Here is a 72089-nt window from a genome sequence, read left to right on the forward strand (position 1 = left end):
CCATATGCCACCCTGTAGTCCACGTGTAAGTAAAACAAATCGCTCCTCCAGAACTGCACCTCAGTATCTCTCTCTCGGGTTTATTTTCCTGCCTGCGTTTTGCACATTCTTTATAAAACCTCCAGGAGCACGATTCCTTCATTTACAAATTTACAAAGGGAGGTCTCCCCAACCTGAGGGAGAAGGGATGGTAGAACTAAGGTGCCGGGACGCGGTGGCCGTCTCCCTCGCCGCGCGGCGCACCGGCGCGCCCGGGCGCCCACGCCCAGCCGCCTGTCCCTCACTCGCGGGCAAGTTTTAAAAGTTCCCGTTCTCCAAAACGCTTTCCTCTCCGCCCCGAGCTCCTTCTAGCGCTCCATTCATCCCCCGCCTTCCCCCAACCCGCCCCCCAGCCTGTCCCCAACTCCCTGGAGCCTGCCGCTCACCTTTCCCTGTCAGCCGCGAGAGGGGGCGACGTTCACGAGCGCCCCTCACACACACCCTCCCACCTGGAACTCTCCTCAGAAACTTGGGCCAAGTTTAGGGGGGATCTCGGGGGCACAGCAAGGACCAGGTTGGACTGGGGCTTTCCTCCCCAGCCCGCCCCCCTCACCACCCCCCCTCCACCTCACGCCGCTGGACTTGAGAAAAACACGGCCCCCGGGCGGCCCCGGGGCTCATTTCTTAAGAAGTCTGGAATAGAAAGGAAAGGAGGGTGGAAACTTCTTACCATCTCGGCATGCTGGTTGTCAAGTGCAGCCCCCGCCTCTTGGTCTCCTCTTAGCGGCCGCGCCTGGACCAGCCCCTCGGCTGCCTCTCGCTCCTTCTGTCTCGGCCTTTCTTTCCCTCCCCCTCCCGATTTCCTCCGGGCCGCTGCTCTCGCCGCCTCCGCCTCTCCCCGCCCGCCCGCGCGCGCCCTCGCCGCGGCCCCACTGCGCTCAGGTGACTGATTTACACACGCGCCCCGGGTCGCGCTCGCTCCCCAAGTCGGAGCCTGCAGCGTTCCCCCGGCTCTACAGGACAAAAAAAAAAAAAAAAAAAGGAACGGATTGTCGCGGGAGGGGGCTGCTGCGGGGGGGGGAGGGGGGGGAATCGAGGTGACCTAGGGGCGGATTTGCAAGCCTCACAAGATTCTCCTCTCTCTGCAAAACTGTGGTGACTACAATGTTGCTTCCCTTTTGCAAAATAAAAGTCGGGCTAGTTTTGCTGTTTGTCCTCCGATTTCTAGGGGTTTAGAGAAGGAGCCTGTATATTTCTCCCTCCTCACCTCCCGCCCTGTTACTCTCCCCACCCCCCCAACCCCTGCTCTTTCTCGGGATGGAAAACAACTTTGGCGCCCCCCGGGGGGTGCGGGTGTGGACGTGGAGGTGGCCGCGAGCGCCCAGCTGTCAAGAAAAAAGATGAGAGGCGGGGAGGGGAGGCTGCAAACGCCGAGGAAAGGGCGCGAACTTTATTCCGACTGCAGCAAACCGCGGCGTCGCTTTCCTTTTCGGGCACTCGCCGGTCTCCGTCCCCTTTACCCAGTTCCTCCTCTGGAACCTTCGCGGGCGCCCCCTCCACTTTTCCCCTTCCCCTTTTCCTCCCTCGTGCCCGCTGTGGCGGCCCGCGCGTCCCTGTCAGTCCCCGCGCTGGGGAGAAGTCGAGGGAAGCTGAGGAAACCCCGGGGGACAGAAACTCGGATCGAGAACGTGCTCGGCGAAAAGGCAAAAAGTTGCGCACCGCTGGATGAAAAAGTTTTTGGTGGCGGCGTGTTTTGTGCCGACCTAGACGCTGGCTTGCGGCAAGGGCTTCCTTCCTCTTCCCCTGTCCCGGCCGCGGGCCGGGCGCTGGAGACGGAAGGGAACTGCCTCTGCGGGCGCCCGCGGGGGAAGACCAGTCACATCTGTGGATGACACTCAGCCGACCCAAGTCGCCCTGCCCCTGGAGACGCAAAAACGCAGGCTGCATGCTTCGCGCGCACACGCCTGCAGCTGAAGGACATTTCTTAAACGCAGGCAAAACACACTCCCCGGCCGCAAGAACAGGAGGAGGGCGAGTTTGATCATCTTTCTAACGCACGCTTTGGGCCAAAAACATCTCTCTGCCTTGTGCAGATTTATCATAGCTAGAGCAAACTTTCTGCTTATCTGACATGGGAGGAAGGCACAGGTTTCGAGCACATTCCCTTAGAAATCAGAATCTGCCAAGGCGAAGACCTGCTTGGCAGAACAACAGGTCTGCTTACCGCTTATTACTGAAAAGAGAAAATCATCCCTTTTTCCTTTCTTTTCCCCGAAGGAGAGGGAGGGAGAAACTGTTTAATTGCCTTCAGAGGTCAGAATTCAATTCCTTTGAAAATATGCAGCCCCAGAATTACCTAGTTCTATTTTCTTTGATGTACAAATTGATCTTAAGTTTGACACAAATTTTCACAATAATTTTTATAAAAAATTTTCAGGGCCCAAGTAGTCACAGCTGTTCTGAAAATGCGATTAGGCTTCTTATTGACATGGATCGAGTTTTTTAACGGTGGGGCCATCGCACCTGCAGTTCGGTGTACTCACTGGGTCCAAACTCCTGGATGTTTTTTAGGCCCTTTTAAAGCAGATTTCAAGTCATTTCGTTTGTGAATTCTCAGCATCATCGTGTTGTGGAAAGGTTTGTCTGGTAAACATTTCTAAGATATTATTTATAGTGAATACCTTAGAGTTCTCGGCACATGGTTCATCGGGAGGTTTCTAGTGGGAAACAGAAGATTCCTTCTCTCACTATATTATAAAAGTAAAAATAAATATCTATTGACTATATATACATGTATGGGTGGGTGGGTGTGTGCATGTTATCTAAGAAGGCTCATCTTTAAATTATTTGTTTAAGGTGTGGAGCATGTTCCCTTATTCTGTAAACATCACTGTAACATCATACTATAGTTTGTAGAAACTGATTACACAAGGGATAATGATGACCAAATGTGTATTCTGAGCAACTGAGGATCATCACAAGAATTCTCCAGAAATGAGCCAAGTTCCAATCTGTTTTCCTGTATTATGGAGAGATGAGAAAAGCTCATTTCAGAGTCATTACCCATACAAATCCATTCACACATTTACTGCTTTGGACAAGTGACAGACCAGCAATTGCCAAACAATGTATTCTCACTGCATTTTTGGCTATACACCTACACTGGCCAAGAGGCAGAAGTTATTCCATGGCAAGCAACCTTTAAATTCCCCTGATTGGTTTCAGATTTATCTGTTTTTTTTATGTCAGCATACAAACAAGTTGTGTGAGGTAAGATATGTCTATTTGGGGTCCCGTACTTTTCAGGAGAGCCATCATTATAAAGATTGGGAATGTGTTAGCCTGAGGAGCAGCCCTTAGAGAAGGTGGAGAATTTATAGAGGCAAAGCCTAGCACATAATAGAATTCCACAGTCTCTTATTTCCTCCAGTGAATTTGTATGGCAATTTGAATAAACCTAAGTCCTAACTGTGTCCTGCAAGAAATGATCTATACCTATCTGTCCCTTTTAGCTGGTTGTGTTTTTTTTATTTTTTTATTATTCTTCTCGTATACTTAAGTCACACTGGCTTGCTTTCTGTTCCTCTACCTTCCAAGCTCCTTCCTCATTTTTGCCCCTGCTGTCCTCTCTACCTTGAGTATTCTCCCACATTTCCCAATGGTTCCTTTCTTTCAAACACATTTCAGCTCTAACTTCACTTCTTCTTCAACCTGATTAAAGTAGCTCTTACACCTGCAACACCCCTCACACTTTCTTCCATTACTTTTCTTTATGTACCTTAGCAATATCTGAAATTTTTTATTAATGTGCTTGTTTTTCTTCAAGTAAAATGTAAGCTTCATGGGGGCAAGAGCTGTATCCATCTTACTTGGTTATATAACCTCAGACCATAAAGATGTGCTGGGCTCAAAATAAACTCTTAGAAATACTGTTTAAGGAAGAAATGTGAAAACCATTACACTTTATTGGTGATGATCTTAAGAAATGGTTCCATATCTGTTCTTAGGAGGTGGGTCAAAAACTGTTGACTTCTTGCACCAGAGATCCTCAAAATGTGGTCTAGGCACCCTTATAAATCCCCAAGACCCTCTTAAGATGGCCATGAGGTCAAAACTAATTTTAGGATTCGCCTTTCTAATAACATTTTTCCCATAAATTTACAACAGAGTTTTCCAGAGATAATATGACATGTGATATCATGACAGACAATGCAGAAGCAGATACAGAAATTCACCTATCTTTTCTAATATCTGACCTTGAAGAGATTTGCCAAAAAATGTAAGTCAGTGCCACTTCTCTAATTTTTTTTTTTTGGGGGGGGGGAACAGTTATTTTTTAATTTTAAAATGTGTATGTATTCATTTTCTCTTACTGCTGTAACAAGTTACCACAAATTTAGTGGCTTAAAACAACACAGAATTATTATCTTACAATTTTGGAGTTCAAAAGTCTGAACTCGGTTTCACTATGTTAAAGTCAAAGTGTCGGTAGGTCTAATTTTCTTCCTGAAGACCCTAAGGGAGAATCCATTTCCTCAGCCTTCCAACTTCTAGAGGCCACCTACATCTCTTGGCTGGTGGTACCCTTCTATCTTTAAAGCCTGTAATAGCCAGGCGCATCTTTTGCAAACTACATCACTCTGACATTGCCTCCTTCGTTCAATTTTAACTACCCCTGTGATTACATTGGGCCCATCTAGTTAATCCAGGATAACCTACCAATCTCAAAATTCTTAATTACGTCAGTAACATACCTACAGTTTTCAAGAATTAGGATGTGGACTATTAGGAGCTGTCATTCTGCCTACCACAATATAGTAACAGATGATGAGTTTATTGTTGTTATTTTAAACTAATAACTATTTTTAAATTTCAGAGTTTAAATGTCTGATACAATAATTATCAATAAACTATTGCCCGCCTAAACAAAAGCTCCTTGTAATCTTCAATAATATTTAAGAAGTCATCAGACTAAAACAGTTTGAGAATCACTGGCCTACACAATAGCTATTTCCCCTTCTTCCACGCCTCAAATTAGATTACTAGATTGTACTGAACTGATTATGATGGCCCTTTTCCCTTTGCTGTGATTGTTTTTTTAAGAATGGGAATGTTACTTGGTTCTGGACAAGGAAGGATGAGGGGAGGTTATTGGGTAAGGGATTTTGCTTAAGATTATTTTACTCATTAAAACAACAACAACAAAGACTGACAAATTGTCCCTCTTCTGCTCTGGATGTTAGTACCAGAGAATATGGTACCTAAAACAGCTGAATCTGTCTTATGACCACCAGGGAAACTATACAATACCCATGGGATGACCAAGTGGGAAGATGGAAAGCACCTGAGCTCTTGATGCTGTTATTGACTTAATTAACTAACCCCAGATGGCTTGGGACTGCTTGTTATGGGATATAATTAATCCCCTTATCATTTAGGCCATTTTGAAGTTGCCTTTTCTATTACTTGTAGCATAAAACTTCCTAAATGTTACAAAAATGGCATATCTGTGTCATGTTTCCATGTGGGAATTCCTTCCTATCATTCTTCATCACATTTACATATTTTTTTTCCAAATCTTAAGAAAAATTTGTCAAAAAATTGGTAAAATGGGATTAAAAAGTATTATAGTTAAAAATATAGAGACAATACTAGTTTGAATGAATGCAAGAGCAGGAAATACTGCCACACAGAGTTGAAGGTTATGGGGGACATTTCAAGAAGTGTTTACCATATAATCAGTTTCCTTTACTGTTGTGCACATGTTCTAAGCACAACATGCTGCTAATGATGAGTCACTCTTGCAAATGAACTAAGTGTAATACTATTTGTATAGTACATTCTATATAGATCCTATTAATTTTGTTCCAAGAAATAACATTATTTGGAAATCAAATAAGTTCCTAAATTGACAACTGATTTTTGTGTAGTTCTCTTAACCATGATATGATACCCTGAATGTTATGTTATGCAAATATTGCCCAGTATATTCACAATGTACTACTGTTCTTTGTAAATTCTTTAACTGTAGAAATGTAAAGAGAAGGAGATATAAATATTACTGTAAAAAAACAACCACTGAACTTAAAAAAGTAAATGAATTTCAATTTCTTTTTTTTTATTTATTTATTCATTTTAGAGGAGAGAGAGAGAGAGAGAGAGAGAGAGAGAAGGGGGGAGGAGCAGGAAGCCTCAACTCCCATATGTGCCTTGATCAGGCAAGCCCAGGGTTTTGAACCGGCAACCTCAGCATTCCAGGTCGACGCTTTATCCACTGTACCACTACAGGTTAGGCAATTTCAATTTCAAAACAAAATCAGGGCAGACAAAATATGTTCATCATTTAAAAAGAGCATTTATGTGGAACAACATATACCCTAATGCTCAACGTGAGGATGTTTTCAGACTCACAATTAAAATTTGACAATTGTTAACACAAAATGAACATTTTTTTCTATAAGTGGAAGCTTAATCATGAAGCAAAGATCATGACTATCACATAAGGCAATTAATGTTTTCTAAGTTTTAAAATTCATTTTAGCCTGACTTGTGATGGCGGGTTCAAAGCCCGAAGCATCCAGGTCAAGGCACAAATGAGAAGGTACAGAGCTGGTGCTTCTTGCTCCTACACCCATTCCCACCCCCCCTTTCTCTCTCCTTTCTCTAAAATCAATAAATAAAATATTTAAAAAAATAATAAAAGGATAAAATTTCATTTTAACAATGGCAACTTTTAAATATTAAATATTTGCGGTTCTTCAATTTTAAGTGTATTTTATTTGGCACTTATGTTAATGTTTCCTATGTTTTAGTGCTTTCTATTATTAAATATCCTTATCAGAAACAATTTTTACATGTTATTTAAATATAAATCTTCTCACAGATATAGTGGCTCATAATACTAATAATCTATAATCTGATTATTGCTTTTTTACAGAAATCCTCTAATCCTATCACAGAAAATTCATTCATAATTATGGTCACTCATTATTATTTAATAATACATAAATGAAGTGTTATGTAAAACATAGAGTAACTTTTGATTTGGGGAATACTCAGGAATTCCAATTCTCATTCCTGAATCCAAAGACTAATATCTGTCAGGAATTTGAAAACATTAGATCTGTGTTTTTCATATAAAAGTATTTTTAAATTGTTCTACCTTAATTTTTTTAATTCTGCTTAATTTTATAATTATTTATTCATCATTTTGTGCATAAATGCAGCAATGTACCCCAATCCTACTCTCTTTGACTCTCAGATGCATTTGATATTGTTAATCACCTTCTTTCTAAAGCTCGCTCTCTCCCCTGCAGTGGTTTCCTGCACACTCCCCTATACTGACTCTTGCCTTTCCTTCATCATATCCTCTTTCCACACCTTCACACTCACTTTTCCCCCATATACAATGTGGGAGTTGCCCAACATATCAAACCTACCAGGTTTTCTCCTCTCTACTTTTTATGGTCTTCTTGGAACAATTACAACCGCAACTTGATCTCTGTATTCATTTGTTTCTCCACATTGTCTAAATGGATCTTGCTCATTGCATGTCCAACAAATAGTTCATCTTTATTTCACATTTAACCCGATGCTGAAACCTTCTGCAACCCTTCCAAATTACTCTTCCCAACTTTCCTTTTTCCCCCTCTTTACTGTTCTTTCATTTACTCAAAGGCAGACTTTGTATTCGTCTTTGAATATTTTTTTTCTTGCCATCATTCCCCAAATCAAGTCATTTACTAATTTACGTAGAAGTTTTTCCATTTAATCTTTATGTCCATCCATTCCCATTTTATTCATGTGACCACCATTCCTTTAGGTTAACTTGCCACATTTTTTCAGTTAAACTCTTCATTCATGTCCACCTTTCACTGTCATTCTAATCCATTTGCATATTTTAGCTTTTCCAACTCTATTTTTCCTATATGTAAGGCCAGTGGCCAGTGCCATGGCCAATGCAGGTTTTCACTGGATGCGGGCAGACGGTAAAAGAACTGTGGAGCCAGAAAATGGTGGGGTATTCCATTTATTTTATTTTTTTTAATTTTTTGTGTTTTTCCAAAGTTAGAAGCCGAAAGGCAATCAGACAGACTCCTGAATGTGCCCGACCGGGATCCACCCGGCACGCCCACCATGGGGCGATGCTCTGCCCATCTGGGGCGTCGCTCCATTGCAGCCAGAGCTATTCTAGCTCCTGAGCGGAGGCCATGGAGCCATCTTCAGCGCCCGGGCCAACTTTGCTCCAATGGAGCCTTGGCTACAGGAGGGGAAGAGAGAGATAGACAGGAAGGAGAGGGGGAAGGGTAGAGAAGCACATGGGCGCTTCTCCTGTATGCCCTGGCCTGGAATCAAACCCCGGCCTTCCACACACCGGGCCGACGCTCTACCGCTGAGCCAACCAGCCAGGGCGGGCATTCCATTTATTAAAGTCTCCTAACAGTGGACGAGCAGATAGGTAAAACTGCTTCCCTTTCTCTCTCCAGACTCTCCCAGACTCACAGCCACACCAGCCTCAGCAGTCCCCAGCCAAACAAGCCCGGCCAAAATCTTAGAGCTCCCAAGCTCCTCAGCGCTCTCCCTCTCTCTCTTTCTCTCTTCCTCTCTCTATCTCTCTCCAGCAAAACATGTTGGGGGGGAACCCCTTTTCCAGCAAACAGTGGCCCCTCCCAAGCAGGAAGGCAATCCACAATTTGCAGTCTGCTGCCCTGAGGGCAAGTACCTGCAGCCTTCCCCAGACTACTTACATTGTGCTGCCCTGCACCAATACAAAATACAAGCAAGCAAACCTGGACACATCTGATTACCCAACCCTTTGTTGCTCCCATGCAAAATAGCAGCTAAATAAATAAATCTTCCATCTCATCGTTTTCCACCATATTAAGCCAAATTGTAATATTTTAGTATGTGTGCTGCTGAAGCAAGCACTAACATTTGCTTTTCAAGGTTCACCTTTATTCAACTCTCACACCTAGTACGTTGCCTGGTACCTACTGGTTGTTCAATAAATTTCTGTTGAATGAATGAGTGACTCACCATATCTATACAATGTTTTCCCTACACAAGCCTGCTGCTCTAGTCAGATAAGCTTCCTCACAGACATGCATGGTAATTTCCATGTTTTTCTCTTGACTTCCAAACTAGATGTACTTCTTCCTCTTTATTCATATCTATGCTAACTATACTAATATCCAATGGTTATTTGAAACTGTTCAGAAAAAGAGGCACAACTACCTTAAGATCATTTATGATTATAGTTAAATTTATGGAGTACAAACTATGGTTTAAGTTCTTTTACATATTCTTTATAGATATTATTGAACCATCCAAACTGACTATACAGTTATACATTATCATACCTGTTATATAGAATAGGAAGATGCCCTAAAACTTTAATATCTTGTCTAAGGGCACACAGCATGCAAATGTCTAAGCAAAGATTGCATCTCAGGTTTATCTTCCAGTCCTTAAGTTCCACCCATCTTTCAAGGATTTCATCAGATACTACATCCTTCTTGGAACCTTCCCTTATTCCTGTGGCTCCCTTTCTGTCTCCACTGAGCTCCTATCACATTTATAGTCTGGATCATTTGTTCATCAGTAAATCACATGCTATTTTGTATTTATTGTTGTTTTATGTCTGTCCGTCTTCTTAATGAGAAAGTAAGTTCTTTGAGAGCAGAGACCCCATTGATTGCACATTCTCAACTCTTCACAAACTCTGGTAGAGTGACAGGCACATAAAGCAAAGAAGGTGTTTAATGAAATAATTTATGAAAACTAATTTCTAACTCTTAGACATGAAATAATTTTAGATGAAAGACATATTTCTGTAGGAATTGATGCCTTCTCATCACAGAGTAACGTTACATGAGCTTATGACAAGTTTTGACTCGATTTGTGTTTGGTCACCTAGACGTTAGGACCAGGCAACTTTCTGTTTGCTTTATTTTAATTGCATGAAGTTTTGATGTGTTCACTTGTTGCTTCACTCATGCTTAATGTCAGCTCTAAAGTAAGAAGGGTCTTTGTTGAAACCTCATTTCTTCTGAGTTATATGGCTGATTACTATGTAATTATGTCAAACAGAGAACGCTCCCCACAAATCTTTTTTCATCTCTTGTGTTCTCTCAGCTTACATAGCTAAGTCATCTCTTTCCTACCAAGAAAATACATATTTCACTTATACACCATATACGTCTTGCTCTGTCCATATAGAAATGTTTAGTGCTTGTTGATAATGCTTTAATGTGCTTGATTATTTAAATTTTAAGGCCCTCATTCTTACCCTACACTTATAAGCCTTTACAATCTAATTTGCCTCATATAAGTGAAGGCATTAATTATTTTGCTGACTAATGCTATTTGTTTCTATAGAACTATGACTCAATTTGTCTAGCCTAAAATAAAGGCAAGGGTCTTGTTCAATGTAGTGAATCTATCCCCCAAATTACCAAAGAGTTTGGTTTGAAACAGAATAAAACTCACAGGAAATAATCTACAGATGACTCCATCAAGTCAACAAGTATTAGACTAATGGCAATTGTGATAAAGCTGATGAGATTAGAATGCTGTAGGGCTTTAGGTCAGGTGTAAAAGTGTGGGTGGTTGAGCTTAAATGTTGTTTACTTAGAGATAGTCCTATTTACCTCTGACTGGGCTACTGGGTCTTCTGGGGACCAGAAAATAGGAGCTAACGGTTATTGAATACCTACAAAACACTTTACCCAAATATCTCATTTCATTTCTCAACAGCCCTGTAAGGTAGTTATCATTTCCATTATCCAGATAAATAAATTAGAGTTCAGAGAGATTAAATAACTTTGCAAAGGCCACAAGGCACAAATGTAGAAAATGCAGGATTAAAGCACAAGCTACTCATTCCTATGTCAATACTCTGTCCACTAACGGATGTATATACTAATCAACCATATGGTCTCATGCCCTCTAATGCTTATGTCACCAATTACTTTAGGGAAATCCCAGTCACTTAGTTACATAGCATTAATATGCACCACCAGTCAGCAAAATGGCTGAGCATTTGGCCTTCTATCTACTTCATACATAGTAAATGCACCCTGTGCTCTATGTTATGATTCTCCATTGTTTTTTAATTTCTAGATTTATAATAGAGATATAAAACTTGTATTTAGTTGTTGCTTAGAGATGGCTAACATTCTTTCTTCCAAAAGATTTTAGTACAATAGGCATTGACAGCGTTGTTATTTGGGAACTTCTTTTAAGAAGAGCCTTTTGGCATAGCAAGCAAGAGCAATCTGGTGGCTATGTGTGATTGCTGTTCACACTTGGTAATAAATAAATTCTTTTGGCTCTTTTGGAGGAGTCAGAAGGGAGTCATTGGTTTAGTGGAGTTGTGGCCTAAAAACACCAAGCCAGCTCATCAGTGCTGCTGATCTCGTGCCCTTCCCCTGGCAAACCATGTGTCGGATGTGGTAGGAAAAAAAAAAAAATCTCCCTTTCAGCAGCAGAATGTGTGCAAGCTACACCCTGAATTATCCCATGATGACCTTGCAAATGCAGCACATGCCCTTGTGACCACAAGGCCCAACAACTGTAATTTCCTCTGCTTTTCATCAGAGCTCTTCTGCTGCCTGCAATAGGCACAGCATGCTGGGGTACAGCTGCTCCCTGAAGCCCAGGGCACCTGCCCTCCATCCATTACTGCCTATATGTAAAAGATTGTCCAATAGGAAGCCGACCTCACTGCTTATTCAAACTCTGAGTTCATCTTCCTGGGTGAATTGTGAGGCCTGGCTGGTATTTACTATGCAGCCAGCCAACGTTTGGGGGATATTACCTAATGCACTTGCTGAAGTCATTCCAAAGATCATTATTAGGCAATTTCTTACAGCAATCCATGTGTTGAAGAGGCATTTTCCCCAGTGACATCATTGATGGGTATTTCATTTACTCAACACATATATATTTAGCACTTACTAGATGCCAGGTACTGCTCTAAGTACTAAGAATGAAGTTGTAACCAGGGTAGAAAAGGCCTCTACTTTCCATGAGTTTACTATCTAGTGGGGGAGACTGATGAACAAGCTAACCATTGAGAATTCAAATGGAGATAAAAGCTTTAAAGATAGTAGAATACAGTGTGTTAATCCAGAGTGAGGGGTTGGTGGTAGATAACCGCGGACTAAAACATTATATTGGTTAGTGAAAGAAGTCTCTGAGAAGGTGATTTTCTGCTGAGATTGAATCATGACAAATATTGTAAAGATTAGTGGGAAGTTCCTCTTAGACATAGAAAACAATACCTGCAAAGGCCCTTCTGTAAGAAAGAGGTGAGAAGGGAATTTAAAGAAGGTCAGTGTGGGTGTTGTGTCCTGAGGGATCGGAAATCCTGGCAAGGGCTAAAGTCGGAGTGAGACGCAGACAAAACTTATGTATTCTGTGAAAACCTTCAGTGTACATAAGGAAAGACCCGAAGATGGCTATAGTTCAGAAGAGATGAGATTCAACAACTAGACAATCCACTGTTGAATTGGGAATACAGGGATCTTGGGTTTATGGTAAGCAACCTCAGTGATTTTTCCCTCTTCCAAGACTTGTGTAAGAAGTCAGAATTTCCAGTCACTGCTAATGTTAATCCCAAATTCTATAGCTTGACCCCTACCACCACCTTTGCTTTGCCATTGGTGTCATTTAAAATATCTAGCATTTCCTAAGAATTCAAATAACAGAGTCCTTTTAAAAACATACTGGTTTATCATTTCATTTGCATTACACTCAGAGTAAAAGATGGACATGAAGGACCTGATATTACCCATAAATGCAAATTGCCTTGACATTTGAAATAAATATCCCCAAACCCCATTAAGTATTTGCTAACCACATGTTCTCTAAACCATATTCAGAAATGTTCACTTAAACTTCCAGGATGCCATCAGATCTTACTCTGATTCTCCAAATGGCTCTCTGGAAGCTTCCCTATGTGCCTTCATTTTCCCAGAGCTAATGGGTATCCCCTCCAAGGAACGCTGTGTGGCCTCATCAGCAAAAAGGCGGCATACCTGTGGTTTGGTACAGAGTGAACTGGGCCAGGAATCTGGGGAGCAAGGCTTTATTCCCATCATTGCCAGTCACTCTGGGATCTTGAGCTAATCAAATCCTCTCTGTACTTTAATTTATACCCATGCAAAATGGAAAACATAATACTGTAACAGTGCTCTGAACACGCGCAGCCAATTCTGATGAGAACAAAATGCTTAGGGTATTTCATCTGCTTTAAGCTCAAAGACTTGACCTGGAAACCTCCAGTTGAAGAGACTAGGAACTCTTAAGAAAGCCTAACACCAATAGGATAGGAAGAGTTTTAGTCTATTTTAGCCATTCTTTCTTTTCGTGGAAGACTGCGATGAACAGAATGTTGGGAAAAAAGCTAACCAAAAGCTAGCTTACGGGAATATCCCATGTAGAAAGGCTTAACATTAACCTATTTATGCCCATAATTTCACAGAATCTGATGTTGCTTTAACTATACTAGCTCAGCCCCAGATGTAAAGGTTCCATTTCAACTCCAGTTCAAGGAAGTTTATCAAATCCTGACTTTGAGTAGTCCATTGTATTCCTACTGAAGGGCAATTATAATGTGATTGCTCACAATGGAATAGGAAGATAAGCAGAGTGAGGTGGGGCAAGAGAAGTGCCATTCAGGAAACCCAAATAAAGACTTGTGCAAAGTCTAGGGCAGCGATTCTCAACCTTTTTTGTCTCATGGCACACACAAACTAATTACTAAAATTCTGCGGCACACCAAAAAATACGTATTTTTTGCCAATCTGACAAAAATAAGAGGTATGAATTTGACTAACTGGTTGGCTTTGGTTGTGTTGGCTGTTGTCATTGTTTTATTTGACAATCTAAGGAAAAAGAGGTCAGTGCCCCTGAGTAAATAGTCAGGTATTGCATGTTTTAAAAAAATTCTTGCAGCACACCCGTTGCAAATCTCTGATATAGGTAAATGAGACTGTCCTGGTTGGAGAAATAAGTTGCAAGTGGTGTTTGAGGTGGACCTGGAAAGATTCCAGTAGACAGAGGACATGAATTGCAAGTGGAGGAAAATAAATGTGCAAAGAAAGAATGTGCAAGAAGCAAGAAATATTTGGGATGAAAGAGGAAAGGCAAGTAAGAACAATTGTTCTTAAACCTAGCTCCACTAATGAATTAGTTGGAGAGTTTCAGTAAAAACATAGATATCTGGGCTCTTTCCCAGACTTTATGAATGAGCATTTTCAAGGGTAGAGATCTAGATTATGTTGCTTTTTAAAAATTAAATTGTTTCACTTCTCCAAGTGATTCGAATGTGCAGCTAGGTTTGGGAGTCACAAGATCGGTTCTACCAGACTCTGAAAAACTTGTCATAGTTTGCTATCCTGTAGAACCATGTTTTCCAAACTTCAGGTTTGAAAGTCAATTTTGTGAATCTCATTAAATTTTTTTTCAAAATACCAGAATAGGGTAGGAACATTTTTGTGAAAGATTTGTTTCTGTTTTTTGAGTATTTGCATATATATATATATATATATATATATATATATATATATATATATGTTTGTGTTCTGATTCTGTATAAAATATAAAATGTATTTCTTACTAATTTCTTCAGTCAAATAAAATAATGGAAAGATCTGAATGACAGGATATTGTATTTATTTGGGTTGGCAATGGGGAGCTATAGGAGGTTTTGAAGTAGGGAGAGACGTGAACAGATTTACACTGTTGAAAATTATTCAGGCAGCAATTTTAAGATGAATTGCCTGACCAGGCAGTGGCACAGTGGATAGAGTATCAGCCTGGGATGCTGAGGACCCAGGTTTGAGGACAGAGGTTACCAGCTTGAGCGCAGGCTCATCTGGCTTGAGCACAGGCTCACCGGCTTGAGCACAGGCTCTCCAGCTTGAGTGCAGGGTGTCCAGCTTGAGCATGGGAGACATGACCTTATGGTCACTGGCTTGAGCCCAAAGGTCACTGGCTTGAAGCTCAACATCACTGCTTGAACCCAAGGTTGTTGGCTTGAGCAAGGGGTCTCTAGCTTGGCTGGAGCCCCCCAGTCAAGGCATGTATGAGAGAAAAATCAATGAACAAATAGAGTGCAGTGACTATGAGTTGATGCTTCTCATCTCTCTCCCTTTCTGTCTGTCCCTCTCTCAATCTCTCTCTCAAAAAAAAGTTTAAGATGATGAGGAAAAATAGGAATAAAAATTAAAATCTATATTATCAATTTTTAATACACATATTTTAAATACACAAACATTCTAAAATTATTTATATTTGTGATAAACATAGTTAACATGATCTTTATTAGACCAAAAGGTACATCAGGGTTGATCAGGACTTTCAGTTATGCCAAACAGCAATTATTACTGAGCCTCTATTTGCCTAAAGATAATGATTAAGTAATATACCTCATCGTATTAATTCTAGAAAGGAACAATAAGAGGAAATATTTGAGCATGTTATAGTCAGTCCAAAAAGTGGGTTTTATTTAAGAATGGTCTTTAAATTATAAACGGTAGAATGATTTCAATAGTTTTGCTCCAGAGAAAATGTACCAATGACCGATAAGCACATGAACATCATTAGTCACCAGGAAAATATAAATGAAAACCACACTGAACACATGCTACAACATGAATGAACCTTGAAGACCTTGTGGTAGGTGAAATAAGCCAGTCACAAAGGGGCAAATACTGTATGATCCCACTTATACAAGGTACCTAGTGTAGTTAACCTCAGAGATAGAAAGTAGAAAGATGGTTAGCAGGTAATGAGTGGAGAAGGAAATGTGGAGTTCTTGTTTAATAGGTACAGAGATTCAGTTTTGAAAGATGTAAGAGTTCTGTGGTTAGATAGTGGTGATGGCAGCAAGATACTGTTAATATACTTAATGCCACAGACCTGTACACTTAAAAATAGTTAGGATAGTAAATTTTATATTATGTGCATTTACCACAAATAAACTTTTTTAAAAATCACATTGCGATACCATTTTATACTCACTAGGTTGGCTATAATAAAAAAGACAAATAATAACAAGTGTTGGCAAGGATGTGGAGAAATCAGAACCACATACACAACTGCTGAAAATACAAAATGGTACTGGCCCTTTGGAAAACAGTTTGGCAGTTCTTCAAAAAATAAACATATAATCCAGTCCTCGGTATATTATATGCAAGGGAACTGAAAACATGCATCCACACAAAAACTTGTATGGCAATGTTCGTACCAGCATTATTCATAGTAGTCAGAAAGTGGAAACCACCCAAATGGCTATCAAATGATGAATGGAAAAATCAAAGATATGATAGTATATCCATACAATGAAAGATTATCCAGCCATAAAAAAGAATGAACTACTATAAATGCTACAAAATGTACATAGCACATCATGCTATGTGGAAGTAACCAGACACAAAAAACTACATGTTGTATGATTCTATTTACTACTTTTCTTGTCTCTATCTCCCTCTACCCCCCTTCTTCTCTCACTAAAATCAATAAATAAAATTTGAAAATAAAATAAATAATAAAAAGGAGGGAAGGAATCTCTATATATTTGCATATATATGAATAACATATTGCTAGTAGAACCCACAAAAAATTGATGGCATTAATTGTCAGGAGAAATGAGTGAGACAGAGAATTTGAACTGGATATATCAGTTTATATCTTTTTTTAATGTTTATTTTATTGATTTGAGAGAGAGAGAGAGAGACAGGAACATTAATCTGTTCCTGTACGTGCCCTGACTGTGGATTGAACCGGCCACCTCTGCACTTCAGGACAATGCTCTAACCAACCGAGTAATCCAGCCAGGGCTCAGCTTGCCTCTTTGGAGTTAGGAATTATGTGAATGAGTAACCTATTTTGAAACACTTAAGTAATAAATTAAATGATCAAGCTCATTCTGAAAAGACTTCTTTCCAGAAGATATATGAATCAAATCTGACATTTTAATGTATAAAGCAGGGGTCCCCAAACTACGGCCCGCGGGCCGCATGCGGCCCCCTGAGGCCATTTATCCGGCCCCCGCCGCACTTCTGGAAGGGGCACCTCTTTCATTATTGGTGGTCAGCGAGAGGAGCATAGTTCCCATTGAAATACTGGTCAGTTTGTTGATTTAAATTTACTTGTTCTTTATTTTAAATATTGTATTTGTTCCCGTTTTGTTTTTTTACTTTAAAATAAGATATGTGCAGTGTGCATAGGGATTTGTTCATAGTTTTTTTTATAGTCTGGCCCTCCAACGGTCTGAGGGACAGTGAACTGGCCCCCTGTGAAAAAAGATTGGGGACCCCTGGTATAAACAATGTCAAATAACAAAAATAAGAAAATTTATTCTAAATATGGAACACATCTAAATTACTATAAAATTAATACCTTATTTTCTAGAATATGATACTATTACCCATTATTTTTATTAGAAGATAAGTTTAAAATAAACAGCACCTTCCAGATCAAAAAATTAAAAAAACAACATAAAATAAATGGACTTTAACATTGGAAAGCACAAAATTTAGTCCCTCCTTGTGTCTAGGGCTCTATGATTATCTTCATCCAGAAAATTTTTAAAGCATAAATAGCAGCCCACTATTTTCAGAACACTAAATAGGAGCTTTGACCAGAAAATCATGTATACAAAGTCTTCGACATTTAGTGATCTTAAAGTGATATGGAAAAGGGAACTTATATAAACTTCACATATGAGAAGAGCTGGGTTTTGATCCAATATTGGCCATTTATAACAACAGAGGAAGAGTTTTGAAATACAAAGACAACCCTTGTGAAAGACTCACTTTTCAGCTTGACCAGGCAGTGGCTCAGTGGATGGAGCATTGGACTGGGTCGTGGAATACCCAGACTCAAAACCCTGAGGTCACCCACTTGAGCGCGGCTCATCTGGCTTGAGTGGGGGCTCACTAGCTTGAGTGCGGTGGTCGCTGGCTTGACTGTGAGATCATAGACGTGACCCCATGGTCACTGGCTTGAGCCCAAAGTTGCTGGCTTGAGCAAGGTGTCACTTGTACTACTGTAGCTCCCCAGTCAAGGCACATAGAGAAAGCAGTCAATGAACAACTGAGATGCTGCAACAAAGAATTAGTGCTTCTCATCTCTCTCCCTTCCTGTCTGTCTGTCCCTATCTGTCCCTCTCTCTGTCTCTCTCTCTGTCACACACACACACACATACACACACACACACACAACTCACTTTTACATGGCAAGTATGGTAGATTACAAAATATGGCACTAATGCCAACCATCCTGGTATGTATACACTTTTATAATAATTTTTTTGCCACTCCTTTCATCAGGCCTGTTTCTCCACTCCTGTGAATTTGTGCTGGCCTTGTGTCTTGCTTTGATTAGTAGAACATAGCAATAATGATGCTATGAAATCTCCAAGGCTAGATCTCAAGAGACCTTGCAGCTTCCTCTTTCACACTCTTGGAGCATTGCCCTGAGACACATAAGAGAGCGCGTCTAGCTTACAGGAAGATGAAAGGTCACCTGAAGGAGAAACAAGGTGCTCAGCCCACAGCCAACACCAACTGCCACTCATGTAACGATGCTATCCCTTCCAACCCAGCTGACCCTTCAGTGGGATGCTCTTCTAGCACAACCGAGCCCAGCTGAAACCAGCCGAGCAACAGCACTGCCAACCCGCAGAGTATGGGCAATAAAAAATTGTTGTTTTATGCCAGAAAGGTTTAGGGTTGTTTGTTACCAGAAAAAACTAAGTCAATTAATAAGGTACTTTGATTTTTACCTACCACAAACCATATCTTGTGCCAGGCTGGATCATTGTTTTACACCATCACCAGTATCTCTACACTGTGCCTATTATAGCCCACCACACACTGCAGACACTCAATAAATACTTGTTAACTAGCCCCAACACACATATTAGCCTTGGGGTATATTTATATTTCTAAATGTACTAATTTAGTAATTTGCAAACTGCTGAAAATCAACGTAATTATCATCAACAATTTGTACTGCTCTCATATCACAAGTGAAACAATAGAACGTATAATTGGGATATTGCTCCCTGGCTGCAGTGGATTCTAACAACTGTCATAATAATGCTGGTAAGATTATACAGTGAGTTAGCCCTCAAATGTGGATTAATAAATGAACCAGTAGACTTCTGTAAGTGAAACCCTAAGACTATTTCTTAAATTGCCACTAAAATTGTACTGGGTAGAGTCATAATAAACAGATCAATGAATCTTGGCAGTGGACCAGACATCCTTCTACTGATAAACTAATAATCCCTTGCAACTTGTTTACATAGCTGTCTCACTTAATACCAACATCACAAAAACTGATCCAAAATAACAACAATAAATATGCTATTCAGAAAGAAAAGCAAAAGCAAATGAGAAACTGGAAAATGTCAATATAAAGTCAGTTATCTCAGTGATAAAGAACTTCACCGATGCTAGTTTACTCCTTTAAGTTGGCTATCATTCCGCTTTGATGTCAAATCAGAATAGATTTGGCATGCCACCAAATTTTATTCCAATAATGGACTACTAATGCACTTGACCAACAGAAGCTACACAATTATAAAGTGATAAATACACATCAATCTGAACTGCAGAGTATCTATACATATATTTATTCCATGAGGCTTTAAGACATAGGGCTGCTCTTTTTTATCTTCAGAATCTTGGAGAAACCACACAGAAGATTTTGGACAGGCCTGTGTGATCAAGGGAGTCACTATTGGAGCAGAGATTATATACTGCAAGATGCTCCCGGTCAAAAGATTCCCACAGAGTACTGCTGGAGGCCGAGAAGGAAGGTCAACTCTTGTAGATGGTTTTCCTCCGTCTCCCGGCTCGGCTTCAGTCTAAAAAACACCCCATTTCCAGGCATGGTGTGACTGGCTTGTGGAGAACCGAGTGTATTAACAAGAAATAAAGTTCATTTCATTATTCATAACTGGTTACCTGAAGGGCGCAAGCTCTATAAGGACTCGCAGAAGTGCTCATCTGGTAGGTAAAATTTGTCTTCAGAAAACCTGTCATCAGTCATTGTTCACAACCGACTTTAAGATCCAAGGTTGGCCTGACCAGGTGGTGGTGCAGTGAATAGAGCATCGGACTGGGATACAGAGGACCGAGGCAGGCTCGAGACCCCGAGGTTGCCAGCTTGAGCGCGGGCTCATATGGCTTGAGCAAAAAAGAAAAAACTCACCAGTTCAGACCCAAGGTCGCCAGCTTGAGCAAGGGGTTACTTGGTCTGCTGAAGGCCCATGGTCAAGGCACATATGAGAAATCAATCAATGAACAACTAAAGTGCCACAACGAAAAACTGATGATTGATGCTTCTCATCTCTCTCCGTTCCTGTCTGTCTGTCCCTATCTATCCCTCTCTCTGACTCTCTCTCTGTCTCTGTAAAAAAAAAAAAAAAAAAAAAAAAAAGATCCAAGACTGAAAGACTTTAATGAGGGGTCCCCAAACTTTTTACACAGGGGGCCAGTTCACTGTCCCTCAGACCGTTGGAGGGCCGGACTATAAAAAAAACTATGAACAAATCCCTATGCACACTGCACATATCTTATTTTAAAGTAAAAAAACAAAACGGGAACAAATACAATATTTAAAATAAAAAAACAAGTAAAGTTAAATCAAGAAACTGACCAGTATTTCAATGGGAACTATGGGCCTGCTTTTGGCTAATGAGATGGTCAATGTGCTCCTTTCATTGACCACCAATGAAAGAGGTGCCCCTTCTGGAAGTGCAGCAGGGGCCGGATAAATGGCCTCAGGGGGCCGCATGTGGCCCGCGGGCCGTAGTTTGGGGACCCCTGACTTTAATCATAAAACCCCTCCAAGGCAGCTGTGTGAAGATCCAGGCCTTGCTGGTGAGGTAGGGGTTAGGGGTAGGGGTAGGGAAAACCTAAATTCTATTTCTGGTGCTTTTGTGCACCCACTGTGATACTGACCAATACCTGAAAGTCTTAGAGATCAATTTCCATAGACAGTGTTTAATAGCTTACCCGTTTACCTCAACCTCACCTTTCTATCCTCCCCTTTTCAGTCTAAAAGGTTATGCCAACAGAGACTCTTCTTCACCTCCACAGGGAGAGCGGCTGCCCAGACACACTTATTGAATAAATGTGGGAAGAAGCCAGGTGAATGTAGAACTTCTAAATTCTAGAAGCTTTCCTTCTCCCAGAGACCCTTTACATTTTTGAGTGTTAAGGCTCAGGAGGCATGCTTTTGGGAGCTGGGCGCTACCTTTGACTCTGTAGATTGTGCTTTATAATATTTTAATTTTTAAACATTTTTTAAAAAGAGCAAATACAGGCCCTGGCCGGTTGGCTCAGCGGTAGAGCGTCGGCCTAGCGTGCGGAGGACCCGGGTTCGATTCCCGGCCAGGGCACACAGGAGAAGCGCCCATTTGCTTCTCCACCCCTCCGCCGCGCTTTCCTCTCTGTCTCTCTCTTCCCCTCCCGCAGCCAAGGCTCCATTGGAGCAAAGATGGCCCGGGCGCTGGGGATGGCTCTGTGGCCTCTGCCCCAGGCGCTAGAGTGGCTCTGGTCGCAACATGGCGACGCCCAGGATGGGCAGAGCATCGCCCCATGGTGGGCGTGCCGGGTGGATCCCGGTCGGGCGCATGCGGGAGTCTGTCTGACTGTCTCTCCCTGTTTCCAGCTTCAGAAAAATGAAAAAAAAAAAAAAAAGAGCAAATACATTTTGGGTTTTAAAAGTGAAAATATGGAATTGTATAATATTAAACATATAAGTCACTTTCATCTACACTCCATTTCAGCTCCTCTTAATAGTTTGGAGCATATGCCTGAGTCTGCTGAAGGGCCAGGCAGGAACCAACAACCTAACTGCAGCTGGTTAGAAGCTTTGAGAAAGTGGGTACATAGTTTCCGTGGTTATTTAATTTTTATTTATTTATTTATTTATTTATTTATTTATTTATTTATTTTACAGAGACAGAGAGTGAGTCAGAGAGAGGGATAGACAGGGACAGACAGACAGACAGGAACGGAGAGAGATGAGAAGCATCAATCATTAGTTTTTCGTTGCGGGTTGCAACATCTTAGTTGTTCATTGATTGCTTTCTCATATGTGCCTTGACTGCGGGCCTTCAGCAGACCAAGTAACCCCTTTGGAGCCAGCAACCTTGGGTTCAAGCTGGTGGGCTTTTCCTCAAACCAGATGAGCCCACACTCAAGCTGGCAACCTCAGGGTCTTGAACCCTGGTCCTCTGCATCCCAGTCCGATGCTCTATCCACTGCGCCACCGCCTAGTCAGGCAGTTTCCGTGGTTATTTAAATGCTATTTCAGGATAAGGAAGCAGAAAAGGGTTCTAGATTAAAATCCTATTTAGTAATAAATACCTGACATGGTGGCTAGCAAGTTCCTTGAGGAGAGGAGATATTTTCCCCGTGAAATAGATTTTATCTTTATTAATACTGATGCAAGTACCAGTAACTGGAAGATACGTCTTGTTCCCTGTTTACCCAAAGTCCAGCTCAAGCCCCTACCTTTTCCATTAATTTTTTGCACCCACTTAATGGACATAGCACTCATTTTAGCCTGCAGAGAAACTAATATGTTGCTTTGAATACACTGACACTCAAATATTAATCAAATGAATTAATGACAAAAAATAAATTTAAAAAGCTCTTCACTGGGATCAGCAAGTGTGCCTTAAGATGAAACTAACAAAACATCAGATTTGGGTTAAAAATCTTCAATGGTGCATTGAGTTCATTAAATAGCAGAATGTTACATCAAGAGAGATATACTTAAAATAGAGTTTACTTGATGCTTAAAGGAATTTGTTTCTGCTTATTTTACTATAACAGAAAATAAAATGATTCATTAAATGTCTGCTGAGAGATTGCTGAGTCCAGGGAATGTATCTCTGTAGCGTGTGTCCCTCAACACTGAGCACAGTGCCCAGCGTGTAATTGGCACTCAAGAAATATTAGATGAATTATTGAGTGACCAAAGAAAGACTCCATTGAAATGAATACTTTGGGTTAACTGACAAAATATATTCCAAAATATAATATGGGATAAAGTATATTTCAATATTTCAGAGCTAGAATATTTTGTTATGCTATAAATTAATTTAGGAAGTACAGTCAGTGTCCGAGCAGAAAACAATGAAAAGTAATTGGTATTTTATTTTAATTCTTTCTCGGTGATACACATTCTTTAAAAATATAAGAAATTACTATTTTACAATTGTGACAGAATTTGTACAGGAATAAAGATGAGTGATATAAATGAGCTATCTTTGTTTTGCAAAGCTGTCTATCTAAGAACTAAAATTCAGTTTTCCATTAGAATGCAATTAAAAAAAAAAGATTTCCATTGTCTTCCCTTACTTTTTAATGGAGGAATAACTAAACTGAAGAGACTTCAACATGATTTGGTGTCATCGTCATTATCTGAACGCTTTTTGGGGAAATGTTCACAAAATTAAATTAGGTATTCTCTAGCTTTCAACTCTTAAGCTACAGAGAAACAAAATTTAGAAATTATTATATATTTTTTTCAGAAAATGTAATTCTATTTTCTTCTTATACTTTTAACAATACATATGACTCTGGCACCACGGAATCGGTGAAACATTTTTGTGTGAGAAGAATTTAAACATTTCCTTATATTAACAAATCATTGCTCAAAATTAGAGACAGTGTCTGTTCTCAATTATCAAGTTATGAAGTCTTGAATGCCCACTAAATGCTATTTCTGTGATGGACACAAACATACTTGAGCCAAGATCCATCCATCTCTATTGGAACCTATTTGTTTTACTGGGAAAAAAACAAGACAAAGAAAAATTGTCATTAAAACCTTATAGTTTAAGACAGCTATTAGTGTTAATAAATAGAGACTCCCTGATCTCCTAGAAAGAGAGGTTATCCAGATACAATTTGGGTTCAAATTCTGATTCTTCTTCCAATCAGCTATGCAGTCCTGAGGAAGTTTATGTAACTTCTGTAAATGCAGAGTTCTCCTCAGAAAATGACTTTAAGAACATGGTCTTCCATGCCTGACCTGTGGTGGCGCAGTGGATAAAGCTTCGACCTGGAACGCTGAGGTCGCTGGTTCAAAACCCTGGGCTTGCCTGGTCAAGGCACATATGGGAGTTGATGCTTTCTGCTCCTCCCTTCTCTCTCTCTCTCTCTCTCTCTCTCTCTCTCTCTTTCTCTCTCTCTCTCTCTCTTCTCTAAAATGAATAAATAAAGTTTAAAAAAAATAAAATTATTAAAAAAAAAAGAACATGGTCTTCCTGAGGTTAAAATTATTGAATTAACTAACAAAGGAAAAAGGTCTACTAATACCACATTGAGTGCCTATCCTGAACACCATGGTATTGGTATTTTGCCTATAGTTCTAAGATAAAATCCATTTTCAGAGGAAGAAATTGAGGCTTAGAGAGGTTGACTATTGCTTTGAGGTCACACAGTTAAGTGACCTGGGTGGGGCTGCTTGAGACCTGTCTGACTCCAGAGTATGACTTTAACCACCACATTTCACCGCCAACAGGTTCCCATCAAGTAAGAGAAATAGAAGCACACAAATAATAATCCGCCATAAAATACAGTCAATTTCATAAAAGAGGTCAGCAAGAGAAAGTGGGAGGATGAGATATTATTTCAGCTAGTGGATCTTTATGATAAGGTTCTTGATAAGAGCTGAGTTCAACCAGGAAAAACCAAGAGATGTGGTGGGTTTTTGGAATCTGTAGAAGTGCTTTATATTTGGCAATCTGAGAAAAAGCCTGCACGCTGCCATTCTCAATGGAGCTTCATGCCAATTTTTCATCCCAAGTGGTCTAAAAAGCTCAGTTCAATTCAGTCACTCAACTTTCAAATCCTGAAGAGAGATTCACAATCAGTTCTTAAGGTATTCAAGATTTATTTTTCCCTGACATGCCTGAGGATCAAATGCATTCTCATGGTTACCTGAGAATAACATAGACTTTTACAATAACATGGACTTACAATAACACAGACTTTTAAAAGTAGAATTTTTCCTCATTCCTGACTCAGGATTATACCTTTTTCCCACTTGCAGGGCCAGCCCAGGACAGCCTCTTTCTCTTTCCCTATTTTAAGTTTTGGTCCTCTGATCCATTTTCTCAGCTCTTCTTTCTGCTATAAGTTTGATTAGTAATACTAAGAGTGATCAGGCCCAATATTGGCCCCATGACTTAACTTACCAATAAGTTGTGGCCTTCTACGTCAGGCTAGAAATGGAAAATGCTTTGCCATCAAGGACCATGCGTACCTTCTCAGAGTATATCATGTAGGTAGTGACCTGCCCTTTAGTAACATGACTAACCCTGATAATCAAAGACAGAGTCTACCCCTTCATGCAATATAGTTAATCTATACATTTCTAAGGTGTTTTCCTTCGAATAGATCATAGCAGATTCTGACATCTAGTTCTCTCTTCTCAAAGGATAAACTCAGCATTGCCTAACTCAAAAATGGAACTACTCTGACATGTACTTTTTACTTTATTATTCATTACTGAGAGCAGAAACCCTCTTATTGTTCTCATGTTTCTAGTGCTTAGAATAATGACGGAGGCGTAGTAGACACTCACTGTATGCTGCATGAATAAATGTGCTTATCAAGTATTCTCTGTGCATTTACCTTGTATGTAATCACAAAAATGAGAAAGCTCTCAGATATCCCTTAGGCTTACTTACTTTCTTCCTTTTTTTTAAATGTTTATTTTATTGATCTTAGAGAGAGAGGAAGGGAGAGAGAGAAACAGAACATCAATCTGTTCTTGTATGTGTCTTGACTGGGGATTGAACCAGTAACATTTGTGCTTTGGGACAATGCTCTAACCAACTGAGCATTCAGCCAGGACAGGCTTACTTTATTTCAACTAGGTGTGCTTAGCTGTAGGTGGTTAAGAAACCAGTTACATACTGTCATATTTCAATTATCTGTGTTTAGCTACAGGAGATTGAGAAACCAGTTACATACTGCTATGTAAAATGTTATACATACTGTAGAGGAAGGGACACTATAAATATACCAAATACTCAAAATCCTCAAATCACTTTGTTTTCTGTTCTTCTTTCACATGAGCCTTTTATTCACAATTTACTTAGTCTATCTGAAGAACGATGTCTTAACACTTTTTAAAAAAACATATTAAGTTTATCTGAGGGTGGAGCTGTGTTTTTCACTGAGACAACTGAGGATTAGCATCTATAGCAGAGATAGCCCAGTGTCCACTTCCATGGTAAATGTTGTCACTGGATGGTAGCTGCCAGGTCAGTTCCCAGTCCTTTGCATCTCGGTGAAAATTGTGATATCACCAGAGAATTTTAAGAAGTGTGTGTGTGCTGTGTTCTCCACCCTCTCTGCCCATCCATGAACTGAATGCCTGTGAATCTGAAGTTCTACAAGATGGTGGAGCCACAGATGGAAGGAACCTTGTCTCAGAATGACCATGTGGAAAAGCTAGCTGTTATCAGGGGTTGGGAAACTTTTTGGCTGAGAGAGCCACGAACACCATATATTTTAAAATGTAATTCTGTGAGAGCCATACAATGACCTGTGTACGTTAAGCATTATCCAATAAAAATTTGGTGTTGGCCCTGGCCGGTTGGCTCAGTGGTAGAGCGTCGGCCTGGCGTGCAAGGGGTCACGGGTTCGATTCCCGGCCAGGGCACACAGGAGAAGCGTCCATCTGCTTCTCCACCCCTCCCCCCACTCCTTCCTCTCTGTCTCTCTCTTCCCCTCCCTCAGTGAGGCTCCATTGGAGCAAAGATGGCCCGGGCGCTGGGGATGGCTCCTTGGCCTCTGCCCCAGGCGCTGGAGTGGCTCTGGTCGCAACAGAGCGACGCCCCGGAGGGGCAGAGCATCGCCCCCTGGTGGGCAGAGCGTCGCCCCTTGGTGGGCGTGTCGGGTGGATCCCAGTCGGGCGCATGCGGGAGTTTGTCTGACTGTCTCTCCCAGTTTCCAGCTTTGGAAAAAAAAATTTGGTGTTGTCCCGGAAAACAGCTATGATTGGCTCCAGCCATCTGCAACCATGAACATGAGCGGTAGGAAATGAATGGATTGTAATACATGAGAATGTTTTATATTTTTAACGTTATTATTATTTTTATTAAAGATTTGTCTGCGAACCAGATGCAGCCATCAAAAGAACCACATCTGGCTCGCAAGCCATAGGTTCCCGACCCCTGTGCTAACCAATTCTTCTATGTAAGCAAGACATATATTTTTCTTGTATGCAGCCACAGAGTGTGTGCGTTTGTCTGCCACAGCAGCAAGCATGAAGCATGTACCATCTTTGCCTTCCACTCCCTCTGGTGGAGGGGCAGGGGGCAGTTCTGACACTTTGTCTAAGGTGTATCATTCTTAGGTCCAAGACAGAAAATGGAATATGGAATTAGGGGAGTGTCGGATTGTCTCTGTTCAGGTTCCAGGAAACAAGTTAGAGGACAAGACTAAATGGTGATAAATTAAGCTGGCAGCTAAGGTTGAGGGAGGGAGCCGTGAGCCTGAAGGGAAAGAGGTTGCTAGGGTGTGGGACAAAAGGGAGCGGAAGAGGTTGTCTAAAAGTTGCACCATGATTATTCCAATATATTTTAGATTCCAGACTTTAGGGTGGGTTCCAAACTGAAAGGGACAGAGTAAAAGCAAGGCTTTAGTTGCATCTGGGAGGGGGTGAGTATTCTGAGTGCAGCTGTGTAAGAGCAGGAGACTGGGCTTTGGGGCATACTACCTAACAACTAGCTGGGATACAGAATCCCAGGGAGCCTAAGGGTGTGGAGAAACTCCAGCTAACTGAGAGGCCATCTCTCTGTGATGGTATTAGCGATCTGTCATCTGATAATGCTGTGGAAAAAACAGGCGCTGGCTTCAGCCTTGGAAACGGTCAGTAGAAAATGATTTATGCACATGCTCAGGAGTAAGAACCACAAGCATGATGTTTAGTAAAAGTTGACTGGCTTCTAGGAAGGGAAGGGCACACTTCTAGGTACTTGTTGAGAATATGTGGGATGGCCTTAGGACCCTGAGCAAGAGCTGACACTCCTGCCATTTGGATGAAGTGCTATCTTAGCTCCAGAAGACTAAGCTTTCTATAGTATAGCTGTGCACCAGGAACAAAGTAGAACTCAGCGGAAACCTGCTTGGTCTACTTTACCTCACTTACATACACAGTAAAGCATTACAGCTGGAACTGCAATGTATTGGTGAAAACCCTGAAGATTGAAGCGAACATTACTGTATCAAGCATTCCCAACTCCTCTGTTTACAATCACATAAATGTGTATTTGCAGCAGACTTGGCCATAGACTTGGGAAGAGATGGAGAATAGTTATCATAGACGTGTGAACAACTAAAACTGAAGTTTTCTGCCTGGGCTCCAGTCTCTCACTACCTTGCCCAACTTCTTTTCCTTTTACTAACTCAGTGTCAGCCCCTAATGATTTAGAAATTTACTGTGCTAGAAGTCAGTTCCTACTTCCCTATTCTCTGCCCTCACTGTGCAGTTGTGCACACTCGAAGCCTCATCCTCCACATGCCAGCCCGCGACACTTTGTGCTGTCTGGCCCAAACAGTTTCTGCAAAGGAAAGGACGTGATATAGCCCATGTTGTCCCACTAAGGTGGCCAGATTTGTCAAACAAAAATAATAGGATGTGTAGTGAAATCAGAATTTTAGGTAAACAATAATTTTTTTAGTGTAAGTGCATCCCAGAGACTGCCTGGAACATACACTAAAGTTTTATTTATTATTGATCTGAAATGAAATTTAATACTGCCTGACATGCAGTAGGTGTTCAATAAATATTTGTGAATGAATAACTGGATAACTCCCCTGTAGCCTTTGAGATGTTTTAGAAGGATGAAACAATCTGTCATTTCCATGCTAACCAACACTGGGGCAGTGGAGTAGGAGGGCAGGTGATACAAAACCACCTCACTCTCAATCTGTTTTCTAAAATTTACAGTGTAGTATGAAGCCATTATCGTTATGAATGATAATATGTGATGAAAAAAGTGTTGGCATAAAGAGGAACTGGTTAAAGAGAAGACTTGAAATTAATTTAAATTTTGACTACTTAGCGTTTGCTGTTGTCTTCTTGCTTATGTTTTAAAATATATTTTTTGTTAAAATACTGCATTGGATTCATCTTCGTCTTAATCTAGAATATAATTTATAGCTTTTTCAGACCTATTAGATTCTAACTTTTGATTCATATTTCTTATTCTTCTTTGTGTCTTTTAACTGTCTGCCAGATAATAGGTATTCAATTAATGTTGGAAGGAAGGAAAGAAGAGACAGAGGGAGGTGATCTAGTAATTAATAGGAAAAAAACAAAAAGAAGAATTAAATTCTTCATATTAAATGCTTTTAAAAAATGATTTCTGAATAAACAAGACCCAAAGAACCATCAAAAGCAACTTCTCTCATTCCAAGGAGCATACAAAGTTCAGCAATTTAGTTTCAGGAAAATTCACTCTAACTCATCAAATATTTTTTTGAGTGCCAGCCACTATATGCAAAGTTAACTGTGATAAGCAGTCTTCATAAGTGGGAAGTATTTTCCTTCAAGAAATATACTACCTAATTTTATGGGGTGAGGAAGGTGAAATAAAGGAGAGGAATGCAGTAGTTAATTAGTTTAATTTACAATAAAGTAAAATGTGTCATAAGCAAGAGACAAAAAATAGAATTAAGGAGATCAAGTTTAAATAGAATTCAGGAGAGGATATATCATTTGAATGGACTTTGAGTGGAGTTAAAAGGGAAGGAATTCTAAGTTAAGAGCACAGCTTGAGCAAAAACACAGAGGTGGGGAAATCCAAGGTTGCTTTGGGGAAAACAAAGGAAGACATCTCCGATGGATATCATAGTCATAATCCTACACATTTTTATATCCTAAAGATTAATATTAGCAACTGGTGATTAAAGCCAGATTAAAAGACAAATAAATTCAGACATCTCTGAGTCTTTTTTTGAATGAAGCAACCTAGGATTACATAGAGGCATATGTATATACATACACACAAATATATACATAAGTATATACATCTCTAAAGTGTTTTTCCTCATTGTCGAAACTGCCTGGCACAACAGCACTTAAATGACAGACTCCCGCATGCGCCTGACCGGGATCCACCCAGCACGCCCACCAGGGGGCGATGCTCTGCCCTTCCGGGGCGTCGCTCTGCCGTGACCAGAGCCACTCTAGCGCCTGGGGCAGAGGCCAAGGAGCCATCCCCAGCGCCCGGGCCAGAGAGAGACAGAGAGGAAGGAGAGGGGGAGGGGTGGAGAAGCAGATGGGCGCTTCTCCTGTGTGCCCTGGCCGGGAATCGAACCCGGGACTTCTGCACGCCAGGCCGACGCTCTACCACTGAGCCAACCGGCCAGGGCCACTTAAATATCTTTATGCCAGTTATGTCCATGAGCTCTGTTATAGCAGCAAAAATTTGATTCATATAAGAACTCTGCAGTTAGGTTCTGGGAACATCTTCCATGTGCTTTTGGTTAAATAATATGTCAGAATATCAAGAGAACTGAGTTATAATGCTCAGCACTGGAATGCTGAATCTTTAGCTACATATGCCTCCCAGCTACAATTTCATGTTTTTTGAAAGACTAATCCAGGCATTACATTATTGTCAGTGCCTCCCAAAATATTCCTTGCCAATTACTCTGCTTGTTTTCAAAGGTTCTCTTAGTACAGGTATTTCCTGTTTTATTTCAAAATTAATGATAAATGATGGGCTTTTGAAGGTTTAGAGAATGAATTGTGGTCCAAGAAACATTTTTTTTATTATTGGATAGGCATTGCCTAAACTGTTCCAACAGTTTTCCTTCTCTCAAGTTGAAAAGGTAATTATTTTTTTCCATAGTCATACATTCTTGAAGACTTAAAGAATATATTTTGAGAAGTTTATTTGCAGAATATATTTTCAAAATGAAAACATCACAATACTCTTTCACAATGAGTAGAAGTTTCACTTTTACATTTATTCGGTTCTGAAGCATTATCTTTATAATAGCAAACATCCTTGCACTTAATCATTTTAATATGGGTTATTGCTTTTTTTTTCTTTTTAATTGCCCAAAAACTTAAAAGAGGAGAAACATTTCTGAATGAACAAGTACATGTACTCATTTTAAGAAGGATCAGCAGTTTTTTTCAACGTCAACATTACTAGTGATGGGATGGTCTCCAGAATGTCAGTTTCCTTTCATTTTTCCTTTAAGGAAATGATAGTATTTCAAGATGTCATAAGATCAATTAAACAGTCCAGTTTCCTGTGTGAAAGGCTACCAGTGAAAAAACCGAAGGGCAAAGAAAATGCTTTGGATTTATCATTATGAAAAACACACATACAACTCAAGTGTAAAAATTATAGTTTTATTTTTTGCCTGGGTATAATATCAGCAAGACTTTTTTTCTTTGGATCCTAAGGATATTCTCTACCTTATCCCTAAAACTGTGCTTGGAATCTCCGTCTTGTAAAGTTCGGTGCCTGGCTGGGGCCTCCTCTGACTCAGTACAATATGCCGACAACTGGGATGCTCTTTCTGGCCGTGACTAAATGTGACTGGCACCACTTGCCAGCCCTACAAACCTGGGCAGAGAACCAAAGACTCACACCTGGCACTCCGGTCCTGTCCAAGGAGAATGAAAACAGGGCATGCTGAATTTTGACTGCCAACACGACCAAAGCTGCCTGGCCCTTTGGACGCCTTTGTTCTGGTTCTGAAAGATCACAGAGACCCAAGGTCACACCCACGCTTGGTGAAGATCCTCTCTCTTCTTCCCGGATACTGCCACTGCCTCTGAGGTTTGGGCATTAACTTTCTGTTTGTAGCACTTTTTTTAGACCACCAGTTCTATATTAGAACTAAAAACGAAGGTTGTGTACATGTGTATATCCACACTCATACATTTACACACATACTTATTTTCTAAAAATAAATGAAAAGAAATGAACAGAGTGTTATTTTTGGGATTTCATTGTGATGCTGTTTTCCTGTGGCCGACAGTTGCGTATTTTAATACATCGGTGATATTGATGTCCTCACATTTACTGGAGTTATTGAATTGCTTGTCACAACCACCTAGTGGGTTGGCAGTTAGGTTTACATGCTGAGAAGTAGGAGGAAAAGTAGTAATGATTAAAAAGACATTTGAGTGCTACTTTGCCTCTGGCTGGTTTACTTTGGACATCATAAACCCTTTTTTTCAGGGTCTAATATTTGGGAGTATGCTTGAGAAAACAGAGCTTCAGGAAAAGCTAAGAATGACCTCTCTCTGGCTGACTCATTCTGACTTTAGAGTAATATGTCTTTGCAGAACATGGTGAGAGTTCAAAGTCTGCTTTTGTTTTCCCCATATTTCCTATGATAGAAGAAAAAACAATACCGTCACTCATGTATTTGTTTAATTCCTACTTTTATTTCAGTGGGAAATGCACAGTATCCTTTTGTCATAAAAGAAAGCATGATAGATCGCATCGTTCCTGTCTTACAGTCTTCTTGGTGTTCCTTCAACCTCCCAAGCTGTGGAAGTAGAGTTAAGGTTCTTATCAGACAGTCCGTCTCCACTAGCCTGGTTTTAAGGAACGTAGACAAGAACACAAGAGTATTCTGTGGTAGCAGGACCATGTCACAGAAAAAACACAGGATTTGGTTAGACATCTTGATAAGACATTTAACTTTGTAGAGTTTAAGTTTCCCCTGTAAAATGGTGATGATGCCTGCCTTATGGTGTCTTCCTTATGATGAAATAAAAGTATGACTGTCCAACTACTCTCATTGTACTTAGCACACAGTAGGCTCTCTGGCATTTTCCATAGGTCCATTGGTATAATTGGCAAAATGGTCCTCTAGGTTTCAGTCCATTTTCAAAATGTACATTTTGTTTTGTCCAGATCCTGCTGATAATTTACCTTAGGACTCAAAGGTCAGGGCTTCCTAGTTACTTTCTAGGTCCCCGTCTTTGAACTTGATACATTTTCAAAATTCTGCTTTCCATTTTATATCACACAACTCGTAACCTTGCCCCCACCAGGTCCCATGGTTCTACGTCCCTGTTTTCTACCAGCGCCTCTCTGCTGCTGCAACAGAAGGACGAAACCGCTCCCTGAATCGAGGTACCTGGGCAGCATCCTCTGTGTCAGTCCTGCAAACTGGCTGTATGTCAGGAACCCTGCGAAGCTGTTTACACAATAGATGTGTTGTGTAAATATAGATATCTACGAGGGGGCAAAAGTAGCTTTACAGTTGTGAGGGTATGAAATAGTCTTTTCTTGTATTATTATTATTTGTTAATCATTATATTATTTTCCATATAAACAACTGTAAACCTACTTTTGCTTCATCCTGTATTTAATTTTTTTTTATTTATCCATTTTAGAAAGGAGAGAGAGAGGGAGAGAAGAGAGAGAGAGAGAGAAGGGGGAGGAGCAGGAAGCATCAACTCCCATATGTGCCTTGACCAGGCAGGCCCAGGGTTTTGAACCAGCGACCTCAGCATTTCCAGGTCGACGCTTTATCCACTGCACCACCACAGGTCAGGCTTCACCCTGTATTTAAATATATTGTGCTAATTCTGACTGAGTAGCAAGGAATGTGCGTGGTGATCTGCCACCATTTAAATGGACTAAATTGTCACCTTCAATTTAAAGACATAAAAGAATACTCATTTTTCTCTCGTTTCACTTCATACATCTTATCAGGACCCTATATTCTTCTAATTTACTCTTGGTCACTGTGCATAATCTCAGTCCTCTTGCTCTGATGACTAAACCTCTTGGCTTTTCCCTCGAGCCTCCGGTTTAGCAAATTGTACTGTTCTCAGAAACTGTTTTCCAGCCTTCATGCTCCTCTTTCTCCCACCTCTTCTCTCTACTTGAAGGAACTATGCATTCTCCTCTCCCCTGAATGCCTTCCTATCTTCTCTCCTTACCAGAAGGTCGGTCCCTCTGGATTCTTTCTTTGAGCTATCCTCAGTGCTGTCACATTCTCCCCTTGCCTTGACGTTCTTGCTGACCTTGGTTGCTAGAGCTGTATCTTCTCCAACTGCATTTAAAATCCAGCGGGACCTGGTGGCCTGCCTGGACTCCAGCCCTGGCCTGACCCTTCCCCTCTTGGCGGGACTTGCCCCCAGGGTGTGGTGACAGAGGACTTTGCTGTTGCCATCTCCACTGCTGCCAGCTGGAGTCTGCCGGGGGTTGCCATAGAATCGGATTGCTAAGTTCCAGGCCCCGAGGAGGCTGTGGAAGCATTCTGGCTGCTGGACCCAGGTTGGAGCCAGCCAGACCACAAGGGTGGTTCTGTGCAACCAAAGTGCGTCTACCAGACAGCCCAGGACGTGGGCCCAGAGAAAAGCTCTCAGCTACAACCTGCCAGAGCTGTCAGTGTTCGCAGGAGACACACAAGGGTCAGGGAGGAAAGGCTGGCATGAGAGTTACTGTCACTTTTTTCATGACTAGATTGTCACTTTCATGAGAACATCCCCACACTTCCAACCTCATCTTCTTGCCACATAAAAACTTTTGTGCTTGCTGGACATCTCCACCCCACCCCTCTACCCCAATGTCTTGCTTTAAAACAAAACTCATAATTTCTTTTCCAAAAACCTATCCTCTACTTCACATTTCCTTATGTGAGTAATTCTATCTTTCTCTTTTTCACCCTGGCTTGAAAATATAGATTCATGTTGGCTTTTTCTTCTCCTCTCTATATGTCAGTCTATGACCAATTTCTATCAATGCATCCTTTGGGATGTCTCTTCCTTTTATTGATTTTATGGGTAGTGAACCACAAGAAATAATTAATATAAAGATATTAAAAAATGCTACATACAGCCCTGGCCAGTTGGCTTGGTGGTAGAGCGTTGGCCCGACGTGTGGATGTCCTGGGTTCAATTTCCAGTCAGGGCACACAGGAGAAGTGTGCTTCCCCAACCCTCCCCCTCCCCCCTCTCTCTTTCTCTCTTCCCCTCCTGCAGCCATAGCTCAATTGGTTCAAGCACATTGGCCTTGGGCACTGAGGATGGCTCCATGGAGTCTCCACCTCAGGTGCTAAAAATAGCTTGATTTCAAAAATGACCACAGATGAGCAGAACATTGGCCCCAGATAGTGGTTTGCCAGGTGGATCCTGGTCAAGGCACATATGGGAGTCTGTCTCTCTATCTCCCCTCCTCTCACTTGGAAAATAAGGGGGAAAAATGCTACTTACCCAAGTGAGTACTCTACTCAAAAACTTTAATGAATTCTCATTGTTTAAAAAAAACTAAAACAAACCCCTTGATTTCACATTCAAATCTGTCCTTCCTTGTTCACATTTATTATTCAAATTGTTTCTTGCAAGGAATTGCTGCTTCCACCAATCAGTTTCTTCATTATTCATTTATTCAACAAATGTTGACTGAGCTCTTTGATGGTACATTATATGAACACCATTTACTAGACACAATTCTGCTTCCTGACTTTGTTCAAATCTACCCCCCTACCTGACCTGTCTTCCCCATCTGGCTTTCATCTCAGGCTTAGGTCAAGACTTAACCCCTTTTCCAAAGCCTCTGTGGGCAGTTCCAAGTCTCTGGTTCCTCCTAACTTCCTTGACCTTTATTTTCTCCAGTATCTGTGTTCCTAATTGTTACTTACCTTCTATTCCCATGTACTTGGTCCCTATGTTTAAATAGAACTTATATAAATATCTTCTTTGCTTATACATCTCTAATAAGGTAAGTTCCTTCAAGTCAACAGTTCTCAGATTTTGCTCCCTGATAAGCAGCATCATTATCACCTGGGAACTTGTTAAAAATGCAAATATTGAGGCCGCATCTCAGCCCTACTGAGTCAAAATTCTGTGTTTGGGGCTTAGTAGTCTACTTGTAACATTCCCTCCAGGGGAATCTGATGTTCCCTGGAGTTTGAAAACCACAACTCCAAGTTATAGATTTGAGAATGAAGAAGCCTTGGTCTGCCTTTTTATTCCCCAAGTATACTTTCAAAATATTCTGGAACCTTCCCTTTCTGGTGTAATTGAAAGCCCTCGGAAAACTATACATATTCATTACATACATACATGTAATGCTTTCTTTATACCTTTCTGGGTTTTTTTTCCTTCCTTTTTTTCCAAGTGAGAGGAGGGAGATAAAGAGACAGACTCCCCCATGAGCCCCAACCGGGATTTACCTGGCAAACCTCTTCTTGGATCAATGCTCTGATCTTCTTGGGTCGTGCTCACAATCTAGCTATTTTTAGCACCTAAGGTAGAGGCTCTACGGAGCTATCCTCAGTGCCCAGATCCAATGAGCTCAAACTAATAAGGCCATGGCTGTGGGAAAGGAAGAGAGAAAGAGACAGAAGGGGAAAAAGAAAGGGGGGAGGGGTGGAGAAGCAGATGGGTGCTTCTCTTGTGTGCCCTGATAGGAATCAAACGGGGACATTCATATGCTGGGTCAACGCTCTACCATTTAGTCAACGGGCCAGGACCTACCCTTCCCTTTTCAAATAGTACCTGAATCAACTTAAAAGATGATAAAATGGAAAATTTTTAAAAGGGAAGGAGGAAGATGCAAATATGCTAACCATAAAGTTCCCACTGTTATTGTAGCATCGCTGAGCCTGCCAACAATAAGAAGAAAAGGAAAGCATAAGGTCTTTCTTGCTCTGTTTCTACCAGAGGAGGTAAAATTCTATTTCTATAACTAAATTAAAAAAAAAATTTCCATGTGGAAACTTCTAAAGGGGCCACTTAGTTAAAAGATAAAATTCAATGTTTTTTACATGACTGCTTTATGTTTATTACCATTATAAAAATATGTCAGTGCTTCACATTCAAAAATAGTAGTTGTATCTAAATCTGTGATAGGAATTTCCTCTGCCATTTCTCATAGTTTGGTGACTGAAAAGGAGGAGTTAAATTTTCACCAGCAAGCCAACCACCAAGAAAAGAATGTAAAGTGTTGTCTTGGAGTATGATCCATTCCAAGTGTGCTCTGTTGGGGCAGGAAGGGTGTGAGATGAGTGGGTCATTATCCACAGGAAAGAGTAAACATCTAAAGGACAGCAGCTCGGTGAGAGGTCTCAGGCCCTGCCTGATTGGCCCCAAGGTCACCGAACCTAAACAAGGTAGGTTTGGACTGGAGCACAGGGTTCCGTATCAAGTAGAGGACTGAAGCCAAATGCAGTGAGACTGGAACCAGCAGACAGAAGTATGTAAGAGATCAGTCAAATCTCTCCCAAGTGCTGTCTACCATGGAGAACAGTTTACAAGAAGACAAGGATTTTATAGTAGGAATGGAGAACTTTTATTTGGTGCTTGATAATAAGGCTTTTCGGAAATTAGGAAGTTGAATAAATACCACTGCATAAATTCAGGGCTGATTTTAGACAGGACTGAAATGCAAGTGAATTTATCTTCAGTAAGCGCCCCCCTCTGACTTTAGGTATGGCCCCCTGTATCCCCAGTCTGGATTCTGTTCTCTCCAGTTGTCAAATCATGACACCTGGACGCCAGGTGAGGGAAGAGGGCGGCTTAGTTCCCAAGCGCTGAATAACTCTACAGAGTGCTTTTACCTATTTAAGTAATCTTGCACAAGTAATTTTCATGAAGACAGCACTATAATATGTCTCCAAATATTTGATAGAATAAATAGGTGATGAAGAAGAAAGATCACAAAATTGAGAGCAGGATTCCAGACTCTGTCATTACCAGCTGTGTGACCTCATCAGATGAGATAATGTATAAAAGTGCTTTGAGAATTGAGAGAACTATATGCTTTGGTCAGGAAAATTAATCTTTTCTAAAAAAAAATTCAACTAAAGTTCACACTAAATTAAGAGATACAAGCTATTTCAGGGGAATAGCACGTACATTTCCTGACACGTGCCATACTTTCTCAAAGTGGTGTTCAATCCTGAACCCCGATTTACAAGGTATTGTGTGCTTAATGCCTGTTATCTGCCAAGTACTTTGCTAGGTTAGCAACCATTTCACAGATGATGAGGCTATTATAGTACCAAAATGTTAAATACTTTATTCAAACACACATAAAGACTAGGTCTTTTTAGACAGGCTTCTATTAAAAGGGAAGGAGGGAGAGGAATAACAACAACAATAATAACAATAGCTATTGACTGAAATCCTGTCACTTTGTCAGATATTTTTTATGCATATCTTGTTTAATCATCACAACAACCCTGTGAGATGACTATCAGTAAACCCATTTTAAAGTTGAGAAAACTGAGGTCCAGAGTCTTGAAGGGATGTTCCCAAAGGAATTAAGTTGGTGTTGAAATTCTCTGTCCTCAAGACCTAGACCTTCACATTATGTTTTACTACCTCTCAGCATAGAGCAGAGATACAAACCATCACATTTCTCACTTCCAAATCAATGAATTTATCAATATCAAATTTCTGAAAACAGTGCTCCCTAAAATTCATCTTTACTAAAATTGAAGTACTGAGAAGATAGCAATCTATGCAGTTGTTTCCTAAAAGTTTCTATAGAGGCTTAGGTGTGTACTGTACTTAAATGGAATTTAAAGATCCCATGATCTATAGTAAAAAGATAAAAAATAAATAAATCATTGACTAAATCCGTGGTAGTCAACCTGGTCCCTACCATCCACTAGTGGGCATTCCAGCTTTCATTGTGGGCGGTAGCAAAGCAACCAAAGTATAAATAAAAAGATAGATTTAACTATAGTAAGTTGTTTTATAAAGATTTATTCTGCCAAACTTAGTGAAAATCCGACATAAAGTACTTGATAAGTAATTATTATTATATGCTTTAACTTACTGTAACTCTGCTTTATAAATTTTATAAAGTTACTTCCCTACTTTATAAATCACCATTACTGTGGAACCGGTGGGTGGTTAGAAAATTTTACTACTAACAGAGATACAAAAGTGGGCGGTAGGTATAAAAAGGTTGACTACCCCTGGACTAAATTATTCCCCTCAAGATAGCATTACTTTCTCTGATATAAAAAATAATTTCAACTGATCATTCGTTTTTCTGATCCTTCTCATACTTTCTTTAGGGTACTATATTTATCATAATATAAAATGATCTAGATGAGAAAAATAACCAACATGAAAGAAAGAAATCATTTTGCTTTCTGTAGTGTAGTTGACTTGACTCTATGAGAAAAAATGAATAGAGGATTAAGTATGTCCCCCCTTCCTTATACTGTGCATATTAGTTCCTACCTTCTAGCAAGTCTAGCTTAACAGTATGCAGTACCTAGTGCAAAATGAAAACTAGTGCCCTTTGTTCAGAAACAACTAAAAAGAATTTCAAGACAGCAATAGCAGAGCAGAAATGGGCATGCAAGGCCCTTCTAAGTGGAAGGTCCTTTGTGTCTCCTCAGGTCACAAGCTCATGGATCCTGCCCTGCCTCACATTGCAGCCCAGGAATTCATCACTAGCAAATTTACCTTGGCGTAACCAAGGAATAAGTGTTCCTGGTGAGCACACAGTTGGCCCTCTTAGTGATGCCTGGCTAAGGAGCTCATGGAAGGATACCTGAAGCTTTTGCTATTAGATTCACTCAAGGAATTTTGTCTCTGGAATGAGAGACAAAATGTAGGAACATAGGTGCATAGATGCTACAAGCTATTTCCGTATAAAAAGCCACTCAAATGTTTTATTTAAGTTAATAGTCATATGAAATATTTTCAAATGTAAAAGTAATAAGGTAAAATAACAATATTGTGGGGAGGGGAGTTCTCCAAAGAGATAATATATTTGACCTATCATCTTGGTAGCTATCATTGCTTAGTAGACTAAGTTAGAGTCTGAACCAGAAGGAGACTGAAAGGCCTGCGTAGGCCATGGAAGAAAGCCCTTGTCTCGGGGCTTTGTCTTTGCTTCTGTGCACACTCTATTCACTCACAAACTAGAGAAGGAAGGAGAGGAATAGGGAAGCGTGAAAACCCATAAATAGTACATGTCTTCTGTGGAGAACTGTAGATATTTTTTAAAAACGTTTTAAAAGTGCAATCTCCTTAAGGAGATTTTTCTGGAAAAATAATTTAAATAGTTAGAATAATTATATTTTAGAGGGAAATTTAAAAGGTTCCCTTTCTGCTAAGATTTTAATTACTGCCAAGTAAAGACTATGACAAATGTAAATCCTTGAGCGTTTTCTTCTCCCTTCTCAGTTTCCATGTCAATTTTTACTCAGGACTCTTAAAATAGATAAAGGGAAATTAAAAAAAAAAACACAAGTTAAATAAACCATAGCGTGACAACGCAAAAAGATAGATGCTTGATGGAACCCTGAAAAATAAATAAGCTATGTGGTTTAGAGCTTTTAAATGAAGTGATCAGTTTTCCTTGGGTGGGTTCTAGGGTGGAAACAGTGGAGGGAAAGGATGCTATAAAACTGTCACCGAGAGGAATGATGCCTTCCTTTGCACCAGGACTGATGGTCAAGTTTGCTTGTTAAATGTCATCCTGGAAAGCAGAAGCTGCCTTTGAAAGTATGAAATACAGTCAGTAAGATAAGCATCAGATCGAGCACTACATGTTTTCAAATTTAGTGAGGAAATAAAGGGGTACATTTTAGAAGTAGGGAACAGAAAACCGAGGGAAAGATTAGCTACATTCAAAAGTATGCTGTGGAAGAAAAGGTTGTGTGATCACCTGTAGAAAACGCAATTTAGGGGGAAGGATTAGAAGAAAATATTCAGGATCTTAAGAGGCAAATTTTAAGTCTCCATATCCAGTATAGTGACACTGACATGATATACTTGACAAAAATTGGTGTTGAATCTTTAAATACAAACTAAATTAAATTTTTAAAAAGACAGTTTCTTGGAATTGCCATAAAATTGAGGTAGAAGTTTAACCTGGGTTTACATTATAAAAATTGTATGGCTTAGTTAGTGACTTCACTTTTTGTGGTTGGATATAATATTTAGTATGTGTATGTGTGTCTCCATTCTTTCAGCATGTACTAGGTGCTGGGAACTGGGCTTGCTTTGCAAATGTGAATGGGGGTGTAGGGGAGAAAATTTTTTTCTCTACCTATCTTAAGTTTTTCACTAGGGCTCTGTAACAAAAGACAGATTAATAAGAGAAAAGCATATAAATTTATTTAATGTAAGTTTTATGTGACACGGGAACTCTCGTAAGGAAATGAACACCTAAAAATGTGCCCAAACCTAAGTGCCTATGTATTAGGTTGAATAAGGAGAGGCAGTTGTGGGAAAGTAACTAAAATATATGGAGAGACTTAAGAGAGATAAGAGTTATTTTGATAAAGTCTGCTTTTGTGCAGAATTCTCTCTGCCTCAACTCCCACTTCTGGTGATTGGAATGTTCCCTCCTGGAATAGGGAGGGCATGTTTCACGTAGGACTTTTATCTCCTGCTTTCGGGAAGAAAAGAGTAGGTCAGAGTGCCTTCCTTGCACCTGTTGTTTTTCAACTTATCATTATTATTAGCTCAAAATAATCCTTATGCTAAAGTGGTGTATTTTGAGGTGGCATCTTCGGTCACCCTTCAGAGGAAGATGACATACTAAGACATAATGAAAAGATAGTGGGGTAAATGCAACAGAGAGGCATGCACACGGCCCTGAGAGGCCCTTATACAGAATAAGCTATGTGGGCCCTGGCCAGTTGGCTCAGCGGTAGAGCGTCGGCCTGGCGTGCAGAAGTCCCGGGTTCGATTCCGGGCCAGGGCACATAGGAGAAGCGCCCATTTGCTTCTCCACCCCCCCCCCTCCTTCCTCTCTGTCTCTCTCTTCCCCTCCCGCAGCCAAGGCTCCATTGGAGCAAAGATGGCCCGGGCGCTGGGGATGGCTCCTTGGCCTCTGCCCCAGGCGCTAGAGTGGCTCTGGTGGCGGCAGAGCGACGCCCCGGAGGGGCAGAGCATCGCCCCCTGGTGGGCAGAGCGTCGCCCCTGGTGGGCGTGCCGGGTGGATCCCAGTCGGGCGCATGCGGGAGTCTGTCTGACTGTCTATCCCCGTTTCCAGCTTCAGAAAAAGAAAAAAAAAAAAAAGAATAAGCTATGTGAATGCATGTGTGAGGAATGCTCTTTGGAAGGCTTTGGTTTTCTCCCTAAACATTGTTATGAGTAGAGGTTGGGCACACTGGCATAGGGGTGGTGGTGGAGGTGCTGAGTAGAGGCAAAATGCGAAGGCACAGAGGTGAGAAACACGGTGGTGGTGTGAGCTTGGAACCACAAGCAGTCTGCTGCTTTTGATGCATAAATTATAAGGCACAGATTGATGGGCTGTGGTGTTGGAGAGGAAGCAGGGCTTGTTGGTGGCATTGAGGCGTGGAAGGGTTTTTAACATGGGAGAGTCCTGTTGAGACTTTCATGATAGAGTGCATTTTAGGTATGTTATTGAGGATGGGTTCTAGTAGGACTCATTGGGGATTCATACCACAATGTAGGAAGAGATGCAAAGGCCTAAAGAAGCCAGTGCTTTTAGGAGGCAAATTAGCAAGACTTAATAAATGTTATATATGAGAGTTGGGGAGAGGGTGAGGAAAAGATAGCATGGAACATATTTTAAGTTAGGTGCCTGTGTATTTATGGTCCCATGAACTGAGTTAATAAATACAGAAAAAAGGCCCTGGCCAACTGGCTCAGTGGATAGAACATTAGCCTGGCATATGGATGTTCTGGGTTCAATTCCTAGTCCAGGCACACAGAAGAAGCAATCATCTGCTTCTTTCTCTCTCCCTCTCCCACTTCTCTTCCTCTTCCCCTCCTGCAGCCAGTGGCTCAATTGGTTTGAGCATCCAACCCTGGGTGTTGAGGATAGCTTGTTGATCCAAGCATCAGCCTCAAACGCTAAAAATAGCTCAGTTAATTTGAGCATCAGCCTTAGACAGGGTTGTCAGGTAGATCCAGGTCAGGCACATGTGGAAGTCTGTCTCATTATCTCCCCTCTTCACACTGAAAAAAACTAACTAACTAACTAACTAACAGCATGTATGGCTTGTTCAGGGTCCCCACAAGGAACAGGAATCATGTTCCTGTTGGGCTTTTGAGGAGAGTTTAGTAACTAAGTTATTTACAAGAATGTGGACAGGGTTAAAAGATAACATGAGGAATAAGGGAACCCCTTGGGACTAATGATAGTGGGTAAGAGAAAGAATGCTGTGATCAGCCCAAGATCTGAAGGGAAAGGCTACTGGAACCTGGAGACCCAACTGACAATGAGACCTCAGTCAAGGAAAAACGGAGGTTGCAGCTCTGCAAGAAGTGAAGGAAAAGAGCTAAACATTCATTCTGGGCTCTCCCTCTGACCTTTTGCTAAGATCACTTGTGGGCCAAGTTCAACTGGGAGTGGAAGCAGAGGGCAAGGAAGCCCACGGCTATAAATTGGTGGAGTTTGAGATCGTGAGGAATTCCTGGAGGATACATAGCATAATGGTTAGGGAGAGAACGGGCCCACAGGCAGAACTGCCTGTTATCCGCATCTGGGATTTACCAATTTCCAGATGTGAGAACTTGGACACACTTCTTAATTTCTCCATGCTTCAGTTTCCTCATCTATAAAAAAAAAGAGGTTAATAACAGTATGCACCCCCATAAAGTTTTTTTTGTGGATTATAAATGAGCTAACACATATAAAGTATTTAGAATAGTGCCTGGCACATAGAAAGCCATAAATAAATGTCTGCTGTTATTACCTATTATCCATATGGAAATGCCAAGCCAACAGGTGAATATATGAATCTGAAGGTCAGGGAGAAGAGACGTTAGATTCATAGAGTTTTTAGAGAATTTATGATACTGAATGAGATCATCAGGGAGCATGTCTAGAGTAGCTCTGTCCAGTAGAAAGATAATGCAAGCCACATAATGTAATATAACATTTTTGAAATCATGAAAGAATTAAAAATAAACTAATGACATTAAAAAATTAAAGTATGCCTGACCAGGCAGTGGTGCAGTGGATAGAGCATCGGACTGGGATGCGGAGGACCCAGGTTCAAGACCTCGAGGTCGCCAGCTTGAGAGCGGGCTCATCTGGTTTGAGCAAAGCTCACCAGCTTGGACCCAAGGTCGCTGGCTTGAGCAAAGGGTTATTCCGTCTGCTGAAGGCCCATGGTCAAGGCACATATGAGAAAGCAATCAGTGAACAACTAAGGTGTGGCAATGAAAAACTAATGATTGATGCTTCTCATCTCTCTCCATTCCTGTCTGTCTTTTCCTATCTGTCCCTCTCTCTGACTCTCTCTCTCTCTCTCTCTCTAAAAAAAAAAAAAAAAAAAAAAAAATTAAAGAGAAACAGTTAAAATTAATTTTGGTAATATATTTTGTTTAACCCAGTATATATAACATATAAATACAATATGTATTCAATATAAAAAATGAGTGAGATACTTTACTTTCTTTATTGGTACTATTTGAAATTTGGAGTATATTTTCCACTAAGAGCACATGTCAGTTTGGACTAGTACATTCCAAATGCTCAAGAGACATATGTGCCAGTGGCTACTGTATCAGACAGTGCTGGTCTAGAGTCAGAAAAGCAGGAGAGGTCTCTGAAAACACTCCTAATTAAGGATCTGGGGCAGGACAAAGAAACTAGAATGCTTCAGATTTCTAGAGCATACAGAGTTTTAGTACTTTTAGAGAGTTTCAGATATAGCAGGCAGTCCTGTTTTAACAGGTCTGTGAAATGCCCACTGAATTATGGCAAACTGAAGGTTGTTGGTGACATTGAATTGTTTTTATAAGAAAAATGGTAGCCAGAGGATAGATAGGAATGAGTTGTATGGTTGTGGTGGAGAAGAGCTGAAGTCATGGGAAATTCAAAAATTATTAATTTAAAAATTATTAGAGAGAAATAGCATACACCAGAGCTTCTAAGTTACTTTGTTAATGAAATACAAGCTCAAAATACAAGCTCTAAAGCAGTTTCCCAACCTTTTTTGTGCCATGCCCCACCTTAACCTTTCTAAAATTTATATGTCCCCCCATGTAACATAATTAATTTTTAACATTAAAAAATTGATTTGTTCACTTAATAAACATAAATGATAGGTTCTAGGAAGAAATCACTATGAAATTGTTAACAAAACACAGTAAGTAAAATTTCAAAACATATAATGAAAAACAGAAATTTAAATTCCAAATAATTTTAATACAGATTTTTCTATATTAATTTATTTTAATTTAGTGTGATCCTTGCGCTTGATGCTTGTTGCACAGAGATTTTATATTAGGTTCCAATTTGGTTAGCTTTAGTCTCAAGTCTCCACGTTGTGTTATATCCAGCCGATTTCTTTTTTTTTTTACCAGTAAATCATTTACAGCACTAAATCCACATTCAGCTAAAAATGAAGATGGAAATGGTAGCAATAGTTTTCTTGCACATTTGGTTGAATTTGGGTATTTGATTTCTGTTTCCTCACAAAGCCATGCCATCGCTCCTTTGATATTAAATAAAGCTTTAACTGACTCATCATTTTGCAATTCTGCGAGTTCTTCTTGATACTGCATATTTGATATATCAGACAAATCCACTACCATTGGCTGCATCATCCATGTTGGGAAATCAATTTGTTTTAAATCAGAAAATCTTTCTTTTAAATCAGCCGATAGAATATTCAAATGATTGACAATAACAAGTAAAGCGGTATCAGTTACTTCACATTTTTGGAGCCAATGAAACTGTTTAAAGTTTTTGTTGTTAATATGTTTCTGACATAACTCAATATTGGTAATGAAACCAAATATCTTTGCTTTTGCATCGACAAGAGTTTTATTTGTTCCTTGAAGTTGCTTATTTAATATATTTAGTTTTTCAAAGATATTGGCTAAATAACTCACAAATGCTTTACCATCTATTGTTAACAGATACTTCATTTCAGGTTTGTCGCTTAAAAAATCACTAAGAGTATCAAACAGTTCCATAAATCTTTTCAAACAGTTTCCTTTAGATAGCCATCTGACTTCAGTATGAAGTAAAAGTCTCACATGGTCTTCATTTTGTTCTTCATAAAATAGCTTGAAAAGACGCTCACATTTGGCACTAGCTTTAATAGCATTAACACACTTTATTACTGTATGTAATACTTCATTCAGAACAGGCAAGATGTTTTTAGCTACCAAGTTTTCCCTATGAATAACACAATGCACAAGAATCATTTCTGGATTCGCATCTTTCATCAATTTTAAGCAGCCATTTTTCTTGCCCATCATATTGGGAGCACCATCTGCAGCACAAGATGTTCTATTTTTCATTGGTATATCATTGACATCTAAGTAGTTTTTTAGCTTATTATATATATCTTTGGAGGTAGTGGTGCTTTCTAATCTTACACAACAACATTTCTTCAGCAAAATGTCCTTTATCAATATATCTTACGTAAGTTATCAATACTGCCTCACTGTCTCTCAAAGTTGATTCATCCATTTGCAAGGAGAATTTTCTTGTTTTCAGCTTTTCAATAAGTTGTTTTTCAATATCCTCACTCATTTCGTCTATTCTTCTGCTAACAGTATTGTCACTGAGTGGCATAGCTTTTACATCTTTGTCATCTTTTTCAAGAACCGTTTTTACGAAATGCTGATATTGACGGTTTTATTAAATTCTCTCCTATAGTGTGATTTTCTCCAGTTTTAGCGATGAATAAAGAAATTTGATAACTAGCCTCAAGAACACGATTATTAGTTGAAGTATGAGCAGCAAATAGAGACTTTAATGTTGTTCTTTTTTCAAAATTTTTCTTTGAAGTTTTAAAGTAACTCATATCTGAATTAATATGAGCACTATGTTTCGCCTTCAAATGCGCCTCAAGATGACCTCGTTTCATTGATTCGTTGGTCAAGCATTGCTGGCATAAAAGACAAAAAGGAATCCGCTCATCGTGAACAGCGGGTATGAACTCAAATTTTAAATATTCCTCCGAATATTGACGAGTTTTTTTCTTGCTTGCACCACTCATTTTACTATGGGCTATAAGAAATAAAAATAAGATCAATTAAAAACTAATATTAAAATATGTGTTAAAATATATTCAATGTGACATAGAGTAAACATATACTAAAGATTCATATTTATTTAAATGTATATAACACATTTACTACACTACCACCACAAATCAAAAGGTATCTATACTTTTTCCACTTGACAAAATTTTCTGGAAAGTTATGCTTCTAAAATTAAAATTGTCATGCATGCACTATTATAGCCCCAATAATATTTATAAAATATTAGTGCTTTCTAGCCCCGATGCAAGAAGTACTTAATAAAGAGTTTAATATTGATAAAAATAAAATCAAATACTTACCAATTATATCTATACAATATATATGTATATTTATTAAATCAACGAGCTTTTACAACAGTTTTGACTGACACTTATTTCAAATTAACACCAACTGAATGATGTGAAACACTACAGAAGTTGCGATGGGCCAATTAGGTGAGAATAACTGCGTTGTTTAGCGAGTTTTTAAAACGTCCGGGGTTCCCCGTGGCAGACGGCATGCTCCGCGGTGAACCCAGGACGAAGTTTACTTGACAACGCCAATCACCCAGTTGATATTTTGGTCTCATCAAATGAAATTATACTTAATAATTATTTACTGCAATTATTTAAGAATTGCACTTTTTGTTAAATTTGGCACCGATATCTAGCATTGCATTTAAATGGCCCGGGGCGAAAGAGTTCAAGTCGTGTCAAGTCAATTTTCAAATCGCCCCCCTTAACTATCGAATTGCCCCCCTGTGGGGCGTGGGCCCCATGTTGGGAAACACCGCTCTAAAGTGTTAGTCACTCACTCACTCACTCACTCTTTCTTCTGCTGGACATCACTTCTATTGCAGTCTCTTCTTTACCAGTTTCCTTGCCTCTAGTCTTATAGTCTCATCTACCTTCTTTCTGCATGTATCTGAGAGATTGTACTAGGTCACAGATATCATTAATGCTGGAGATTATTTGTCTATCCAACAAATATTTATTGGGGCTGACCGGTACATTTCTGTTTACTCATTAACATCCATTTCTTTCTTACCCTATTTGTAAGCCTCTCATTTCCACTTTGAAATCCATGTGATTTTACGAATGAAGCATGTGACCTACACTGCTCCATCTCTTTTGACATATATGTTGCTTCCTATGTGACATTTGACCTAAGCTGGTAATTAGAGTGAATCTAAAATTCTGCTTCGAATGTTAGGGTCAGGGTGTGCTCTTTTTCTCTAGGTGGTGTTGTATGCAGATATGAGACCTAGAATTGTAATATCTACGTCTGCTCCACAAGGAAATGTAGTCTGAGGATAAAGTGGACACAGAGGAGAGCAGAGCCAAGAGAATCACAGAGAAATAAAGCCAGAGCCCTAACAATGAAAAACTGGTTAAGTGATGCCTAGAGTCTCTCTTGAATTTTGTTACGTGAACCAGTAAATTAGTGGTTTTCAACCACCAGTCCCTCATACAACATCAGGGTGATTAACTCTTGTGCAGACTGGCACAAAATTTCTGGCTGACTGGTACCAGTCTGTGGACCAGTGGTTTAAAACCACTGTAATAAATTACCTTTATTTTTTAAAACCAGATTGAATTGCATTTCCTATTACTTGCAACCAAAAATATCTACTCCAAAGCTTGCCTTGTGTCAGTATTTTTGCTAGAATGTTGAGGTCATTTTACTACTTCAAACTCTTAAATGATTCTCCTTGTCTGTAGTGATGTTGATAATTAGTATAATCCTGTACAGAACAAAATCTCAGCTCCTTTTTAAGGAGTTTCAAATAAAACAATGTGCTTCCTTATATGGCCTCACTTACTGGTCCAGCTGCATCCTTCTGTGGCATTTTACCTGCTGATACTATTTAAAATTCTCTGAACATGTTCTAGAGATTTTAAAATATGGCCACAAATTATTTGAAACTGCTCCAATTGTGAAGTGATATATATGTCTCCTCTTCTTGAATCTCTGTAAGTTTATGACTACATTGGCCCAGAAATTATAGCAGAAATGGTGTCTAAAAATGCTTCCAAAACTAGATCATAAGAGTTTCATGGCTTACGATGGATTTCCTGGAATACTGACTCGCCAGATACATTCTCATTGGGCAATCCCTTTGGGTTCCCAACCACCATACTATGGAAATCTCAAACCACAGTCTAAGTTGAGTCCAGCCTTAGAGTGATTCTGACTCAGGCACCAGTATATGAGTAAAGAAACCTTCAGATGACTCCAGTCCTCTGGCATTTGAGTCACTCACAGCTATTTCTAGCTTTCTATAATCTTCAAAGATGAGGCCCAAAACGTTATGGAGCAGTGATAAGCTGTCCCTGTTCTGCCTTCTCAGAAGTCCTATTTCACAGGTCAATGAACATAATAAAATGACTGTTATTTTACACTTTTCAGTTTGGGATCTTTTGTTACACACCAATAGACAATTACAACTGTAATTGGGATTTGGACTTCTATTAATTAAAATTTGTTGTGAGTAGAACAGAAAGTTATAGGAAGAGAGGATTAGCTCTCTGCCTGCCTGTTGAGCTGGGGTATCAGTCATCTTCTCCTGTACATTAAGGTCCCAGTTTTCAGACCTCCAGACTCTTACTGGAATCTACATTTGCACCACTTCCTTTCCTGGATCTCCAGCTTGGAGATGGCAGGTTATGGGACTTCTCAGCCTCCATGGTAGCAAGACCCAATTCCTTCTGATAAATCTCATTATAGGATGGATAGATGGATGGATAGATAATCCAATTGTTTCTATTTCTCTGGAGTGCCCTAATATGATAGGTTATACTACTATCATACCTCAGTTTAATTTTGATCCCTCTATTTACTCTTTTTGACCTTGAGCACACACTCCCAGTCAGACGAGGAGCTTTGTCTATATTCCCATTGAACACTTGATTCAAATATTTATTAGTGTTATTTTTAATACTGATACATATAATTTTCAGACTCTGTTTTCATCTCCATTATTAAGTTAATTTCTGAATGAAAGAGACTTCCCTTATTTATCTTTTTATTTCCAATGTCTAAAGCAGTCATCAAGAAATTCATTGAATATTTATAACTGATCCGTAAATAACATCTACTATGCAAGTTGTTATGATGTACATGTGAGATTGTATATGTGGTTAGGTGCCGTAAACTAAAAAGTGCTTCTCAAATATTGTTTATAATTATTATGGGCTAAATTGGCTTTGGTGGGAGGGCCATCCTAGTAACATGACTTCCATTTATATCAATGATTCTTTGACAAAGTTATCATAGTAGTAATCACTGTTGTACATTGAATATTTGCATAGCACAATGGCTGGTGCACGGTGCTTTTTGGCCATGTTTACCTGATGCGCACAATTGCTCTTTCATATAACATATCTAGAGCTTGGAGTTTTGTATTTCTTGGCTCTAAATTTTTTATTCTGCCCAGATCTTAAAAACTCTCTTCTTCTTCTAAGGACTAAAGCCTGCTTTTGTTCTTCTAGATGTTGCTGAGGGTCTGTTCTAGCTAGGACTAACCTGACCACATGGAACATGAAACGGCAACTGGCTGGATCCAGTGAATACTTTGCTTGGGGATATTCTCAGTTATGTTTTGTTTCCAGGGCCAGAAACTGCTGGGAGTTAGTGTACCTAAGATTGAGTCAATACTTTTTTTGCAGAAATTGACAAGCTGATCCTAAAACTCATTTAGAATTGCAAGGAACCTAAAGAGCCAAAATAGTTTTGAAAAAAAGTTGAAAGACTCACACCCTTGATTATAAAGCTACAGCAATGAAGACAGTGTGGTACGCGCATAAAAATAAAAATATAAATCAATGAAATAGAAGTGAGAATCCAGAAAAAATCTCTTACTTTTATGGTGAATTGATTTTTAATGAGGATACCAAGACAAATCAATGCAGGAAAAAATAGTTTTTTTAACAATTGGTATTGGGACAGCTGGATATCCCCATATGACAGAATAAAGTTGAATCCCTACCTCACACATATATAACACAACAAAGTGGATCAAAGAAATAAACGAAAGAGTTCAAAGTATAAAACTCTTAGAAGAAAACATATGCATAAAACTTTGTGACCTTCGATTTATGCAATGGTTTCTTAGATATGACACCAAAAGCACAAATGAAAAGAAGAAAATTAAAAATTGAACTTCATATAAATAAAAACATTGTGTGCTTCAAAGGACATCATCAAAGAGGTGAAAATGGAAGAAAATATTTATAAACCATAATCTGATAAAGAACTTTTTTTTTTTTGTATTTTTCTGAAGTTGGAAATGGGGAGAGAGTCAGACTCCCGCATGCGCCCGACCGGGATCCATCCGGCATGCCCACCAGGGGGCGATGCTCTGCCCATCTGGGGCATTGCTCTGTTGCAACCAGAGCCATCCTAGCGCATGGGCCAACTTTGCTCCAATGGAGCCTTGGCTGTGGGAGGGGAAGAGAGAGACAGAGAGGAAGGAGAGGGGGAGGGGTGGAGAAGCAGATGGGCGCTTCTCCTGTGTGCCCTGGCCGGGAATCGAACCCAGGACTCCTGCACACCAGACCGACGCTCTACCACTAAGCCAACCGGCCAGGGCCTGATGCAGAACTTTTATCTAAAATATATAAAGACTCTTACAACTTAACAATTAAAACACAAACAACCCAATTTAAAAAAAATGTACAAAAAATGTGAATAGACATTAATTCAAGGAAAATATACAACGGCCAATAAGCATCTGAAATGGTACTCAACATCATTAGCCATTGGAGAAATGCAAAGAAAAACATAATTAGATGCTATTTTATACACAATAGGATGACTATAATAAAAAAAAGACAGACAATAACAAATAGTCCTGAGGATGTGGAAAATTGGAACTGCATAATTACTCATAGGTTTGTAAATGATGAAGACATTTTTGAAAACATATTGCAATTTTTCAAAATGTTAGATAAAGATGTACTATATGACACAGCCATTATACTACTAGGTATATACCCAAAGGAATTGAAAACTAAATACATACAAAAACTTGTACATTGCCTGACCAGGCAGTGGAGCAGTGAATAGAGTATTGACCTGGGATGCTGAGGACACAGGTTCGAAACTGGAGGTTGCCAGCTTGAGTATGGGTTTGGCTTGAGCACAGGCTCATCAGCTTGAGCACAGGGTCACTGGCTTGAGTGTGGGATTATAGACATAACTCCCATCGTTGCTGGCTTGGACCCAAGGTCACTGGCTTGAGCAAGGGGCCACTGGCTTGGCTGGAGCACCCCCTGTCAAGGCACATATGAGAAAGCAAACAATGAACAACTAAATTCCTGCAACTACAGGTTGATGCTTCTCATCTCTCTCTTCCTGTCTGTCTCTGTCTTTCATCTCTCTCTCTCTCTCACTAAAACAAAATAAAACAAAACTTGTACATTAATGTTCATGGCAGTCTTAGTCATTACAACTCAAAAATCGAAACAACCCAAATGTCCATCAACTAATAAATTGATAAACAAAATGTAAGTCCATAAAATGACATATTATTCAGCAATAAAAATAAAGTACTGATATAAGCTGCAACACAAATGAACCTTGAGAAAATTATGCCAAGCAAAAGAATCCAGTCACTAAAGGCCACATATTGTATGATTTCATATATATATATATATATATAAAATTTGTCTAGAGAGGCAAATACAGGTGTGGCAAATGTAGGTTTACAGTTGTTTGTATAGGTCTACAGTTGCATACTCATAACTGTAAACTAACTTTTGCCTCCACCCTTTATAAGGATAAAAAATTAGACTCGTGGTTGCCAAGACCTGGGGGGTGGACAAATGGGGTGTGACTACTAATGATAGGTGGTTTGCCTTTGAGGTGTTGAAAATACTTCAGAATTAGATATTGGTGATGTTTACACAATTCTATAATATACTGTATACCACTGAATTGTATATTTTAAAAGGCTGGATTTTATTATATGTGAATTACTTTTTTAAAAAACTTTATTTATTGATTTTTAGAGAAAGAGAGAGAAAAGGGGATGAGAGAGAGGGAAAGAGAGAAACAAGAAACATCCATTTGTTGTTGTACTCACTGGCTGATTCTTGTATGTGGCCTGACCGAGGATCAAACCTGCAAACTTGGAGTATCAGAACAATGCTTTAACTGACTGAGCTACCCAGCTAGGACTGAATTACATCTTAATTAAGCTGTAGTAAAATAAAAAATATTAAGGGAGAGAGATGAGAAGTATTAACTTACAGTTGTGGCACTTTAGTTGTTCACTGACTGCTTTCTTATGTGTGCCTTGACTGGGAGCTTTAGCTGAGCCAGTGATCCCTTGCTCAAGCCAACAACTTTGGGCGCAAGCCAGTGACTTTTGGGCTCAAGCAGTGACCTTGTGCTTCAATTCAGTGCCCTTTGGGCTCAAACAACAACCATGGGGTCACGTCTATGATCCCATGCTCAAGCCAGTGAATCTGTGCTCAAGCTGGTGAGCCCGTACTCGAGTCAGATGAGCCCCCGCTCAAGCCAGTGACCTTGGGATTTCGAACCTGTGTCCTCAGCATCCTAGCTTGATGCTCTATCCATTGTGCTACTACCTAATCAGGCAGAGGTTCCTCTATACTTTATTGATAATCCTGAATCAAAATACATTAATGATATATCATTTTGTTAGTCAGGAATAGTATTTTCAGACTTCTGAATGAAATATACACTATTAAGCTGCAGCAGTGTATTTCAAACCATATCTAAATATTTTTATATATTTATTACATAAGGATTTCTTTTTTAAATCAAGGTCACTAGTCAAGTATTTGAATCTAGAATAATTAAGAGATTGAGGCCCTGGCTAGTGGCTCAGTAGATAGAGTGGCAGCCTGGCATATGGACAACCTGGGTTTGATTCCCAGTCAGGACACACATGAGAAGCAACCACCTGCCTCTTTCCACCTTGCTCTCCCCTTCTTTACCTCTTCCCCTCCCACAACCAGTGGCTCGATTGATTCAAGTGTAGGCCCTTGGCGCTGAGGATAGCTAGGTTGGTCTGAGCCTATCAGCCTCAGGTGCTAAAAATAGCTTGGTTGATTTGAGCATTGGTGCCAGATGGGGGTTGTTGGATGGATCCTGGTAGGGGCGCATGCAGGAGTCTGTCTCACTATCTCCCCTCTTCTTACTTAAAAAAGAGAGAGAGATTGATAGTAGTAGTGTTTACATAAAATCTTAACCTGTTTTTAAAGATTTTATTTTGATTATTAAAATTCTCTGTCCAGAGGGGGGGTGGGGAGGGGCATAAAGAAAACCAGATAGAAGGTGACGGAAGACAATTTGACTTTGGGTGATGGGTATGCAACATAATCAAATGTCAAAATGACTTGGAGATGTTTTCTCTGAACATATGTACCCTGATTTATCAATGCCATCCCATTAAAATTAATAATAAATTTAAAAAATTCTCTGTCCACTGTTACTTCACTATCATTCCCCCAAAGAAGTTTCTCTTTCAAGAAACAAATATAATGTTAGATGTTGAAAAGAAACTTGTTTCTATTTGAAAGTTCTTCAAGTTGATTTTAAAATGAAATCGTAAATTTACCCTCTTTCTCCAAACCCTGTACCTATGAGGAGACTTGAGGGCAAAGTATAATTATGTGGAATTCATTCTTGATATGTTCCTGGAACCTCTATCCCACTATTCAGCAACCTTTATTTCAACAACAGAGAATATAATATCATGATTTCTCTACTGAACAAATACAATTTGAGTCTGAAATGAATGACACTGCACATCATCAGGCATATCTGAAAGGTAACACAAACAGTGAACATATTTATAAACATACACTAGACTCCTAAATTCTTTCAGTCTTCTGAGGCCTGTTGCTAAATACCTTTCTACATTAAAAACACTAACCACACTCTCCACTTATCTGACAGACTGAAAAACAGCGGAAAATAATATTCTGCTTGGATATCATGTCTTCAATGTATATCCAGCACATGATGATGGTCAGTAATGACTGAAATATGGCACTAAATACAATCCCCTCTATGTGAATTGAATTAATTGATTTATTAGATACAAACCAACCAGGTGGATTTAAGCTAATTAAGAATTTGATTGCTAATTGCCAACAAGGGAGGATTTTTAAAAAATGAGTAAGTTGAATGAAGGATATACTTGTGGCACATACAAACAGCAGGCTGCCTCAGCAAGGAAGCAATGGTAGGAATGTAGTGAGAGTGACTATGGTTTCTCAGAAAAAATGAAGCAGCCTGTTCTTTCTGTGATCTGTGAATGTTTCCTGTAGTGTCACCTCCTTTTAGTAGACACCGATAGGAAACAGGCAAGACACAAAAAAACATGTAAAGTTAAGAATGATCCTCAAAAAAAAAGACATATGAACTGTGAAATAAATATAAACTAGGATACTTGTGCTACTAAGGGTATGATGTGGAGTAATATACAGTAAGAGTTCATTATATATTTCTATATTTATCCATTTATCCAGTCTATACATTCACCTACCCAACTATCTATCTCCAAAGTTTGTTGCATATTTATGTATGCTTTTTTTTACCTTTCCTTTTTTTGTATGTGACAGAGACAGAAAGAGAGAGACAGATAGGGACAGACAGACAGAAAGGGAGAGAAATGAGAAGCATCAATTCCTCATTGTGTCTTCTCAGTTGTTCATTAATTGCTTTCTCATATGTGCCTTGACTGGGGGGGCTACAGCAGAGTGAGTGACGCCTTGCTCGAGCCTGCGACCTTGGGGTTTCAAACCTGGGTCCTCTGAGTCCCTGCCCGACACTCTATCCACTGCGCCACTGCCTGGTCAGATTTTTTATCTTTACTTGATACTGTATCTTAAGAATGTCAACATGTTAATAAACGCACACCATATTTTTTGTCAAATATTTGTTTAGCATTATTTATGTGCCATGTTTGCACAACTTCATATGCATAAACATCTTTTATTCTAGCAAAAAGTTACAGATGAAGAAACTGAAGGTTAGATATGTGAAATAATTTGCCGAAGAACACAAATCTGGTAAATTGTAGAATTAGGTTTCAAACACAACCTGTGCTTAATTATTTCCTACATTGCCTTTCCATAAGACTTTTTAATGACTGTGTCATACTTCAATGTTTTGATGTGCTATAATGCATGTCAATATTCCCCATATTCCCCTATTTGGACATCTATGTTGCTTCTCTTTTCTGCTATTAAATATTACTGTAGTGAGCATACTTCAGTATCAATTTATTTACTTCTTTTTTTTTTTTTTTGTATTTTTCTGAAGCTGGAAACGGGGAGAGACAGACAGACTCCCGCATGCGCCCGACTGGGATCCACCCGGTACGCCCACCAGGGGCGAAGCTCTGCCCACCAGGGGGCGATGCTCTGCCCCTCCGGGGCGTCGCTCTGCTGCGACCAGAGCCACTCTAGCTGCGACCAGAGCCACTCTAGTGCCTGGGGCAGAGGCCAAGGAGCCATCCCCAGCGCCCGGGCCATCTTTGCTCCAATGGAGCCTTGGCTGCAGGAGGGGAAGAGAGAGACAGAGAGGAAGGAGAGGGCTGGGGGTGGAGAAGCAAATGGGCGCTTCTCCTATGTGCCCTGGCCGGGAATCGAACCCGAGTCCCCTGCACGCCAGGCCGACGCTCTACCGCTGAGCCAACCGGCCAGGGCCAATTTATTTACTTCTATGATTGTTTTTATCCTATCTGTATATCTCTCTGGGAGAAATGTCAACTTAGATGCTTTGCCTGTTTAAATTTTTTTTTTAATTTATTGATTTTAGTGAGAGAGGGAGAGAAAGAGAGAGAGAGGAACATCAAGCTGTTCCTGTATGTGCCCCGACTGGGGATCACACTGACAACCTCTCTGCTTCGGGACGATGTTTTGCCTATATTTAAATAGGATTTTTTGTCTTTTTATTGATCAGTTGTAAAAGTTATTTATGTATTTCAGATGCAAGTTCCTTATCAGATATATGGTTTGCAAATATTTCCTCCCATTCTATAGATTTTCTTTTCACTTTCTTGATAGTGCCTTTCCTGAAATTTCTAAGAGGTTTGGGTCTTATTTTTAGTCTTTGGTCTATTTTGAGTAAATTTTTGTACACAGTGGGAAGTAGAAGTCAAACTTCATCTTTGAACATGTAGATAGCCAGTTGTTCCAGTACCATTTTGAATAGTCTTATCACACTGTCTAAAATCAGTTTACATGAATTTATTTACAGACTTTTCATTTTGTCTGTCTTGATTATTTTTGCTTTGTAGTCTGTTCTAAAGATTTTTTTTCTTTTCTTTTCCAAATGAGAGAAGGGGACATAGAGAGACAGATTCCCACATGTACCCAGGGATCCACCTGGCAACCCCTGTCTGGGGCTGATGTTCTGCCCATCTGGGGCCAATGCTTGCAATCCAGCTATTTTCAGTGCCAAGGCAGAGGCTCCATGGAGCCATCCCCAGCACCCAGGGCAATGCACTTGAACCAATTGGGCCATGACTGTGGGAAAAGGAAGAGAGAGAGAGAGAGAAGGGGAGGGGTAAGGTGAGGTGAGGTGGAGAAGCAGATGGTAGCTTCTTCTGTGTTCCCTGACTGGGAATCGAACCTGGGACATCACATGCCTTGTTGATGCTCTACCATTGAGCCAACTGGCCAAGACCTGTTCTAAAGATTTTTAAGTGTGAATTCTTCAACTTTGCTCTTTTTCAAGAATGTTTTAGCTATTCTGGGTCCCTTGCATTTTCATATGAATTTCAGGACTAGCTTGGCAATTTAAATACTATAAAGAAGCCAACTGTTTTTCTGGTAAATATTGTGTTGAATCTTTAGATCAATTTGGGGAATATTGTCATCTTAACAGTAATCAAGTCTTCTAATCCATTAATGTGTACTGTTTTCTATTTATTAGTTCTTCTTTGATCTGTCTGAATAATGTTTTATCATTTTCAGAGTATAGCTTTTGCAATTCTTTAAATTGATTCCTAAGTATTTCATTCTTTTTTATGCTAACATAAATAGAATTATTTTCTTAATTTCACTTTTGGATTGTTCATTGAAAGTGTACAGAAATACATCTATTTTTTGCATATTGACTGTGTAGCCTGTAACATTGCTAAAACATTTTGTTAGTTCTAATAGTTTTTTATGGATTCCTTAGGATTCTTTCTATGTAAGATCATGCCATCTGTAAATAAAAATAATTTCTTCTTCCTTTCCAATCTGCATGTATTTTATTTCATTTTCTTGCACCGTTGTCCCACCTAGAATTTCCAGGACAGTGTTAAATAGAAGTGGCAAATGTGAATATCTTTGTCTTCCAGATGTTAAGGATAAAGGATCTAGCCTCTCTCCATTAAGTATAAGTTAGTTGTGGATTTTCATAGATAAACTTTTCATGTGGATTAAATTTCTTTCTCTTCCTAGTTTGTCGAGTGCTTTTTATCATGAAAGTGTGTTGCAATTTGTCACATTTTTCTGTATTTAATGAGATAATCACGTGGGTTTGTTATTTATTCAAAAAATAAATAAATAATACTAAAATATTTATTTTTCCTCCCCCACACCCCTAGGTTGAAAAACTGCACAAATTTGTATCTCAAAAATTATCTAAAGCTTGTGGATTCTTAGATCCAGCATAGTTTAGGGTTTGATAAGAAATAAAGGCCTCTGTCTGCCTAATACTTTTAGTGTAGAAAGACTTTTCATCCATAGTATAGCTTTCTTAAAGTCCAGGATGCATCTATATGGTATGCTAAATACAAATCTGATCACAAGCTAGCTCAGTTTGTTCTGCCATTATTATTACCTGAATGTCATAAAAGCTATATGGCTTTAATAATTATGAATATTAATAAAAAATAACTTGGCAGACTTTTGTGTCATGCTTTGCATAAGTAGGAGTTTTAATATCACCTTCACAACCCTTCGTGGTTATTCTGGATTCATTTCCCATATGAATGAATTTATGTACCTACTACTATTTAATTTTTCCCCTTTATTGAGGTATAATTAATGTATAACATTGTGAAAGTATAAGGAGTAGACTATGATGATTTCATGCCTATATTATTTGATCTGGATTGTGTACTAAAAATTTTCTGACTAACTAGACCCTTTAAATATAAAATGTTGGCCTTAATTGTGGAGTGCAGCAAATCTGAGTTGTGTGTCTTGTTCGTTAACCTTAGAGCTCGTGCTCCTTTTGATGCGCTCTCCTGACTGTGGCAAGCTCCTCCTCTTCATGAAAGTACTGGATTTGCCACCCATTGTCCATCTGAGTACAAGGTCTGTTTTAAACCAGCCAGATCCAGTTCAGTGTTTTCCTGCTCTGGTCCCTGTTTCTTATAGGACTAGGAAAAACAATTCATAATAATGTAAGCCTATTCCATACAGGTTGATCCCAGTGAAGGTTTAGACAACCAGTTAAATACCTCCTTTAATCACTCTGGTTGTAGAAGCTTATCTTGCTTAAAATGGCATCCCAGGCACTAGTCGTTATAAGTCTTGCTTCATTACATTTGAGTATCTTATTTTCCGTCTTCTCTTTTATTGCCTTTCACTTTGGTGGTTGTTTATAGCCCTGCTGGGCTCACTTGTTTCTTTATTTAAGAGTTCACTGGATTTGTATCTGATCTTATCTGTAGTGTCACCACCTTCCCACTTCTTGCCAGTTGATTTAATATTCACAGTGACATTATCTCCAACTCCCTTGTGAGTGAATTCACATCCAAGTTAGAGCACGATATGGCATGAATTACACACAAAACATTGCTAGTCAAAGTGGCAGAAAGGTTAAATTCTGGATTTATTTTTTGAGTTGTGACTAGTCCTTACATCTCCCATTCCATTTCTGTGTGTGTATGTATTTTAAAGTACCCTAGGTTTTATAGGATTTACTAAACATATGCAATTTTCTCCCCAAAACTATATTGTTTTTCAATTTTAGATACTGAAGATAAAAATATTTCACATTTATTTTCAAACATAACTATTTCTCTTCATATTCTCTGAAGAGTTCTGTAGGGACATGGGCCTGAACCTTTATACCACTATGAAAATTTTAAGCACATTATAGTTGTGCTTAGAGTATGGGTACTTCCAATTTCTTAACTAAGCTGTTTTGGTTGGAAGTACGAAGAACTAACTGCTTAAGTAGTAAAGGGAATTAATTGGAAGGATGTGGGAGTATCTTAAAGAATCCAAAGACAGCTGGTCTGCCCAGGGACTAAATGCAGAACCACTGGGCCTTCGTGCAGACCTGACTGCTCTACACTGCTAGCTCTGCTTCTCTCTGTGCGCCTCCAGCTCAGTTGTCTCTGGCTTTCACAGCTATAGATAACGCTTACCCCAAAGCTCCTGAAATTACTCCATCTCCCTTTTATTTCCAGATGTGAAGATAACTAGATTGGTCTAGTTCAGATCAGTTTCATCTCTGGTCCAGTCATTTGTGACCAGTAACCTGTAGGAGCCCATGGTAGGAATAGATGGAGTAGTTCTCAATAAAAAGGTGTTACATAAGTTATACACACACCCTTGGAGATTTTTAGTGTACTGTTTAGGTGCTAATTCATGAATTACAGGAAGTAATCATTTAACAGACAATAAGCCAGATCTGGTCTCCTTCAGAAAGGTGTATAAGGCTGAGATTTCATCAGTATGACGGTGTTTGTTCTCTTAATTGCATCTCATCTTCTCTGTTCACACTTATCCACATAGCCTTTTGGGCTCATTCTTTTACTCATTTAAATTCCCTTTCCAGATATAAAGAATATCATAAATCGTTTTCAAAATTTTCTGATTCATTCACTCCTGGATAGAGATAAGTAGAAGGAATGGAACTGCCCTAGTGAGATTCAGTTTCATGATCTTCAAAGCTGATGTGGCTATTATTTCTCCAATAAGTACTCTTAATGTTCTCAATAACACCAGCTGTTGTGACTCTTTACTAACTTAGTCTTTAGTGAATTTCATTCACTGACTTGTTTTAGCACATCTGTGTGACAACGGAAAATTTTACATAACCGTGAAGTTGGGTTTGAATTTTGAGATACTGTATCTGAAGATATGTCTATTTAGAATCTGGTGATAGCAAGGTTTATATCTCCATGTAATGCGTTGCTAGAATAATTGTTTATGTTCTCTTATTCACTAACCTTTTATTTATTGTTATTGTAAAATAAACATAGCACTGTATGGGCTAGAAGGAAATGTAAAATTCTTCCATAGGCTGCTTACAAATTTAAAAAAGTAAAGGGAGATTTTAAGATAAAATTTTGGAAGATAAAGGACATGATATAAACTATGTTATGAAGGTCAAGATAGAAGACTTTCTTTTTTTTTTTTTTTTTTTCATTTTTTTTTTTTTTCTGAAGCTGGAAACAGGGAGAGACAGTCAGACAGACTCCCGCATGCGCCCGACCGGGATCCACCCGGCACGCCCACCAGGGGCGATGCTCTGCCCACCAGGGGGCGATGCTCTGCCCATCCTGGGCGTCGCCATGTTGCGACCAGAGCCACTCTAGCGCCTGGGGCAGAGGCCACAGAGCCATCCCCAGCGCCCGGGCCATCTTTGCTCCAATGGAGCCTTGGCTGCGGGAGGGGAAGAGAGAGACAGAGAGGAAAGTGCGGCGGAGGGGTGGAGAAGCAAATAGGCGCTTCTCCTGTGTGCCCTGGCCAGGAATCGAACCCGGGTCCTCCGCATGCTAGGCTGACGCTCTACCGCTGAGCCAACCGGCCAGGGCCAAGATAGAAGACTTTCAAAGAGGAAGGGTCCAATGCTATTAAGTTTGAAATCATCATGGTATCTGACAAAGTGAACCTATCATAGAGTGCACTTAGAAGAGCTAATTTTTAATTATTTAACAGATTCATTTTTTGCTATTCACTTTTTCTCTGTTTTGACTATTGCTCATATTTACACTTTTGAAATGCTAATTATCTACTCATCAATTATTTCATTAGTATGTGCTCATGGGAGTAGAGGAAAAAATAGCCTCAACTCTGTTATATACCTGGGACAAGATTGCAGATGAAGACCCACATGTTATAAGTCTAAATATTTTATTTAACATTATAAATTAACATTATAAAAAGCTTTGAGTTGATATTTTTATTTATTTCAAATGTGTTTTACAGGTAAAATTAAAATTAATTTAAATCTTATTTGAATTTCTTTTTCTTTTAGCAAGAGAAAGAGAGAGAGACAGAGAGATAGACAGACAAGGATAGATAGACAGGAAGGGAGAAAGATGATAAGCATCAACTCGTAGTTGTGGCATCTTAGTTGTTCATTGATTGTTTTCTCATATGTGCCTTGACTGGGGAGCTCCATTGATTGCTTTCTCATATGTGCCTTGACTGGGGACCTCCAGCTGAGCCAGTGATCCCTTGCTCAAGCCAGCAACCTTGGACTCAAGTCAGTGACCTTGGGCTTTAAGCCAGTAACCATGAGGTTATGTCTATGATCTCACGCTTAAGCCGGTGACCCTGTACTCAAGCTGGTGAACCTGCACTCAAGCCAGATGAGCTTGTGCTCAAGCCAGTGACCTCGGGGTTTTCGAACCTGGGTCCTCAGCATCCCAGGCTCCATCCACTGCACCACCACCTCGTAAGGCTTATTAGAATTTTTTAAAAATTTTTTTTTATTTATTCATTTTTAGAGAGAGAAGAGAGAGAGAAGGGGGAAGGAGCAGGAAGCATCAACTCCCATATGTGCCTTGACAAGGCAAGCCCGGGGTTTTGAACCGGCAACCTCAGTGTTCCAGGTTGACATTTTATCCACTGTGCCACCACAGGTCAGGCTTATTAGAATTTTAATAAACTATTCTCAATTTTAGCTTTCATAGTTTTCAGTGTCCATCTCATTAACAATATAGTCAGCATCACACTTCATGCATTTAATGTTTAAACTTATTAGTATACAAATATAAGAGTAACAGAAAATATTTAATCTTACAAAACTTTATTTAACTGCCATGTGCAACTATTGTAAATACTGTGTACTATGTGCTTATTTCCAGAATGCTCTGATACTGTGAAATTTAATTAAAATGGGAGCCAGTGTTCAGAAGTTTGGCTAATAGGAAAGTATACTTCCATATGCAACAATCTATTAAATTAATGCTCTTTCGGAAGGGTTTGACAATTCAATTATTTTGCCTTTTTTTAAAGTGTGTTTACCTTTCAAATCTATGTCCTAAAGCAGAGTCCCTCTCTGAAGTTGGCAATGGCACAATCTTCAAATTTTCATGATATTTAGATATTATCACCTTTTGTTTCATAAATACTTAAGGAAAAAGATATGGAGTAGCACATCCCTAGGTCTGAGTGGTGCTTGTCAAAGGACAGCGGGTGACATTTATGGTTTCAGGTTAGGCAGTCAGTATTGACAGCCAGATCACCAGTGACAAAAGTATCCGTTGGTTAGATGTGTGTGTGTGTGTGTGTGCGTGTGTGTGTGTGTGTGTGTGTGTGTGTGTGTGTGTGTGTTTGAGATATATGAGACTCAGCATAGGGACCGCTCTTGCTCAAGTCTAATGTTAGTTTGGCAAGAAAGGAAGTAGCACAACAGTTAGGAGATAAGGGATGCTTGGACATGTACATGTCCTACTAGAACATAAGTTCAAAGAAGTCTCCAATTTCTTAATGTATCCCAAGCTTAGAATAGTGTTGGACACCTAGTAGATATTCCGGAAACATTTGTTGAATGAATGACTAATGTACTGGTAGTGAATGATGTTTGATAATTAACAAACACTAACTAAAAGCTCAGGGGTAGCCATTCAGCTGGCAACATCTTCTGATGCCAAGAGCCTTCTTTCACTCTTTAAAGTAATAGTTGTTAAATGACTTTCCTCCTAGGAATTCTTTTGATCATATTAAGATAACAGAGAACATTTTGACAGTTGCCAGATGGGAGGGGGGTTGGGCTGATGGGAGAAAAAGGTGTAGAGATTAAGAAGTACAAGTTGGTTGTTACAAAATAATCATGGGGATGTAAAGTACAGCATAGGGAATACAGTCAATAATGTTCTAATAACTATGTATGGTGTCAGATGGGTGTGAGATTTATCGGGATGATCACTTAGTAAGTTATGTAATGCCTAATTAGTGGGGTGTATGCCTGAAACTAATATAATAATGTATATCAACTGTAATTGAAAAATAAAAAAAGATTAAAAATAAATATATAAATTAAAAATTAAAAAGCCTACAAAAAGGAAGAGTTTGTGCATTTAACTCATTTCTTCAATGTAAAACTTTCTTGCCAGACATATGTTTCCCCAGGCATTGCATAACATGGGAACTACAATCCATGAATTGCTTTGACTTCGACTGACATATTTAGTGATGCTGGTAGCGTGCTGCCCGAGCCTCAGAAGGGCCTGTCTGAAAGGTGCCACCTAAGTGCTCTGTGCTCTGCATATATAAGTGAAGAGCTGCTCAGTTGTTTCCCTGCAGGGACGACTGTATTGTTTTTAATTGTCTATTTTAATAGGCCTGAATAAAATATTCTTCTGTTTTATTTGATCTACATCCCCTAGTGGGATTTCTCCCTGCCTTCTTTTACCATTGTGACAGTTTCCTATTTAGACATTTACTTCTTTCGACAGGGCCTCTTGATCTTCAATGTTTGTGACTGTTTCTCCATCTACTGATGTTCAATCCTAGTGGTCCCTGACCTATGGGATCATTTGCAAAACAGGATTGAGTTTTGGGAGCCTGGGATAAATGAATGAAATTCCATGAAACAGCCAACAACAATATTAAGCACAGGTCTGATTTAAGCAGCTAAATGAATCTGGATTGATTTTTTTTCAAATGTTCCTAGCAGTGATCATAGGCATCCAGGATTAACTCTAGCTTAACCACACCCAATCTCCATAAGGTGGATACTTTAAGAAATATACAACCATATTAGAATGACCTTTTGATTAGGCAGTGTTCTAGGAGAAGTATTTGGCTAATGTCGGATGATGTAATAAAACACTATCAGATCTAGGAGGCAGAGATGTGAATTTTAGTACCAGCTCTGCCATGACATGACTATATGGCCTTTGTCAAAATATATAGTTCCTTGCCTAAAAATATAAGCAGATTGGACTAAGTGTTCTTGGCCTGATACATAAGCTGTACCTTGACTTCTGCTTTGCATTACTTTATATATTTGAAAAGACTTTTGCTCCTTCTTTATTTGAAGTTTGAGGTGACTCACTGAAGAATGATCCTGTATAACAGTTCCTGGGGCATTATCACTGGAACCTGGCTAAGAAGTGGGTGTGGAGGAGGTTAGCATTGTAAAACCCTTAACTCTACATTCTGCATATTTGTAATCCATACTGCACTTTGCTATTCACCCAGCAGGTCTGTTCCTGGAAAGACAAAGCCAGGAAGCCCTAAAATAAAACTGTAAAGTCAATGAAGTTGCCTTTGGGACTGGCCCTGTTCTGCTACCCTCTCTGTCATAGACCTTCTCCTCCACTGCCCCAGGTCTTCAAGCTGCTTTCCCCTGCAGGCAGTTGCCTCTACCCCACCACCAAGGCCTAAAATCCTCAACGAGGCTGTGTTCCAAGATCCCTCACTTATGTTTAATGACAAAAAGTATGAATGTTCAAAATTCCTCCTCTTATGTCGTATGGCTTTGGCAGCTCCAGGCACATGACCAGAGCATCCAAACCCTCCCAGGCAAAATGATTGTTTCAGGGATGGGCATGTGTGCTTCATTTTTCAGGTCTTGGGCAGTGTCTGCCGTCTGCCTCTTTCTCAGTTCCTATGTCTCTAGCTACATCAAACCAGGGAAGTCAGCTGTGTCTGCTCTGTGGATTAGGCCAATCAGTGACTAGGAACTGTAAGTCTCACATGGGCTCTGAAGTTTAAAAATGGGGTTTCGAATAAATGGATTGGCAAAAATATGAAGGTAAGGAAATAATGAATATTTATTAGAAGCTATTAAAATTAATATTATTTTCTTTGGTGTCTATCTCTTTCAGTTAGAATTGCACAAATGACAGGGGTGAGTTATAGGTTTCAGGCACACAAATTTAATGATGCCCACCTTCAAAATATTTGTTGTTTCCATTACTTATAGAATAAATTCTAAGCTTTTTTTGGTATGTCATTAAGTACCATCATAACCTGCTTCTCTGGTCATATCTCCCACTCGTCATCCTGTGTGCAATGTGCACCAAAGCTACAGTGGGTACTTTCTGTTCCTCACTATGCCCAAAACTTCTGTATTTCTGTTTCTTCTACTCATCTTTCCTTTACCTGGACTTGCTTTTTCACCATTCCATCTTTCCCCACACTTCAAAGACCAGCTTTAAATGTCACCTTTTTCATGAAGTCTTCCCCAAGTCTTAACAATAAAAATTAATTATACAGTCAACTAATATATGACAAGAATACTCCATAGGGAAGATATAGTCTTTTCAATATATTGTTGGTGGGAGCCTGGTCAGCTGGCTCAGTGTCAGGCATATAAGAGAAGTGACCATCTGCTTCTTCACCTCTCCCTCTCCCCCTTCTCTCTCTCTCCCTCTCTCTTCTCCTGCAGCCATGGCTCAATTGGTTTCAGCACATTGCCTGCTGAGAATGGCTCCATGGAGCTTCTGCCTCAGGTGCTAAAAATAGCTCAGTTGTGAGCATGGCCCCAGGTGGGCAGAGCATTGGCTCCAGAAGGGGGATCATGGTGAGGGTGCCTGCGGGAGTCTGTCTCTCTATCTCCCCTTCTCTCACTTGGGAAAGAAGAAAAAAAAATATTAGTGAAAATTGGTAGTCACAATCAAAGAATAAAACTGAACCCCTATCTTATACCACTCACAAAAATGAACTTGAAATGGAATAAATAATTAAATATAAGACCTGAAATCGTAGAACTCCTAAAACAAAACATAGGGGGAAATTGCCTTGACATTGCGTTGGCAATGCCTTTGGATCCCAATTTCCTTCTTCAAAGTTTGAGACATATGTTTTGCCTTGTGTTATATTTAGAGACTTTTCTCAAACCAATAAGAATATAAGGTTTTTGAGGGCAGGAAGCATGTCTAATTCATATTTCTTACTACTTTACTTCTATTCAATAAGTGCTTGCAGAATGAATAAACAAAGAACAATTCCCAGGCCCAGACCAGGTGAGCCTGAAACTAAAAAAAAAAACCAGACTCATTTATGTAAACATAGCCGCTCTTAGGTTTTACCTAGTGTTGACCGTGCCTCTTTTCTTCAAGGAAGAGATTATTTTTGATCCTACCCATTCTTTTATGTTCTTCCCAACAATCCTCTATATATATTCATATTCATTCAAGAGGAATACTTAACAAGTCCCCAGGGTCGGTAGAGTGGGCAAATCCCACCTTTATTCCTAGGATTTCTTACAGTTTCTGGATCATTCCACATCTTCCTGATCTTTGTCTTCCTGTCTTCCCGAACTCTTGCTTTGGCTTCCATGACATGACTCCTGGGTTCAGCCTGGTCCTCTGGTTCCTGCCTTGCTTCCAGCCACCACTCCTTCACCTGACACTTTATTCCCTTGAGCTTTACAATACATGACCAAGTATAAGGGGAGCGCTTTCCTCAGGCCCCATAATGGTCCTAAGGTATCCATTCAGGTCCTGTTTAGCCCTTGCCTAATTTCTACCTAAAGGATAAAAAAGATTCCTCAGAACCTTAAACTCCCATTGTGAGGCCTTAACCTCACCTCATCGAGAAATAACCTTCTGAGCTGGTTAGTCGCCTGTATTGGATTTTATAAATATGGTGGGGACATTGGATTCATCTTGCTCTGTTGGTATAAGATGGGTTAACTTTATTAAAATATTATTGGTGTGTTGTAAATATGTATAACTCCTTAGAAATCATCAGTTTGCCAAGTCATATTGAATCATTCATCTGGAGGACAGCTGAAGGGGTTAATGAAAAACAGCTGCATTTAGTTGTGCTAATGTATGCTTTCTTCTTAGAGGGCATAGGGGAGGCAGAACCCAAAAAAATCAAAAGGAGCCCTTTCATGGAGAGAGGAGTTATCTAAAAGCCAAAATGAGTGTGAGTAGAGTCTGGATGCTCTGAGAATCAGACCTACTAATTAGAGTGGTTAAGTACAAAAGTTATGGTAATGTGTCGTTAAACAAGAGGAATATACTACAATTAAAGAGCAAAACATGATTAGTTATTATGAAGTATGGACAATGTACCTGTTCTACTTGATATATTCCTTTTTTGTTCTTTCTATTAATTTGGTACTCCTTGCCTGATCAGGCAGTGGCTCAGTGGGTAGACTGTCGGGCTGGAATGTGGAGGACCCAGGTTCGAGAACCTGAGGTTGTCAGCTTGAGCGTGGGTTCATCTGGCTTGAGCAAAAAGCTCACCAGCTTGGACCCCAGGTCTCTGGCTAGAGCAGAGGGGTTACTGGGTCTGCTGAAGGCCCACGGTCAAGGCACATATGAGAGAGCAATCAATGAACAACTAAGGTGTTGCAACAAAAAACTGATGATTGATGCTTCTTATCTCTCTCTGTTCCTGTCTATCTGTCCCTATTTATCCCTTTCTCTCTGACTATCTCTCTGTCTCTGTAAAAAAAAAAATAAAATAAAATAAAAAAAAATGCTACTCCTCATTTTGTTTATATCTTAATATTAATCTGAAAAAATATGAATTAACTAAAATTAAATTATGTTTTTATGCTCTTCAGTATAAAGTAAATAACGCACATCAATTATTTCTATAAGTAGGAAACAGTGAATTTACTAATTGTAATAATCATATGCCATCATATCAAAGTATAAATCTGTATTGCCTGTATATTTCTCAGTTCTTCATCCACAAAGCATCAAGTCTCTATGCTCTGCTATAATATCCCAAAAAAGAGACTCTATGTGGTTTTCTTTATGGCTTCTCATACAGCTTAAGCTGCAATGCACACTGCTCCTTGCTCAGGAAAGTCAGGATGATCCTGTTGACGTGGCTACTGATTAAACCAAAGTTTATCCCATTTACAGGCTGCCAGGTGATCCATGAAATCACGACACTTGGTTGGGGAAGGTCCCTAGTCTAACTGAAGCAAATAATGATTCTGTCAGATTTTGTACTAGAGAATTTTCCGTTTTGGCATGAGAGAAGAAGTGCACATTCATGCAAAGGTAAATACTTTATGGTCAAAGAGAGAGGAGATACCTAGAATTTCCTTGTTTTCTCACAACTTTCCTGCCAGTAAATAATTCCTTAAGATGGTCTAAAGAGACCCCTATTTCTCGCAATCAAGAGTGTCTTCTAGTTCCTTGCTACTGAGCGTGGTCCACAGACCAGTAGCACTGGCATCAAGCATTGGAAGTTTGTTAGAAAATGCAGTGTCTCAGGTTCCACCCTAGACCCACTGAATCAGAATCTGCCTGCATATTAAATTTTGAGAAGCCACACTCTTGTATACCTAGTATAGCAGACTTCTCTTATTCCTCAGCATCCATTCTCACCCTCTTTCACAATAATAGAATCTAGCTGGTCACATTGTTGAGTTCTCAGTCCCATATCTATTTGCCTCCCTTCCGGCAGGGTGAGACTATATTGTGGCCATTGGGATGACCAAAAGTGTGATAAGAACCATATCCACATCCTGCCTTTAAAGTGGCTAGATCTTTCCTCTGGCTGTGAAATGGGAAGAACTGTGAGAATTATTTTGGACCCATAAGTGGGTGTCACAAGGTGAACATGTTGGAGTCACCTACCAGCATAGAGCTCCCAATGAATTCTGGACTGTTACTTAAGAAAGAAACATCTTTCTTTTTTCAGTCACAGTAAATGGGAGTATCTTCAGCCCAGCTGCTCATCATATACTCTAACTAATAGATTAGTATTAACAGGGCTAGGTGAGCAAGTGGACAGTCTCTTTAGAATTAAATGTTTAACTCATTAATAGTGCTAGGAACAGCACTTAAATATGTTTGCTTTCTTGCCTACATTGAGGTGGGCATACAATTGTTAAAAAGCAAATGTAGCTTGGAAATTAACCGTAGAAAAATTGTGTTGTATTTTTTTCTTATTAATGGACTAAGATTATTTGATATTAGTATTTACCCAGGGGTTGTTTCTTTCCTACAAAAAGTTGGTGTTATCAACAAACCCCTACCCAGCTGAAATTAGTTGCATTTTCAGGCCATTGTAGAAGCTTGGTTTTGCAAAATTCACACTACAGAAAAAGCTCACCTCCTGGCTTTATATGATATAAATTCTCAACATTGCAAATCAGAAGAGAAATAAAACCAAATACTTTCAATTGATGAAGTTCCTTTTTAAAAATATGAACTCTTAGTAATGTTAGTTAATCAGAGATTTCTTAGTAATTCATGACTCTACTGTGTTACAAGGAAATAACCAAATCCATGTGGGATTTGGAGCATTTAGAGACATAGAATTACTGAATTATTTGGAATCAGAATGACAAAATAAAAACTCACACCAAACCAGGCATGGAGACATTTTCTTAGTCATTCTTGGCTAAAAGTTTTATAATGCCTTAGTGTAGAAGTGTAAGAGGTGAAATATCAGATACAAACTCTAATTATTATTATACATCTTGACTTTACTTTGTGGTGTTTGTATGTTGATGTTTAAGACACTGTGGAGAATAGGCAGAGCCATTAAATAATACCCCTCAATGGATGGGCCTAAGCAAGCCCAGCCCTGCTTGCTTGGGACACATAACTCGTCTCCACTGGAAGTGACCACCAAAGCTGGAATCAAAGAATACAAAAACAGAAACTATAACTGTAATTTAATCCTTTTCTTGGATCTTTTCTGAGCCTAAATTCTCTGTTGAATTCCTCGTGAAACACCTCACCCCCCTAAAAACATCTGGCCTTCATTTCTGTACTCTATTCTCTGTTGTGTCACTTTCCAAGTTAAAATTTCTCATTCTTTTTCATTGTCATGGTTTCTTTAATAGTTCACTAAAGCTGTGTGTGTGTGTGTGTGGGGGGAGCATAGCTCATTTTTCCTACTCTAGGTCAGGTGATTTTATTGCCTATTTTTAGGTTCCCAGGTATGAAGGCAAGATCTGTTTATAACTAAAACAGATAGAAAGTTATTTTTAGTTTATACTACTCAGTACCCATGTCTAAATTCAGACTCAGTTATTTATTATTGCTTTTATTTCTAATTTGCAGTTTTTATCCTGTTTTTGGAGCTGATGACTAAGATATTTTAAGAACAACTAACCTACATATCATACTTCACAGATTGTAAAATGCTTTTCATACATCTTCCTTTTAGATTCTCACAATTACTTTGTGAGACAAGTATTATTACTAACTTTTTTTTACAGATTTGTTAGTTGAGCCTTCTGTTAGGTAATTTACCCAAAACTCAAACTGAATTGGTTTTATCTCAATCCCAAGTTCTTTCCTTTAGTTATCCTGTTTAAGATAATCATAACTATACTCATCATGACCACAATTGTAATGGCAGTAATTGATTACTGAGTCCTTCCTATGTTCTTCAGAGGGTTAATACTTTTTTTTTTTTTTTAGCTGGAGAGAGAGGAAGGGAGAAAGATGAGGAGCATCAGCTCATAGTTGCAGCACCTTAGTTGTTCATTGATTGCTTCTCATATGTGCCTTAACCAGGGAGGGGGCACTCCAGCCAAGCCAGTGACCCCTTGCTCAAGCCAGCAACCTTGGGGTTTTAAACCTGGGACCTCAGTATCACAGGTCAGTATTCTATCCACTGCGCCACCACCAGTCAGGCAAGAAGGTTAATTGTTTTTACAGCCTCATGGTCCTTTATCAATTAGGAAAGCATTCAGCTTCTAACAGTACAAAACTAAACTAACAGTGATTTAAACAAATAGGATTTTCTCATACGGTAGTACAGAAAGAGGAGAGCTCTGGCACTGTTTCGGTGAATACTTGGGGTCAGGGCTCTCGATCAAGTCTCTTAGTCTTCTAACCATGATCTTATAATGACTAGAAGAGCCTAGAACATTGTACATAATTGAATTCTTAAGCAGGAACCAGGGAAAAACTATTCTCTTCCTGGGCCTTTCCTTATCAAGAAAGATCACCAACATTTTTTTTCACCTCATTGGTCAACCATGCTTGTCCTTAGGCTAGACACTGGGCCTACTTTGCT

General features: G+C 39.6%; 1 protein-coding gene across 7 annotated transcripts in view; it reads right to left on the reverse strand.

The window, feature by feature from the left end:
• Positions 1-894, reverse strand: part of BNC2 (basonuclin zinc finger protein 2) — a 465978-nt gene extending 465084 nt beyond the window's left edge. For all 7 annotated transcript variants that reach the window (XM_066368216.1, XM_066368215.1, XM_066368213.1 and 4 more), the window contains exon 1: positions 710-894. In XM_066368216.1, the coding sequence (XP_066224313.1) occupies positions 710-712 (3 nt within the window). In that variant the 5' untranslated portion in view covers positions 713-894. The remainder of the gene's footprint in view (positions 1-709) is intronic.
• Between the last annotated feature and the right edge of the window lie 71195 nt (positions 895-72089).

Source organism: Saccopteryx leptura, chromosome 2 (assembly GCF_036850995.1).
Source record: "Saccopteryx leptura isolate mSacLep1 chromosome 2, mSacLep1_pri_phased_curated, whole genome shotgun sequence".
NCBI lineage: Eukaryota > Metazoa > Chordata > Mammalia > Chiroptera > Emballonuridae > Saccopteryx > Saccopteryx leptura.